Source organism: Canis lupus, chromosome 14, assembly GCF_011100685.1.
Source record: "Canis lupus familiaris isolate Mischka breed German Shepherd chromosome 14, alternate assembly UU_Cfam_GSD_1.0, whole genome shotgun sequence".
NCBI classification, from domain to species: domain Eukaryota; kingdom Metazoa; phylum Chordata; class Mammalia; order Carnivora; family Canidae; genus Canis; species Canis lupus.
The window spans coordinates 31,287,901-31,346,104 of NC_049235.1; the positions used below are offsets into that span (position 1 = coordinate 31,287,901).

The 58,204-nt window shown below is 38.5% G+C and overlaps 1 protein-coding gene across 2 annotated transcripts; it reads left to right on the plus strand.

Annotated features, from left to right (window-relative positions):
- The first annotated feature begins 21,053 nt into the window (after window positions 1–21,053).
- Window positions 21,054–52,634, plus strand: TSPAN13 (tetraspanin 13). Of its 2 annotated transcripts, none has more exons than XM_038557012.1 (6): window positions 21,054–21,296; window positions 44,080–44,247; window positions 45,281–45,361; window positions 46,194–46,307; window positions 47,561–47,674; window positions 51,502–52,634. In XM_038557012.1, exons 1-6 carry the CDS (start codon window positions 21,234–21,236, stop codon window positions 51,574–51,576), a joined length of 615 nt encoding a protein of 204 aa, XP_038412940.1. In that variant the 5' UTR covers window positions 21,054–21,233; the 3' UTR covers window positions 51,577–52,634. The 2 variants fall into 2 exon arrangements, with proteins under 2 accessions (XP_038412940.1, XP_038412941.1); XM_038557013.1 differs by lacking the exon at window positions 21,054–21,296 and adding an exon at window positions 45,221–45,222 and having other exon boundaries at window positions 44,097–44,247.
- Window positions 52,635–58,204: the final 5,570 nt, after the last annotated feature.

Below are 58,204 nucleotides of genomic sequence, written 5' to 3' on the forward strand. Positions count from 1 at the left end.
AGCAACTTTTAAGTATATAATACAGTTTTATTAGCTATAATCACCATGCTGCCCAAAGATCCCCAGAACTTGTTAATATTATAACTGTAAGTTGGTGCCCTTTGGCTAATACTTCTCCAATTCCTCCGTCCCAACCCTGGTAACCATCAAGTCTAAGAAAGATCTTGAAAGCTCCTGAGCAAGAGTGAGTCCTAACCAAATTTATGTGGAGGATGAATTGTAGGAAACCAAGAGTAGAAGAAGAGAAGTAGTCCAGAGACCATCCTACTAACCCAGGTGCGTATGAGGGGGCACTGGAGTTCTATGAATACAAAAGAGACCCAGGGAAGACCGATTTCCCAAAAGTAAAATCAGCAGGACTTGATGACTTATATGGGGGTAGTGTGAGGTACAGTAAGATGTCAGGAGCTTTATCCCATGAGTCAGTGGTGATGATGTTTTTTGCAGGGAGAAAGATACCTTGGAGAGGGCAGACATAAGAAGAATGAAGTTGAATTTTGGGAGAAGGTGTAAAAATCGAGAATTACGTTTTAGTAAAACAACACATGTAGTTACAAGTGTGTAAATTAGAAGAGAACTGTGGTGGTGTAGATAGTACTCAGTATAACAGGAGATTAGCTGATTGCCTAGGGCAGAGGTATTCAATTCTCAATTTTCATTAAAATCACCTGGAGGAATGTGTGTGTGTGTGTATGTGTGTGTGTGTTTAATATGGATGTTCAAGATGTAGTCTGAAGCAATTGGCCCAAAATATGTTGAAGTGAAGCCAAGAAACAAGTATGTTTAAAAGCTTTGGGGCACCTGGTGGCTCATCAGTTAAGCATCTGCCCTTGGCTCAAGTCATGATCTCAGTGTCCCGCCCTGGGGGGTGCCTGCTTCTTCCTCCTCTTGTACCCCTCCTCCTGCTTGTGCTCTCTTTACCTCTCTCAAATAAATAAGTAAAATCTTTAAAAAAATAAAAAATAAAAGCTTCCTTAGGTGATCCTAGTAAGCCACCCAAATTAAGAATTACTGGCTGAGATGAGGGAAAAGCTAAAATTAAGTTGGTTTTCACCTTATGTTCAAATTTTCTCATATTCTTGTGCATCTTAGTGCTAACATCACCTAACTGATGATAACTTCATTTCCTCACAGACGGTTTCTTTTGTCTCTGTTATCTCTGTTAGTCCCTATTGCCTGGACTAAATCTCCTGGGGTCTAACAAGAACAACCACATTTTACAATGGAAAAAATAAAAATCAGGGGCACCATCCATGGAACAATTTGAAGGTTTAAGGATCTTCTTTTTTTTTTTTTTTTTAAGGATCTTCTGAATAATGACTATTCAGAGGTCTCTTCAGAGAATGAATGCCTGTGGATGACAGTACCAAACACAAAGAATCACGGGGGAAAGGAACAATGCTATTGCCAGGCTGTGTAACATCTCTTTTCAAATGCAAATGTCTCAGATACTGGGGTATCGGTTACTCATTCTAAAGAAAAGGTGGACAGCCTCAGACCCTGGCAGGACTTCACCCCATCACTCGGCTCTTGAGTCACTGTCAGTGCTCCTAAAAGATTAATTTCCTGCCTGGTGAGCTGCTGTGGCTTGAAAATTCAAGTATAAATAACAAGTGTCAGAAAGTCTTTAATCAGTGAATTAGCATTTCAAAGATCAAAGATAATAGACCTTGAAGTCTCTCTCAGCTCTATAGAGCTGTCACCAGGCTAATAGTTGAGACACTGCTGTCTCCTTCCTTCCTTCCTCCCTCTTCATAGTTGTCCTGTGGCTTACAGGGTGGCACCCCCCTGCCAGTGTAAGAAATGTGCTTGCTTATTCATTCCTTTTCCCTCTGTGGTTTTTCTATGAATGTCTTTTTCTATTTTCTGTTCTTGTCCAGCTGTCCTCTTCCTGTACCTTTCATGATACACATATTTATTGAGTTTCTACCTTGTTTTAGGCTAAATTGTTCTGTGCTAAATTCTGGATATTTCACAAAAAAGAAAAGAAACATGAGCCTTACCCATGATATATATATATATATATATATATATATATATATATATATATATATATATATAATGTTTGCATTTTCCCTTTCCTTCGGTCTGTCTACCTTTTCTTTCTATTCTGTTAAAAAGAAAACCATAGGCCTGGAATGGAGGCCTTAAGGTCGAGGCCTCAAGTCAGTAAACCAAGATTTCACACATAACTTAGCTGTAATTTCAACCCCCTAGAAATGTAACCTTTAACCAGCAAATATGGGAATTTCCTGGCCAGCACTAGGAAATGTACTGATAGTTTCCTTCTGTCTCCTTTAGGAAGGCCACCTTGCCTGAAACAATGGATTCTTTGCCAGATGCCTGGGTGGCTCAGTGGTTGAACCTCTGCCTTTGGCTTAGGGCATGATCCTGAGGTGTGGGGATCGAGTCCCCCATTGGGCTCCCTGCCTATGTCTCTGCCCTCTGTGTTTCTCCTGAATAAATAAATAAAATCAAACAACAATGGATTCTTTGCTAATAATTTCCTTTTTCTCACACCCTCTCTACCTTCAAAAACCTTTCCTTTTCTGTAGTCCTTGGAAGCTGCCCTCTGCTTACTAGCTCGGATGCTGCCTGATTCATGAATCAATTAATAAAGCCAATTAGATCTTTAAAATATGCTCAGTTGAACTTCTGTTGTTTAACTTCTTACATCTCCATTAACTGGCTGTAATGTGGAATTAAATTCTTTAGAAATGCAATTTATGTGTATTGAATCTAATCTCCCTTTCACTGTGCCATGTTTTAATGCTTTTTTTTTCCTTCAAAAATTAAAATAAAACAATCACTGAGGCTAACTGAGTAGAGTCTGGGATATCATCTGGTATTCAAGCACATTAATAATTCTCAGGAAAATGTTAAAATTATTCACATCAAGTAGAATAAATAAAATACTATACTTAGTCTTATGTCCTTTTAGGTCAAGTTTTGCTGCACAAAGAATCTCTGCACCGGACTTAGAAAGATTTTATAACTTTCAGAGCCTTTTAAATTTTAGAATAAGGATAAAAGTCTTTAGATTTCCCCAGCACATGCCTGCCCATAGTAAGCATTCTTAGAAATATGTGTTGAATGGAATTTCATCTGCTTTATTTTCTTTAACACTAAAATAAAATATTTTAGCATTTTAATATTTAGTATCATGTAAGGATAAATATAAATTAAAAATAAGAGGCTTGATTCTATCTGTTGAAAATAAGAGATTTTCCTCCCTTTCTTTTTCCAGGAAAGTTATAATTGGAAGTACTCTCTCCTTTCTTTGAAGTGTACATGAATCCTTTTGAAGACTAGATTGGCACTTGGTCGGTGGTATGACAGAGAATGTGTTAATGTGTTTTTCAAGGACCTGGGAGTCATCTTTGAAATGTGAACATCAATGGAGGTAGGATCCCTCGCTTCCAGGTTCCCCGGGATGATGGTAGCCTAACTTAAGTGGGTACTTTGTTCCAAGTTGCAAAGCTACTTTCTGTCATAAGTGTTTTTCTTTTTCTTTTAAAAAAGATTTTAAAAATGTATTTATTTATCTGAGAGAGAGAGAGAGAGAGAGAGAGAAAGCATGAGAATGAGTGAGGGGAAGGGCAGAGGGTGAAACACACTCCTGGCTGAGCAGGGAGCCCAATGTGGAGCTCCATCCCAGGATCCCAAGATCATGACCCCAGCCAAAGGCAGACCCTGACTGAGCCACCTAGGACCCTATTTTTCTTCTTGTTAAAGCCAATTAGCTAACATAGACAGTCACCAATCACCAAGTAAGAATGAACTATGTGTGGCAAATGGTGTTGTCACATCTTCTTAGTTGAAGACTAGTTATTACTTTTCTTGCAAACATGTATGTGATGGGTTGTATCTGCTTAGTTACATAAAGGAATGTGAGTCCTTTCTGACCTTGCAGTCACTTAGAGGGTTTGCCTATGACAAGTTTCATATCATCCTGGTTTAATGCTAATCTGGTTAAAAAGATAAGTGTTTCTCTACTTCCTTTGTGGAGAGTATTTCTGGGTTGAAGAAGATTTTATTTTTAATTCTATTTCCCCAACAATTTATACCATGAAACAGTAGCCACATTTTAAAGATAATGTCAGGGGTGCCTGAATGGCTCAATTGGTTAAGCATCTAATTCTTTTTTTTTTTTTCTTAAAGATTTTATTTATTTATTCACTAGAGACACAGAGAAACACAGGCAGAGGGAGAAGCAGGCTCCCTGCAGGGAGCCTGATGTGGGACTCTAGCCTGGGACTCCAGGATCACGCTCTGATCTTGGTACCAGCTCCAGTCTTGGTCTCAGAGTTGTAAGTTCAAGCCGTACATTGGGCTCCATACTGGATGTGAAGCCTACTCTAAAATAAATAAATAAATAAAGAGAATGTTCAGCCAGTTTTAACTCCTTTCTACCAAAAGTTTTGCTTGCTAAAGATAAATTTCAAAAAATAAAAATAAAAAATAAAATAAAATAAAGATAAATTTCAGTTAATGGTAAATTAACTTCTTTCATAAAGTATGGGTAATTGGTAGATGCCACTTGTAAAAGCAATATGTGTACCTCTTAAATATTGCTGCATAAGTCGGAGACTGCTAGGATGGAGTGGGTAAGGGATGATATTTGAGTAAAAAGAAAGAAAAAATAAAAGTCAATAACAAAAGGTGAAGAGAGAAAAGAAAAGGATCAGGGCTGAGCTAGTCTGAGAGAGTATTTAATGGGCGTGATGATTAATTTTATGTGTCAACCTGACTGGACTATGGGATACCCAGAGAGCTGGTAAAAATCTTATATCCTGGTGGTTCCCTAAGTGTGTTTTCACAGGAAATTAGTATATAAATTGGTAGAATGAGTAAAGAATATCTTCCTCACCAATACAGGTGAGGGTCATCCAATTGTTTGAGGGTCAGAACAGAACCAAATGGCAGAGGAAGTTCAAATTCACTCCTTTTGTTGGAGGTTGGACATCCAGCCCTTGAACATCAGTGCTTCTGGTTCTCCAGTTTTCAGACTCAGATCTGGATTTAAACCATTGGCCCCTCTCTAATTTTGGGGGTTTTAGACTCAGACATACCATTGGACTCCTTGGTTCTCAGGCCTTGAGACTCAATCTGAATTACACAAGGGTTTTTCCAGATTTCAGATGGCAAATCATGGGATTTTTTGGCCTCCATAATTGTATAAGCCAATTCCTATAAATGAATCTCCTTCTCTCTCCCTCTCTGTCCTATTGTTGTTTGTTTGTTTTTTCTGGATAACTTGGACTAATACAATGAGACTCATTACAACGTTCCTATAGAATTACCAATTTTAACTCAATTAAGATCACAAACACATGTGCTCCTATGTAAACTTAGTTTTATCCAGGCCTTTGAATGAAGTTTCATTGGTCATCTCACTGCATATATTGGAACTTATACTACTATATAAGTATACTACTATACTACTTATACAACTTATGTTGTAGGCCTACAGGTATTTTCAGAATTTAGGTGTTTAATCAGTTAAAACATCTTTGGTTGCACAGAGAATATGTGACTCAATGGCCTTATGAAGACTTATGTTAGCTCCTCTATCTGCCAGTTTAGAGGTAGGACAGGGCTTCATGACTGACTGAATCCAGTGACTCAGACTCCATTTTGTCTTTAGTCTATTGGTTGTAACTTCTTTGTGTTATCATCCTCAGGCTTCTCATGGCATTTTCTATGCTTTACAACTTCCTACTATGACAGGAAACTTTTGCCCAACTGTTTCATGTAAGACTACTGAGATTCTCCTTAATCAGACCACCGTTTTTCACATGTCTACCTCTGAATCAGAGCTCCTGGCCAAGAGAAGCCTAATAAACCACTGAAGACCCATCCTTGTAGATAGAGTGAGATGACCTTCCTCTGTGTTACATGTACTGCTTGGGAAATTAGTGTATACTTTTATCAAGGGAGAAGGTAGCTGAAGTAAATGGACACTGGGGAGGTACTCAGCCCATAATGCATAGTATAGGTCAACACATGTCTGTACAATCTACAATCTACTAAGGAATCCATAAGTGTGTTCTACTATGTTCTTGAGAAGACTCAGGGTATGTCTGCTTTGTGTATATTCCCATACCAGTATTATCATACTAGCAATGAGTCATAATGACGTGACATGCATGTGCATGATAGGAATAGTACTGACTACATTTGGTCTTGTGGGCAACTTCATAGTCTCTTGTAGTAGTTACTTAAGAAAATGAGCTATACAGAGTGGCTGGGGCATTTAAGAACTGGTATAAATTTGCCGCGCTTCCTCTTCCTGTGTCATGAGAACCTTAGAAACCTCATGTTGGGATACTCACATTGCTAGGTGATAGAGCCTCCATGAACCCAAATCGGGTGACAATACAGAGCAGAAGGCTCTGCAGTCTCTGATGGGACTGCATAAACAAGAAATAAACTTCAGGGCAGCCCAGTGGCTCAGCGGTTTAGCACCACCTTCAGCCCAGGGCGTGATCCTGGGGTCCTGGGATAGAGTCCCACTGTCAGGCTCCCTGCATGGAGCCTGCTTCTCCCTCTGCCTGTGTCTCTGCCTCTCTCTCTGTGTCTTTCATGAATAAATAAATAAAATCTTAAAAAAAAAGAAAAACAGAAAGAAACTTCAGTTTTGTTAATCCATGAGATTTCCAGGTTAATATTACCACATCACAACCTGCTTATCTTGATTAGATATTACATTATTATTATATTGTATATGTGATTATCTGAGCATTATTATAACTTTCAAGTGTTTTTATCTCATATTTATAAAATAATATTTATATTGCTGGGAGTCAACTGCTGGTTCATTGAAATATTTTCTCTTATGGTTCAATCTTTGTCTCTTTTAGGGCTATAAATTAGTATATAAAATATGCCTTTCTCTACCCAGCCTTGCCAATGGGTCTATAGTTTAACTACGAAAGTATATGTTATTTTTATTACTAAAATGCTTAAGCTTTTAAGTTTCATGCTTAAGGATTAAAGTTACCACTATAAGAAAGTACACTTAAGAGCACAGATCTGCTACACTGAAAATATTTTGTTGCCACTAAGTTGAGAATATACACAATTTTCTGTATCTTTTATCCCCTTTTCTTTTCACTGTGATTAATAAGGTATTACAAGAAGAGTGTAATTGCAGGTTATAGATGAGTAAACTGAAGGTCAGACTTAACCAAGGTCTAATCCAAGATTAGACCCTAAATCAGTGGTATTTATATCATGCCACATGTCAAAACCACTTCTCTAAACAAATATAATAGTCACATTCCTAAGATTTTCTAAAAAGATGAGGCAATAATTAGTCTTACTTTTAGCAACATAAACTAATTTACTGCATTTTGCCTTAAGCTAATTGGTTAGAAGTGGAAGTTTATGCTTGCAACAAGAATGATTGAAGAACTCTCTTATCTGTGCCATTTAGTAAGTAAACTTCAAATCTAAAACTATTTATTTCTAAAAATTAGCATTGTAACATTTTATTATAAAATGTTTGTTATAAAAAGTACTTATTTTGCAACTGAAGACCTAAGTTTATGATGAACATACTTTAGAACCGGCAAGGTAGCTGCATAGTGTATTAGATATTGTGCTGGGGGTCCCTGAGTCCACCCTCAAGTTCCATGAGTCACTGGAAGGATCCAGAAAGGTTAATATATGCATGCTTGTGGTTTATTACAGTGAAAGGATATGGATTGAAATCAGCAAAGGAAAAAGGTACGTAGGGAGAGGCCCAGGAATAACCAGGTACAAGTTTTCAGGAGCTCCCTCCCAGGTGGGGTCTCACAGGGACACACTTAATTCTCCCAGCAATGATGTGTGATGACACATGCAAAGTGTTACAAACCATGGAAGCTCACATAAGCTTCAATGACCTGGATTTTTTATTGGGAATCAATCGTATAAATGTGCAGCACAGAGTGACTAACCACAACTCAGACTCCAGTTCCCCCCTGCTCCCATCCCCTGCCAGAACAAAACAGACATTTACTATAAAAACACATAGCCCGAGGCTTCAGGCATACAAACACACATAGGTAAACTACTCCAAGGGCTCAGGCCATCTCCCAGGAACTGGTCTAGGGCAGTCCTCAAGACTGGCTTTTCTTTGAAATGCAGGTTGAGTGACTCAGGCCTGCACAAAATAGTGAATGCTTTGGTCCCTAGATATAGAATGGGACCTGGGATTAGGACAAAGCAACTCTGCCCTATGACCAATAATGGATCCCTCATGATCCCTAAAAACTCAACTTTGTGATCTTTAAAATGGAATAAATAGCATAAAAAAGCATACTTCATGATCTCATGAAGTATAATAAAAAACAAGTGAAAGAATAGATATAAATAAGTTTTATAATTTATACTTTATTCAGGTGATTATGGAGAGTAGGGGCTAGAAACCTTGTAATAAATGTGATCGTGTCGATATTTTGTGCATTTATTTATTCATTCAGTAAGCACAAACTGAATGCCTAGAATTTGCTGAGACTAGAACAAAATGTTAAACTATACTAACATGCTTCCTTCGCTCACAGAATTCATCATATGTTAATAATAAACATATGATACCCTTAATAAAGGGTAGAGAGATAAGTGAAAAGACCTGGGAGTGTTGTGATAAAGATGGTGATGGGCTGGTAGAGGCTGTGATGGGGGTTGCTTAGATGAATAATGTGACCAGGTTAGTGGTGTTCACCAATTATTCAGTTATTCAATTCATTCTAGTCAAGGGACAGTGAGCAGAAGTTTCATGAATCCCTTTTGAGTGGAGGCTTTAATAGCAGGTGTGTGTTCTCCAGGCTCTTGGGTCTCTGCATGGAGGACATTTGTTCTGACTTTGAATTTTGCATGTATGAAGAATAAATGTCTGTATTGTTAGGATTATGAAATTCAATGGTCAAACTTTTATTGCAGCTTGGTATACTGTACTTGACTACTGGGATACCCAACCTAGACCTAGGAGTTAGGAAGACCCAGAGTAAAAAAATATCAGGGAATTAAAATAATTCAGTGTGATTGGATTAAAAAGTGCTTGAAGGGCAGTGAGAAATACTAGGATAAGAGGTAGGTATGGTCCAGAGCTAGGTAGGTAAGGTCCAAAGCCTTGTAAACCGTGTTAAGGAATTGGACAAATGACAAAGAGCCATTGAAAATTTCAAGCTGACATGATAATCAGGTCACATTTATGTTTTAGGATGATTACTCTTGTTGCAGGACAGAGAATAGACTGAAGCAGGTCAAAATTTGAGGTGAGGGAGCTAGTTATAGAGGCTGGCAAAGCAAGGCTCCAGGAAAGCTATACTGGATTTATGGGGAGACTAGGGATGAAGGGTGGGAGTGGGGAGGAGAAAAATAGAAATAAATCTTTTTCACAGGCTTTGGGAGGGATTCTAGCAATGTGTTCAAATAGATTAATGTTTTTGTAAAATTTACAAACATAAGATATTTTAACCCTAATCAGCTGACTCTCTACTCCAACTTCCCCTCTGCTAATCTTCTTCCTGTTGAATGGCTTTGTAGAGGCTGTCAGCATATTTGGATTCAGTTAGGGGAAGCTGAGTTGGGGATATATTTAGTTTGGGCTTAGTGTGAATAGTTTTGTAGCCTGCAGCCATTTCCATATGTAGTTAGTTAGTCCATATATATTTCACATATAGTTTAGCTATTCCCATGTAGGGATGGCTTCTAGGAGAATTCATACTGACACTATGTCAACTCACCCCATGAAACATGAAGGTGCAGTGCCAGAAGTCATAATGTGTCATGGATTTTTCCTATGGAACCCAGCACAAAAAGACATGGAAAAGAAAGAAGGTTTGTGATTTATAGGGTTAGAAATCTGTAGAAAATTTTTTTCAGTTATCAGATATGTAAAATTGTAAATGGAAGCTACTGTCTCAACCACACCTCATCAAAATGGAAGTTTTCTCATATCAGATAGAATTACATGGAATTCATCATATTTCACTACACACAGACATCAATGCAAATTCATGGAGTATTGTCAATTCAAGAGTATTAAACAATTATGAAATGCCTTGAAATGAAATAAATTTGTTAAGGAATGACAACTAGCATCAAAGATAGCCACCAGGGCCTCCTGGGGGGTTGCCCTTATATAAGGGCTGAGTCTCCTCCCCCGTATCAGGGGTTTGACCAATAAAGTATGAATAGAGGTGATTAGGTGACCTTTGAAGCTAAGTTCTAAGAATTCTTGCAGCTTCTGCCTGGATCTCTTGGAACATGTACTCCAGGAGCAGCTATATATTGTGTAAGAAGTCCAGTTACTTTGAGATTGTGTGACGAACCTCATGCTAGTCACTTGAAGAGCCTGCATTCCCCCCTCCCCACTCCCCCCACATTCCCACCTGCTTCAGCCATCCCAGCTGAGGCTGTGGTGAGGAAGCCATCATGTATGTTTGGCTAATTGGAGCCTCCAGATCACTCTAACTTTAGCCTCCTAATGACAGCAACAGAATGAGGAATCTCAAGTGAGAAAATGCCAAGCTGAGTATACAAAACACACAGAACCATGAGAACTGATAATAAATTATTGTTTTAAGATTCTGTGCTTTAGGGGTGGTTTGTTAGGTAGCTTATAAATAACAAGAATCACTGTGTTATGATTAAAGACAGCCACAGGGAATCCCTGGATGGCTCAATGGATTAGTGCCTGCCTTTGGCCCAGGGCCATGATCCTGGAGTCCTGGGATTGAGCCCCACTCCAGGCTCCCTGCATGGAGCCTGCTTCTCTCTCTGCCTGTCGTCTCTGCCTCTCTCTCTCCTCTGTGTCTTTCATGAATAAATAAATAAAATCTTAAAAAAAAAAAAAAAAGACAGCCACAAAAATCCTTGCCACACTCCTATCAAGAGTTTGAGTCTATTTTTCTCTCCCCTTGAATTTGGCCTGGCCCATGACTGCTCTGCTTGATAAGTACAGTGGAGGTGATACTGGGCCAATTCTGAGTCCCATCTTTAAGAGGATTGTTAGTGTCCCCCTTGCTCTTAGGTTGTAAATTCACAAAGATTGCATGGAAAGCTCTTGAGATGACATGGAGAATGTTCCAGGTGAACCCCAGCATGTGAAGATGGACCCTCCAGACCAGTGTGGCTGCTACATGAATATCACCAAATGGCCCTGTTAATACTGTATAGAGCAAAAGAACTGGCCAGCCAAGCCCCGCTCAAATACTTGACCTATACAATTGTGAGATATAATAAAATGGTTATTGTTTTAAGCTATTAAATTCAAGGGTAATGTGTTATATAGAAATAGATAATGATTAGGGGTTTTCCCCAAATATATATAGCATTACCAATAATAAATTGTGACTGTAAGTTGTAAAGTAGAAAATGTTAATCTAACTTATTGATAATAAATAGATTTCGATCAACCATGCTAGCAGAAAGACTGAATTAGGTTTCTATCCTTTTTGTGGAAAATACTACAAAATGACTATAATATAAAGGAGAGATCAGAAAGTAAGAAGACAAAATGCAGGGGAAATGTATTATAGAATTGTATAAGATGGTTAATTAATACAAACAATATGATTTTGGGGGGCATTTTGTAGTACTTATTTTAAAAATCTAAAATCTAAAAATTTGTTGTGTTTTTTTTTTTTTCCATTTTAGACAATTGTGTTTTGTACCTAGGTTCATTCTATTTTGTACCTTGGTATCCTTTTTCTTCAAGAGCTCCTCCAACTTTTCAGAAAACTGAGGTCAAAGGGAAGATTTTACAAGCTTCCAAAGAGCATAAAAAATACAAATTGTCATAAGCAAAGTATCAGGTGGGACACCTCTGTGGCTCAATCAGCTGAGTGTCCAATTATTGATTGATTTTGGCTTAGTTCATGATCTCAGGGTCATAGGATCAAGCTTTGCTCAGGCTCCATGCTCAGTGAAGAGCCTGCTTGAGATTCTCTCTCTCTGTTCCTCCATATGCTTGTACTCTCTCTCCTTCTCTCTTAAATAAATAAAAATCTTCAAAGTATCAGGAATTAGAAAGACTGTGGAATTTTCAAGAGCACCATAATATAAAATTTATTATAGAAAGACCTTTCAACTTATAAGAAGAAACAAATTTCAACCTGGAATTCAATATACTAGGATCCATTAATAAAATGACAAAGAATGAAAACATTTTCTGACCACTCTTATGGTCTCAAAAAATTTACCATGCTCCCTATTTCAGGAAAGTTTTAACAACTTGTGCCAGTATATTTAAACTTGTGTAAACAGGATATGACTTAACTCGGCACATTTTTAATTCCAAAAACTAGGTCTCTTTGCCCTAAATTGTACCTGGTAGGCTTTGCCAAAAATATCATGAAGACACAATTGGCACTTTATGGCAGTAACGGCTAATATACAAAACCCTCTGATGTGAAGTGACAAAGATCAACTTATTAGCTCCATTCCCTAAAAAAGTTACCGTTCAAATGGAAAATTTGTGCAAGAAACCAATTTTGAAAATACATAGGTGGTTTTACTATTTTGTTCTAGAAGAACAATAACATTATTTATATAATATAAAATCTGAGATTACTTCATGCTGTAAGTTTTTCTCCACTCCGCCACTCTTCACAGTATAATCACAAAGAGATACTCTAGGACCATGATTGACACCCCAGGAGTCCCCCATTACCTTTTTCCACTCACTGTTTCCACACATACTTCCTCAAATGCATGACTCACCTGACCTTATTGTTATCAATCCCCTGCTTTTATTTCCAGTCTTGCTCTTCAGCATTCATCTCTAAATACTGCATTAAAATAGACATTCTTGAATTTTATATGAATGGAATCATACAATATACATTCTTGTACTTCTGTTTTCTTTTAACTCAGTATTTGCAAGACATATCCATATTGTTGAGGTAGCTGCATCCTGTTCTCTTTCAGTTTGGAGATAGGTTTCCATTATGTGATTGTAGCATGATTTCATTATCCATTTCCAGTATAGATGGATCTGAGTTGTTTCCAGTCTGAATGATTTCTAGTGTGCCAGGAACTACATTATACTACATCAATCTTCCTTTTAGAATTCATAAACTGTTTATAGGTAAGAGGCAGAAAGATAATTTTAAAAAGAATTAAATACATTTGATCACCCTTATAAATGTCAGGTTTCCTTCCATTTTCTCAAACATAATGACAGTTTATTTAAATAAATTCAGTTGACCCCTTTAATTGCACCTTTTCTTATTCATTTTTACCTGTTTTTCTCTGATATACGTGTATTAGCTAAGGCACTATTATTAGTTTTCAGATATAAAAAATTATTTACTGACATAGCCATCAGACTAAATAAATATAATACATGCTGCTTTACAAGACTCAAAATGGAAACAGATTCAGGCCTTCAAATCAATAGGGTAGATTTCTAGAAAGTTCTTTTAGGTATGATGGAATCTTGAAAACGTCAATTCATTTCAAATTGTACTCTCTTTGGTACATCATTAAGATATCACATGAAAAAAAAAACTGGAAGGGAGGATGTGGAGAAAACAGAGGCAAAGAGTAAGCAGATTATCCCATCCTTAAAACTGATTGTCCCCCCTCATTATAGCCAGCTGATCAGTGGTCTGGTTGGATTTGTCTGGCTATCAAGCTGGTTTTGCCCATTAGGCCCCAGAATTGTAAAATAGCTGAATATGCCACTAAAAATAGTCGCAGAAGTTCAGAATTGAGATTTTAGTGCCATAGTATATGACAAGATAGTCCTATATATGCATACATTTTAGTCCCATTGACATTATGTGGAAAGAAAAAAAGGTTTGTAAAAAACAAACAAACAAACAAACAAACAAACAAACAAACAAACAAAAACGGGCACCTGGGTGGCTCAGTGGTTGGGCATCTGCCTTTGGCTCAGTGGCGATCCTGAGGTCCTGGGATCCAGTCCCGGATTGGGCTTCCCGTGGGGAGCCTGCTTCTCTATCTGCCTGTGTCTGTCTCTGTCTCTGATGAATAAATAAATAAAATATTTTTATTTTTTTTTAATTTTTTTATTTTTATTTATTTATTTTTTTTTTAATTTTTTTTTATTTATTTATGATAGTCACAGAGAGAGAGAGAGGCAGAGACACAGGCAGAGGGAGAAGCAGGCTCCATGCACCGGGAGCCCGACGTGGGATTCGATCCCGGGTCTCCAGGATCATGCCCTGGGCCAAAGGCAGGCGCCAAACCGCTGCGCCACCCAGGGATCCCAATAAAATATTTTTTAAAAAAAGAAGAAAAAATAAAAAAAACTTCAAGTTTAATTTGTAGTTGGAAGAAATTTTCTGAAAATGAATTATTATTTGAAATCCTTTGGCATTAATAGTGAAACATCCTAGGGCAGCCCCTGTGGCGCAGCGGTTTAGCACCGCCCGCAGCCTAGGGTGTGATCCTGGTGACCCTGGATCGAATCCCACGTCAGGCTCTCTGTATGATGCCTGCTTCTCCCTCTGCCTGTGTCTCTGCCTCTCTCTCTGTCTCTATGAATAAAAAATAAAATTTATAAAAAAAGTAGTCAAACATCCTACATAGCAAAAGGGAGACAATATTGTTGTAGGACAGAAGAATATGTCGCATTCATTTGCTAAAGTCTGGCAAAACATCAAAAAGGATACCAGGGAAAATAGCGGGAGAGATAGACCTGGAAGGAGCGAAGCAGCTATTGATCAGCTTCTTTTGTCTTATTCTTGGCCAAGAAACTCCCTTCTTATGCTTCACTGAATTCAAAAGATTACAAATCATTTCAAAGGAAAGATTCTACAGTTCTTTCCTTTATTTGTCCTGGAGACAGAATATCGGAGGAATAATGGGCCAAAAAAATGTGTTTAAAAAAATCTAGTTGTCACTAGAAATCATTTACCTGGATCAATTTTCATTAAAATCCTTGACAGACATTTTAAGAATTGGCATTTGGTTTATTTAATAATATTTCAGGAAATATACTGGGGTTTAGCTATAGCAACTTAGTTGAAGTGATTTAAAATTTGCTATATCACTGATATTTCATGTGACTATAAGATGCATGTGAACAATTTCATGTTTATCTAATTTCATGTTCATATTTCTGAGAAGTCCAGGAAGTCTTTTGGTAGAGCAGTTAATGCTGTACAAAAATTTGGGAGTCATTTTGCTTAAGATTTATGGAACACAGGGACGTCTGGGTGGCTCAGCAGTTTAGTGCTTGCCTTCGGCCCTGGGTGTGATCCTAGGATCTGGGATTGAGTCCTGCATCAGGCTCTTTGCGTGGAGCCTGCTCTTCCCTCTGCCTCTGTCTCTGCCTCTCTCTCTTTGTGTCTCTCATGAGTAAGTAAATAAAATCTTAAAAAAAAAAAAAAAAGATTTATGGAACACAATGAAGTCCTTGTATTGAATTATTAAAAAAAAAAAAAGTTGACCTTAAACTTGAATGGCAAAAAAAAATAATAAAAAATTAAGACATGTCAAGCTAAATCTAAACCATGAAGGTGTTTTAATTTTTTATTAAAACATTTTTTAAAAACAGACTCTTATTTTTTCTCCTTAAGTAAACTTTACACCCAACATGGGGCTTGAACTCATGACCCCAAGGTCAAGAGTCACATGCTCTACTGACAGTGCACCCCATGAAGTGTTTTTAAATGTTTGTTAAAACTTGAAATCGATTACCCAGATGAAGTTAAAGAATTTTCTTCCCTGATAAAATGATGAGGACTGAAAAATTGAAAGATGATTTGAAATGTGATTACAGAAATATTTTTAGGACATAAGGGGAAAATGTAGTTAGAGTTATTTTTTAAGAAAATCCACCTCTCATGTCAATTGTGGAGAACATAATTGAAGCTAGTCCCAATGTTTTTTTTTTTTTTTTTTTTTTTTTTGCTCAATAAAACAATTTTATAGCAATTTATAATCAATATTAGTAAAAATGATTTAAACCCAAGCTAAAAAAAGTACAACTTTGCTGCCAGGGTTAACAAATATAAATCTAATCAAATATAAATCACAGCCTTTGTTTTGAATTGGAAAGTTCATTGGATTTTGCCCCATCTATAACCCACACATAATTATGGGTGACAATGTTAGGACACCCAAGGGTGACCACAGTGATGTCCATTTCAATGTGAGCTTATTTTTCAAAGAAGAATCACTCTAAATGGCCTTTGAAAAAAGAAGCTGTTAATGCCAAAACAGTATTTGTTTTTGAGAGAGAGAGAGAAGTGTGGGGAGGGGCAGAGGGTGAGAATCCTAGGCAGGGTCCATACCCAGTGCAGAACCTGACTCAGGGCTCAATCTCATGACCCTGAGATCATGACCTGAGCTGAAACCAACAGTGGGATGCTTAACTGACTGGGCCACCCAGGCATCCCAGTCAAAACAATATTTTATAACAAAACCCACAAATGAAAAAAGAATCCTACCCAAGAGAGTTAGTCCCAATGTTATACTCTGATATTCATCATTGCATTTGTGCTGGTGTTTTCATCCACTGATTGACTGAGGCAGGGATACTGAGGCAGCTGCATTACAGGGAAGCATGCTAAATTTTTTGGACATCTGACCTTGGCTCAAAGACCCTCTTCTGGCCTTGCCAAATCTTATAACTACCCTGAAGTCTAACAACGTCTTCTTCTATCTCTCCTTCTTTTTTCTTCTTCCCCTTTGGCTCCCTCTCTCCCTCCTTTTGTCCCTTCTTTCCTTCCTTTTCTACTTCATGGAAGTCAGACCTCCATTATGTTCTTTTAGCACTCACAACTTCCTGTAGCTCCTAGGAAAGCTCACGTATGTCTCTTCCAATAAATCTCTTGTACATCTTTCCAGTCTTGGTGTCTTCTCGGAGTATCTGGATTAATGCATAAGAATGCTGTTTCCTTGATTTAAAACAACAACAACATAGGAGAAGGAGAATGGAGTGCACCAATCTCCTGAATTGTTAAAAATTCTTTTCATATTAAAGAATTATTCAAGGGGTTGCCTGGGTGGCTGTCAGTTAAGTGTCTGCCTTTAGCTCAGGTCATGATCCCAGGGTCCCAGGAGGCTCTCTGCTCACTGAGGAGTCTGCTTCTCCCTCTGATCCTCCTCCTTCTCATGCTCTCTCTCTCATTCTCTCTCTCAAATAAATAAATAAGTAAAAATCTTAAATAAAGACTTATTCAAGGACCTAGAAATTACACGTAAAATTCATTAGTTTATCTTTGAGTTTTCAGGAGCTGTCTGATCATCCCAACATCAGGATCATCTCTGGGTCTGATTCTATTGACCATTTCTTCTTTTAAGCCAAAATTTTTTGATCATCCACACCCTTCATAATTTTAAAATATTTTATTTATTTATTCATGAGAAACAGAGAGAGAGAGAGAGAGAGAGAGAGAGAGAGAGGCAGAGGGAGAAGCAGTTTCCATGCAGGGAGCCCGTTGTGGGGCTCGATCCTGGGACTCTGGGATCACACCTTGAACCAAAGGCAGATGTTCAACTGCTGAGCCACCGAGGCATCCCCCCTTCATAATTTTTTTATTTTGTGTCATAGTATATATAAAAGAACTGCTGAGAGTGAATTAAATAGTATTTACCCCCAGAAAATGGTACATGCCTTAATCTATCAGGCTGCTACTCTCGTGCCTAACGCAGTCTAAACTATAGTTGAGCTGGGTCAGAATTTGTTACAGGTTTAATTAGATTCAATCAGCATTGGCTTCAAATATTTTTGAGGGCATGTTGGGGACTATTTTTTCTATAGGAAGGAGGCCTTTGTACTTTATGCCCCGTCACCAGTTTTCTGAGCCTTGGAAGGTATCCTGTGGTTTACAATCTAGCTGTTACCATTTTGTTTGCTGAGGAGTGGTCTTTGTTCTTCAGTCATGTCCTTGTGAGATCTCTCCTTATCGTGATGCTCTTAGATTTGGAGGGCTGTTACAGTATATCATAGAGGAAATTTTTTCTTCTGCTACTCCCTTAGTCTTCAGCAGCCAATGCCCTGCATTAAAAACCCAGGTTATGCTGTAGGGGTCTTTCTCATCTTTCCTGTCCTGACCTCAGCTGTTAACGACATTTATTTATTTGGGTAAGATCTGTGAACCTTGAGAGAGGTGTGGAAAGAGCACTCTTCTCTGACACAGACTTTATTTTTTTAAAAGATTTTATTTATTTATTCATGAGAGATACAGAGAGGCAGAGACACAGGCAGAGGGAGAAGCAGGCTCTATGCAGGGAGCCCGATGTGGGACTCAAACCCGGGTCTCCAGGATCATGTCCTGGGCTGAAGGCAGTGCTAAATCGTTGAGCCACCCAGGCTGCCCAGACAGACTTTAAAATGTGGAACACCCTCATGGGTTAAAGCTGGCAAATAGTTGTAGACTCTCTCTAGGGCTGAGGCAACCTGAAACTGTCACACTAGTTCACACGTGGGCATTAAAAGATGGTTAAATGGTCAACTATTTTCTCTTTGTCTCTCACTCCACACAGTCTTCTTTCTACAGCCAATCCATGTGAGATAAAAGCAATTGTGAACTTTTCTTCCTAAGAATGTCTTATTTCTTCCTGGATTTTTGTTCTTTTAGGTATTTTTGGGTCTTCAGTTCTCTGATTTTTTTTTTTTTAAGATTTTATTTATTTGAGAGAGAGAGAGAAAGTGTGTGAACACAAGCTGGGAGGAGGGGCAGAGGGAGAGGAAGACTGCTGAGCAGGGATCCCAATGTGCGGCACAATCCCAGGACCCTGGGATCATGACTTACATGAGCTGAAAGCAGTTGCTTAACTGATTAAGCCCCCTAGATTCCCCATGTTGTTGTTGTTGATTTTTTTAACTATGAATTTGTAGTGTATCTGGCTTATTCTTAATAGGATGGGCCTAAATGGTGGTCTTTTATAAATCCTAAAGAGAAATTCATTATTTTTTTATTTTTTAATTTTTTTTCCAGTTTGCAGTAGTTCCTCGGTTTTCTATTAAAGCCGATAACTCTTAATCAGACAATGCTTCTACAGCTACAGCTCTTGTCTGGCTTCTGTAACTGTTCCCTAAATTGCCACCTAGACTTAAGGGAAATCGTAAATACCTGTTGTTGCTAGATCTGAGCTGTCCCACTATCCTTTGTTGGCTTCCTTTAACCCTGTCCACACTTTTTAAAACAGTCTCTTTATTAAACTCTTTGCAATTATGCTATTTGAATGAGCCATATCCTTCCTGCTGGACCCCTGACCAATATATTGGTGGCATTTCTCTGAGATGAAAGAGATTCAACCCGCAAGGAGATGGGAGAAGGTATTATGAAGAAGACAAAGAAGAGTTGCCATGGTTGGGGGAGCAATTAAGTGGTATCAACATTGGTGGCATCCAGGAATGAGAAGAGGAAGAACAGATCTCCCTGCTAGCACCTCCTTAGTATGTCTCTGGCTTTTAAAATGGAAAGCGGATGGGCAGCCTGGGTGGCTCAGTGGTTTAGTGCTGCCTTCAGCCCAGGGCCTGATCCTGGAGACCCAGGATTGAGTCCCACATAGGGCTCCCCGTAGGGAGCCTGCTTCTACCTCTGCCTGTCTCTCTCTCTCTCTCTCTCTCTCTCTCTCTGTCTCTCATGAATAAATAAATAAAATCTTAAAAAAAAAAAAAAAAAAAAAAAGGAAAGCTGAGGGGCACCTGAGTGGCTCAGTGGTTGAGCGTCTACCTTTAGCTCAGGTCCTGATTCCAGGGTCCTGGGATAGAGTCCCACATCAGGCTCCCCTCAACGTGCCTGCCTCTCTCTCTGTGTCTCTCATTAATAAATAAATAAAATCTTTAAAAAATAAAGTAAAATGGAAAGCTGAGCAACACCTATTGTTTGGGTTGGAAGGTCATTTTCCATTTGTGGAAAATGGAAATGGAAAATCATTTTCCATTGATTTTTGGAATACTTCTGGGTGTATACAAAAAGTTAATGTGGAATACAAAAGCTAAATAATCAATGGAGTTTTCTTGGTACGGTGAGGTTTGGGGAGGTTGGGAGGGGAACAGGAAATTACACGAATGCTATTTCAATTAGCTGCAGTGTTCTACTTAACGTATATTTAGCATCTCCTATCACATAATTTACTCAGCATGAACCCTTAGGTTCCATATGCATATCTGAACATTTCTTAATATAATAGGAACCTTTTTTGGTAGAAGGTACTATGAAACAACCAAGCCTTTATTGGCTTAGCTTAGTGGCTGTAACACAGTAGGTTAAAAAACTGTTACATCTTACTAATCCCAGCTGACACATGCCAGGCACTTGCAAAAAGTGCTCACCATAATAACTCAATTTGTGGCTGAGGAATCTGAGGATACAAGATGTATTTCCACAGTAGTCACTCCATAGCGTTAACAGACTCAAGACTCTAGCATTTAAAAACGTCTCGCAATCTTTACTTGTGAGAAAAGAAACGCTCATGGCAATTCAAGATTGAAAGACAAAAACGATCCCTCCTGATTTTCTCTTGAATGCACATATTCACCGCTATTGGGCAGTTTGCAAATCCCCTTGGAATTAATGTGACCCGGGCTGGAGTCCCATGCATAGGCCACGTACTTGATGCATTTTCTGAGACAAGCAGAGATTTCATTCTCTCCTTTAATTCTTTGACTTATTTACCTCCTTTCACTCCCTTCCCCCTTCTTTTAAATCCTTCCCCTTCCTTCATTTATTTTCCCACTATTGCAGCCAAACAAGGCCAGGTGCTTAATTTTAAAACCTCATTCAAAATGGTGCCACGTCATCCCCATGGCCAAGAACGGAGAGGTGCTGTCACAGCTCTCCCTGCCAGCGTGGACCTCCGGCCAGCCCCGCCCTCTCCTCACCTGCTCCCCGGGAGGCCGCAGCGCGGTGGCTGTCACACGGCCCGGCCCGGCCCGGAGCGAGGTCCCCAGGCCTCCGCCCCCCCCCCGCCCCGCGCCCCGCCCCTCCCCGCTGCCGGCCGGCGGAGCGCATTTATTTGCATATTTTACCTTTGTTCCCAGCCGGCGGCCAATCAGCGCGCGGGGCGAGGCGGGGGGCTGGGCGGGGCTCGGGCTCGGGCTCGGGCTCGGGCTCGGGCTCCAGCTGCGGCGGCCGCAGGGTCCAGAGCGGGTTCGAGCCGCGGCGGGCGCGCAGCGCACTGCAGCCCCAGCCCAGGGCCCCCCCACCCCGGCCTCGGCCCGGCCCCAGAGGCGAGGACAAAGAGGCCGCCCCGGAGGCCCCGCCCGGGCCACGTTTACCTGCGGCCGAGGGCAGGCAGCTCGGGCTGCAGAGATGGTTTGCGGGGGCTTCGCGTGTTCCAAGAACTGCCTGTGCGCGCTCAACCTGCTGTACACGGTGAGTACCCTGCGGCCGCCCCTCTGCTCCGGGGGGCTCTGCACCTGCTCGGCGGCCCTGCCCGGCCGCCCACGCTGCGCGCCCCCGCCTCACCAGCCGTCCCCGCGGGGCCCGCGAGCCGCCGCCTGTCGCAGTCCCTTCCTTTGCTCCATTGTGAAGCCGCGTCCCTCTGGCCCACCGGCCGCCTCTCTGCCCCGCCCCCTCACCCACCGCCTTGTTTTTCAGTCCTGCGACCAGACCTTCCCGCTTTCCCATCCCCATCCCTTCTGATAACTAACCCCTCCGGGGGGGGGGGGGGCGGGGGGGGGGCGGGAGAGCCGCCTCGGGGTTTTGGGGACAGTTCTGCAAAAAATAGCGTGATCCGAAACCGACAACGCGGCATATGGGCAGTGTGCATCTCGGTGAGCTCTACGTGCTCTTGTGGTTTGAACTGAGGTCACCGAGTAGGTTCACAGGATATCCGCAGCTTCCGAAGTTTGTTTCGTGCTTACATAAAGGGTTGTCTTTATTTATTTAATTTTTGTTTGTTTTTTTTTGGGGGGGGGGTGGTCCGTTTGCTCACACTGGATGCTTTTTCCCATGTGGTCTCCCGTCTTATTAATGTCCTAACTCCATTTTAAGCCAAATCCTCCAGTAAATAAGCAAGCCTCCTCCACCCAAGCCATTTCTTTCTCTGCTAACAAGCTTGGGGCTTTTAGATTTAAGGTACAGTCTATCTCTGTGATTTTTGAGGCTCAGCTCTGGGCAAACAGAGGGATGGGGGAGCAGGTTGCTGCTTATTGATTGCCTGTCACATCCCCGGGTTTGCATTCATGATTTCATTCCTCATTCTGACAGCCGTCCGAGGCGAGGGGGTATTGTCTACATTGGATACGTAAGATAACAGACCCAAAAGGGGTTTAATAAGTTTACATGGCTGGTGGTTGGCGAGTCGGGAATAGGACCTAGGCTGTGGGGATCCAGATCCTTCCACAGGCTTCTCTCTCAGGTGGAAGAAACTTCCTCTTCTATCATCATCCCTCCATCCTAGTCTTGCTCCCTTCTATAAATACACCTGGAGGTTTGCAGCACCCACCCTGAAAACAAACCCAGCTCCCCCTGCATTAGCAGAGAGCTAGGCCATCTGTGCAAGCTTAGGTTACATCTTTGGAGTGGAGAGGCTGCCTTGTGGTCACCAACAGGAGAGAGAGGCTGGATCGTTTTACCATTACTGTTCTTTTGTATATGAACATGCTGGCAAAGCTTTGAAGGCAAGACAGTGGAATAAAGTATGTTTTTCTGGCTAGTTCTAGGAATCTAATCACATGGTCACCGATAGTAGACATGGGGGAGGGGAATTGTAAAACACCTGGTGATTCAGGGCCTTGTAATTGGAGACTCATGTCAAGTTTCAGATCGGTATCCACATTTGTCTCACCTGAAGCATATATATCATATTGATTATTAAGTGCTGACCAATTATCCAGGTATTTTCTTTTATTAGCACTATTAGCCAGCTTAGAACTTCAAGTTCACCATTTTGTGCCCTGAATTTTGCCCCCACCCCATGATTTAGTCATCTGTTCACCAGACATTTACCCCATAATGTCTGCTTGCATGCTTACTTGACTGAGAGAGGTCTATATAAATTAACGTGCATTAGATATGATACAGATTAATGTGCTATATATATTAAAGGCAGGTTATTTTTAAGTCTAGCTGTTTTCAAGGTATGTCATTTCTAGTTGTATTTACTGTGTATCAGGAAAGCAAGGAGAAAGGAGATTCTTTTTTTTTTTTAAGATTTTATTTATTTATTCACAAGAGACAGAGAGAGAGAGAGGCAGAGACAGAGACAGAGGCAGAGGGAGAAGCAGGCTCCATGCGGGGAGCCCGACGTGGGACTCGATTCCAGGATCACGCCTGGGCCAAAGACAGGCTCTAAACTGCTGAGCCACCCAGGGATCCCGAGAAAGGAGATTCTGAAGGAACATTTTGAATTTTATATCTAATCCAACTTGACCTTCAAAGTGTATTCTATTGATCTTAATAGCTATGCAGTAAACCTTAATTAATTAGAAATTCACAAGGCTGTAAAATGGTTAGCATCCTTCTAAATCCTCGACTTTTTAGATAAGAAAGATATTTTAAGAAATGAATTACTGTCTACTTATACATTGTGAAAAAGCTTAACTAAGGCCGGCAGTTTAAATTGGAGCTAAGTGGAAGGTAAAAGTTGGACCAGGTCTTAAACAGATGCTGAAACTGAGCCGCTGTTACTAAGATTCCATATCTTCCCTGGTCTCTCCCTCAACATTTTTAAGATGAGAAATGTGAAATATTTGGGGGTAGGGTTGAAGTTGAAGACCTAGAAGACATTTCTTTCTAAGGTACAAATAGGTGGACCTTTCACAAGTTCCAATCCCACCAGGGTAACTGCCTTTGAAATATGCACAGCATTTCAGGACTGAGTCTGAGGTCATTTCTAAAACTGTTAGTGAAACCACGATTGCATATGGGAGTGGCAGGTGTAAAGGCCATGGCCTGCTCTGGTGTTGAAGAATTTTCTTGAGGAACTTAGGACTCTCCAAACCAGACTGTCCACATGCTCAGGTGGCCTGCTGATGAACCTAAGATGAGAGCAGAATTCATGATCAGGCTAGAAAGCATGTCACTAAGATGGCTTGGAAGGAACATCCCCCAAACTTGTCGTGGACTTCTGGTCACTAACCAAAGAGGCAGCTGATTCTTGTTATTTATGGTTTGGCTTTTTAGTCAATAGGATCCCTAGTACCGAATAACTTTAAATTAGTGTAGTGAATATAAACTATTTATAGATAGGGTAGGAAGAGGAGTAGAATTCTCTTCCTTGCACCTTCACGGTATTATAAGAAAGAGAAAGGCTGGCTTCAGAACTTCTGCATATTTAAAGAAACTGAACATTTCTTTACTCAATAAATCTTTATTTACGACAGGCATTGTTCTCAGTTTAGGAAGACAGCAGTGAACCAAACTGGGCTTTGAAATCAATACGGCTTTATGAAGCCTTTAAAAAAAAATTTTTTTTTTTTTAATTTACTGTCTTTTCTCCATATGACCTCAGGAGCTTTATTCAGTCAATAAATATTTGCCTAATGGGTATACTCTGCTAAGAACTGTGGGGAGTAATAAACACATACAAAGGCAAATACCTCCCTGCTTGGTGGAAACAGGATCTAGTTTGCATACATGGAGTGGGACAATTAAATGTGATTTGAGGGAATGACTGATTGTAGGTAGCATACAGTTTAGGACTAGGGGGCAGCTTTGTGGCTTAGAGAAGTTGGAGTGAAAAAGGTATAATGAAATTGGGGAAAATGTAGAAATAGCGGGACTCTTTTTCATATTGCTTAGGATATAAACGCAAATGAAAACTACTTTGGGAAAATGGTCTGTTTTATGTTTAATAATTTATCTTAGAATACTTTTAATTGAAAATGTTTTGACAGTGACAAACAACTTTTTAAAAATACTTTTGTGGGGAATCTTAAGAATATGAAATAAATGTTATTTTAAAATGTGTTAACATTTAGAAGATTGATAATTTATGTCCATGTCCTTTCTGAGCAGAGGAGAAGAGACTTTTAGGAGTTGCACTGCTGATTTTTAACATAGGTATTAAATATTATATATAATACTTATTCATATATATGCATAGTTTTAATTGAGAATATAAAGAACATGAATAACTGTGATCTTAAAATAAGGATCATTTCAGAAGTTTGTTTCTTTTTCTGTATTCTAAATCCTTTCCAAGTTTGTTTTAATGATTTTTTTTTTTTTTTGCGATTTTTTTCCTATACCTTTGCTTTTTTTTTTTTTTTTTTTAATTTCTTGCTTTGGGAGAAATCTCCATACAGACTCAAAAGTTATACTAATTTACATCCATTCTAAGACCTAGATTTATAATTTACATTTGAATATCTGAAACTGGATAGTCTTAAAACAGATAAACTATACCATATGTAAAGGTAAAAAAAAAAAAAAAATCTCTACAGTGAACAGAGAAATAATTGAGTTCAGAAGAAAACCTAACTTTGAATACCAACTCTACAACTTACTTGGAATTTAACCTTGGGCAAACAGCTTACTTTATTCGAGCTTCAGTTTTTCCATTTATAAGCTGGTGATGATATTTTTCATTCTTGCCTCATGAGTTTTAGGATAAGATGGAAAAATGGATAAATGCTTGGGTACACTACAGAGAAAAAAATAGTTACAACTTCAAGAAGAAAAGTTTATTTTAAATTTCTTAATTACAAACCTGCATATGATAAGGAACACAAGCTATTGGGATTTCTAGCACTTAATGTTAGTTGGTGTTTGTTTACTCAGGCAGGCCCTACGGAGGCAGGAGTTCATGCCCTCAAAGTAGTAATATTAATCTTTTAGTTGTAAGAAAAAATTACTGAGGTATATAGTAAGTATAAATATGGAATGATTAACCTGTACATTTATTTGAGTCCCATTCTGGTCATTAGAGTGTTGGAAAACTTTAATTTTGTTTAGTCTTAACTTGAAAATAAAAAAAAACACTAGTACTTCAGCCAAAGAAAAAAAATCTACTTATTGCTGTTACTTTCAAATGATTGCATTGATGTCATTTTTCAAAAATCTGATCATAATTTTTCAAATTACTCTTGTTTAATATTTTCATGTGTGGTTAGGTTTATGTTATTTCTGTGTTCTCGTTCAGAGTCTGAATGAATTTAAAATATTTAACTGGTTGCTAATTATTTTCTTGCATTTTGATTTAAAAATGATTCACTGTTTACAGAACCTGAGAGTTTTCATGTGATGCTGTTGGGCTGATATTTATAGGCTGCCTTCGTGCCAAACATGTTTGTAATATTTCCCAACTTTTGATTTAAAAACAGAAACAAAAATGTGCTATTTAGGCCATTTCTCACTTGAAGTGAGGTTATTGACTTTTCATAAAATTTAACAACATATGAGGCATTGCAAAGAATGAAACAATTCATTTTGGGAAAAATTGTATATCAGCCCATATTTGAGAAGTGAGATTTGTGTATTTCAGTGGCTTGATGTACATACAGTTTAAAGTGGTTTAAAAATGGGCCATTATCACTTCAAACACGTTTGAAGGACTGGTGAAGGTAGGTTAAGTTTAGATCCTCCTTGTTCATGTCACATTTCACCTGAATTTATACTCCAATTTTTTTTTTTTTTTTTTTACCATTGTAAAATGAGTGATCCAAACCCATTTGTGATAACAGATGAAAACTCTTAGAGAATCAACCCAAATTCTTGAGGATGCCTTTCAAGATCTTTCACCATCTGCCCCTCTCATTTGCAGCCCTTTACATATTTTAGCCACAGAGAATTCTCCACACAAAATGCTCTTTGTTGTCTTTCTGTTTTTGCTGATCCCCTGCCCTCAACCTAGAACACCTTGCTCCATCTTTGTGAAGTTCCTCAAATATAGCCCCTTACTTCCTTAGTCAGAAGGCATTGTTTCCTTAAATTTTTACTTGGGAAACTTGATACTTGAGTACCACTCCAGACTAAGTCAGTCAATTCCAGGGAGAAAGGGAAGGCATGTGATTATATTTTTTTAAATCTTTTTCAAACTTCCTACCTAATTGTAAATTACAGCAAGGGCTGAGAGTCCCAACTGTAAGATTTTGTTTTACTTTGTCTTTGCCTTTGACCATACCGATTCTCCATATTGTAGATAGCTTTGTGTTTGCTTTTTACTCTAGCTAAAACATTACCCCTCCCCCTTTTTTTTTTGTTATTGTTGACAGAAGTTATAGCTTTCTCCTTGTTGGATCCTTCAGTGTGTAGCATTTCCTTTTTTTTTTTTTAAATGGAGGCTAGGGGCAGCCCAGGTGGCTCAGCGGTTTAGTGCTGCTTTCAGCTCAGGGCCTGATCCTGAAGCTCCGGGATCGAGTCCCGCGTCAGGTTCCCTGCTTGGAGCTTGCTTCTCCCTCTGCCTGTGTTTCTGCCTCTCTCTTTCTCTCTCTCTCGTGAATAAATAAATAAAATCTTTTTTTTTTTTTTTTAAAAGGCTATACTCGAAATACTCCTTGAATTTATAGAATTGGTTGCCCCCTTTTCACCAGGGGCAAAACATACCTAATGAAAACTTCATAAAAATTATAAAATAATTATATTTAATCATAAAAGGATTATGGTGCCTAAGTGGCTCAACCAGCTGAACATCTGACTTTTGATTCCAGCTCAGGTCATGATCTCAGGATTGTGAGACTGGGCCCCGCATCAGGCTCAACACTCAGTGTGGAGTCTGGGATTCTCTCTCCTCCTTTTCCCTCTGCTCATCCCCCTGCCCTCATGCTTGCTCTCTCTAAATAAAAAAAAAATGAAAAAAATATTTAAAAAAAAAAGATAATTTATTCAAAATTAAATCTAGAAGGCAGCCAAGTATTTTAAAACTTGAAAGTCAGCGTTGGGTTAGAAAATAATAATAAGTAGGCATTACTTTTATATATCCCTGGTAGGATCTGATATGTTTCTTGAAATACACTTTTATCGTCTGTTAGCCAATCTTTCATATACTTCTCAGGTTTTCTTTTTTTTTAATTTTTATTTATTTATGATAGTCACAGAGAGAGAGAGAGAGAGAGAGGCAGAGACATAGGCAGAGGGAGAAGCAGGCTCCATGCACCAGGAGCCCGAGGTGGGATTCGATCCCGGGTCTCCAGGATCGCGCCCTGGGCCGAAGGCAGGTGCTAAACCGCTGTGCCACCCAGGGATCCCTACTTCTCAGGTTTTCAAATAATGTTTCCTATAAACAAATCCACTTCCTATAAAATTGTACTCTACATCCTAGTTGGCTAGGGTTTTTTACATTATTAGTCTACTATGTAATTATTAGTCCAAAATAAATATGAGATGAACCTAAATAATTTTATTTCTTGGGGATCCCTGGGTGGCGCAGCGGTTTGGTGCCTGCCTTTGGCCCAGGGCGCGATCCTGGAGACCCGGGATCGAATCCCACATTGGGCTTCCGGTGCATGGAGCCTGCTTCTCCCTCTGCCTATGTCTCTGCCTCTCTCTCTTTCTCTCTCTGTGACTATCATAAATAAATAAAAATTAAAAAAAATAATTTTATTTCTTTTCTTCATTCCTATAATAAATATTAATTGAGCATCAAGAGCAGTAAACAAAACCAGAATGTGCTGCCTTCATGGGTCATACATGTATGGAATGAGTAGACGATAAGCGAATAAGTAAATTACACATCAGATGAGAAGGTAAGAAAGTGCTGTGGAGAAAAATAGAGCAAGAAGAATGAAAAATAGGCTGTGGGTGGGTAGGGAGGATAAGTGTGTATTTAGTATATCGTCAGGATTAACCTGCTTGGGATGACAACCCTGGGACAAGGATTTGAAGGCGATGAAAGACCAATATCTAGGAGGAGTGTTCCAGAGAGATGGAGCTTTGAAAAGATCAAGGAAGAGGAGTATTCCTGGTTTATGCAAGGGACAGAAATAAGTCCATTGTGACTGAGACTGGATTAGGGGGTGGAATGGTGTAGGATATGAGTCGGAGAAGGTGTAAGATGCAGATGATGAAGGGCCTTGAGACCACTGGACAGATTAGAATTTCTATACGGAGTGAAATGGGTAGCTATTGGTAGCTTTGGGTCTGATTTTTCACTTAGAGATTGTCTAGCTTCTGAATTGAGAATGGGTTATAATAGACAACAGGGGAAGTAGATCACATATAAGACTACTGCAGTAATTAAGCAAGAGATGTGGAGGATGTGGACCAGTGTGATATCAATGTAAGAGAAATAGTCCGATTTGAGGTGTATTTTGAAAGTAGGGCCAACTTATTTTCTGATGGATTGGAACAGGGCATGAGAAAAAGAGAGGAAGCACGGATTACTCATGATTTATGGCCTAAGCAACTGGCAGGATGGATCTTCTATTAATAGGAAGATTGTGGGTGGAGAAGGCTTTGGGAGGAAGAGGAGGGGTTCAGTATTAGATGTGATGCCAATCACATACTCAAATGGAGATGTCATAAAGCAGTTAGACTAACAACAATGGGGTTCAGGGGAAAGGAGTAGCTGGATGTTTAAATCCTGGGAGCTGTCAACATAGACAGTGGTATTTAGAATTAGTACTGGATGAAATACACAGGGTAGTGAGGATAGATGGAGAAGTGCAGTCATCTGTGGAATGAACCAAGGGCCCTTTTATAGTAAGAGCTTCAGGAGACAAGAAGGAACCAGGAAAGGAGCCTGAGAAGGTAAGAGGAAAGCCTGTAGAAGCTGGTACCCTAGAAGCCAAGCGCAAGTCATTTTATGGAGACCGATTTGAACATCTGTCTCCAATGCTGCTAAGTAAGATGAGGATTAAGACTTGGTCCTTGAATTGGTCAGTGAAGTCATTGGGAAGAGCAGCTAACCTGCTTTTCATGTGACAAGTGCTCTGCCCCTCAATAATAATATGGGGTCCTAATTACTTTTCCTCTGCTGAGTGCCCAATACAGCCCTGGCATATGGTTGATGTTGAATTAACTGAATGAAAGAATCAGTGCGGGGCTATTGTGCCCATAACTCCACTTCTCATATCCCAGAACTCCACAGCAGGAAGGGGTAGGGTGCCTTTTGAACTTGGTTGGCAGCTGTGAGTGCCACCTCAAACTGGTATCTTTGGAACACGACAAGTCAAGATCCCTTACTTTTAATTCCTGTTATATAATTTCTTCTTAGCAGATGTTATGTAATATGTATATGTATTTCGTGCCCGATGAAATATCAAATCTGCTTGGCACCATGGAAAACATAAGGAAGAAAAATATGTGGCAAAGTCATTTCAGGCTTCCTTGTTTCATTTTCATTCTTCAAATGAAACAAGGAACTGAGGTCCTGGCGTCAACACTAAATGTCTGGACATTTAGCAATATCTAGATTATTTATAGAATTTTCAAATTTCTACCCAGATATTTGGCATCATAGAAACACATGCTTGATCATCACTGAGTTGTTCTGCAGTTTTTCACGTTAGGTAGAAGTTCAGAGGGATAGTTTAGCATTCAAATGTAATTGCTCATGATGAATATTAAAGCATATACAGGGAAGATAGTCTGGGGCCTTTGCTTTCTTTATGTGTCTGTGGATGCTTGTGTACATTTTGGTGGTATAGTCCCTCTAAACCTGATTCCCATTTAAAATTTCTTACCCTCCACTATCATCACAACTTCTCTCTCCTATTTTTGTCCTGACAAAACATTTTTAAATAATTTAATACAAAATTGAATCCAGTTTTTTCAAATGTTCTATATTCCTCTTTTGTCCTCAAAGCAATTCACTTTGGTACAATTCAGATGCTAAAAAAAATGTAGAAGTAATTAGAACTATTTTAGGGATAATTCAAGTTTCTCTTTGCATCTTACTTTGAAATGTGGATTTTCATGAAAGAATGTAAATCTTTTTTATTGGTTATATATAAAGAGATAATCTGAAACCTTAGGCTGAATTTCTTTCCCTCAAATATTAAATCGATTAGGGAATAAGCATTTATCTGTCTTTAAAGAGTAATGAGCAATATCATGAGCTCTTTCATTCAGCAGTGTATTTTGATTACCTCTCCTCTACCAGCCACTTTGCCGGATGCTAGGAATATTAGAAAAACATGTGCCTTGCTTATATGGCACCTAAAGTATAGAAGGCTCATTAGAAGACTTTGTAATATGGCTGGAGGTGGGGAATAGTGGCTAATGAATTACCTCCAGCAGTGATCCAGGCTCTTCACATCCTTGGATGTGTTAGCTTGGGATTTGGACTTTATTCTAAGATTAGAAACAACAGATCCCCAGCCTAGGAATGAGCAGATTTTACTGGCTTTAAAAAAAAAAAAAAAAAAGAGAGAGACCAAAGACCACCATATTAGGAATAGAGTCCAGCTCTAGGTAATAGAAACCCAGCTACTGCTGCTTAAAATAATCTTTATTATTTGCATGTAGGTAGATGTCCGGAAGTAGGTAGCCCAGAGCAGGGGCATAATTGAAGGATCTTATCAAGGTCTCAGTTGTCATTGTTTACCTGCTCTACTGTATGTAACTTTCTTCCTTTTCACCAAATTGCATTGGCAACTCTAGGCATTTTAATTTGTTCCGTTCCAGAAGAAGGATGATACTGTAAAATGCTTTTCCTTGGAAAGGTGTGTCTTGTTGAAACGGTTTTATTGAGATTGTTTACATACCATAAGCTAAACGTATTTACAGTATAAATTTAGTGAGTTTATATATATATACCTCTGAGCCCCATTACCACATTCAAGACCTTGAACATATCTATTACCCCCCCACAGTTTGCTTATTCTCCTTTGTAATCCCTCTCTTCTGCACAACCCCTGCTCCTACTGCAAGCAACCACTGACCTGCTTTGTGGTACATTTTAGTCTGGAGTTAAATTTGGTAAGTCTAGGAGGATGTTTGCAGACAGAAGATGGTGTAGGGCATTTCCCTGGGTCATTGATTTCCCTTCTTGTTTGTCCTTAGAGATAAGTTTCTGGGAGGTCTTTTCACCTAAAAGGTAGTGCACATATTTTTAAAAGCCTATATTTAAGGTGAAGGACTTAACAGTCTATGGGGAAAAAAAAAGTCTATGTAGGGAAGGTGGTCTCAATTCTACAGGTAGATAAAATCTCTGCAAGTTTGAAGATACTAAAAAAATTATGATAAACACATTGGAAGATGAAGCTTGTATTTATCAGAATTCTTTATGGGTCATAGATGAGCTAAAAAGAATGTGTTGACAAAAGAGCACAAACTTTTGAAAGCATACGTAGAATTGGGACATCCAAATAGTTGGATTGTCAAGTATGGCTGGATCAGGGGTCTCAGAAAAGATCAGAACTCTTGCTTCTTTTATATACTAGCTCAACTTGATGCTGCTTAGATTCTTTTTAAAGATACCTCTTTCCATGTGCCAAGATAGCCACTGATAGACTCAATTTTAATTGTCCTTATAGCTTGCTATGCCAGAGGAACCCATTTACTTTTCTTTCAATATTATTGTATTATGGAATGGAACATACTAATTGACACCATTGGTTTATGGACCTTCCATGGACCAATCACTGTGAATAGGAGGATGAGCAACCATGATTGATAGGCCTGTGTTGTGTGTGTCTGCTGTTAGTAATGGTCTTATGAGGCCTGTGAAACACTGTGATTGAGGTTTACAAGAGATGAGTATTCTGGGTTATCAAGACAACACATGTCAATTACAGAGGCCATTCCTCTTTTGGACAGTAATTTGGTTCTTTTGTTCCTAATTCTAGAATAGTCTAGCAACGTCATCATTTTAAAAGTTTAGTGTAGTCGCCTAATATTCCAACACACTCCTAAGCTAGATTATAAAGATCATTATGCACAGCGTATGTTTTTCTTTGTTCTCTCATGGCGTTGCATGTATCCATAAGTGTACAAACACGTGTTTATTAGTTTTTAAAAAAGGTTATGTGCAAGAGTGATGCTAAACACTTTAAATTCTTGCTCCCTTACTCTGGGCCGTGCACTGTGCCCTTTTGTGTGAATGTAGGTGTATGTGACAACATTTCTAGGTTGGGTAAAAGGAAAATAAAAGGCACAAAATAAATAAGCTAGCGTTTGGTAGTTAACTGATAGAAAAGTCCTATGAGTAGAAGACTTCACTGTTCTTTTCTAAGTGGCTATCCAGCGAGGTTTCCTAGGGAGTAAGTTAAAGAGATGCTATGCAAACCCACAAGAATCTGGCTACAAAGGAAGAGCTACATTTTATGCATTATAATGTTGTTGTTAGTATTATATCTCAGTGTTAACAATTACTTAAATATAATGCTATGCACTATGATAGGGCTCTACAGGGAGAAAAAAAAAATGCACCAGGCAGAAAGTTTGCCACAGTTCTGGCCTCTGTCATTGGGCATGTAATTTTGCTACTCAGATTTATCATCTGTAAAATGGAAGAGAACAGATCACTGGCCAGATAGCTTTGTGTCTTGGTGTTCTATGAGTTTGTGCTGTTATGTGAGCCCTGGTTGGCAATTGCTGTGTCCCTTCTACAAGAATCTTACTCAGAATCCATCCCTGTGTGAACTGTTGCTTCTGCCACCACTTTCTCCTCTCAGGACTTGCTTGGGAAAGTAAAGCCAGTCATAGATACTTTTCTAAGTGTGCTTTTTCCATTAGAGCTCTTAGAATCTCTCATTTTAGAAGTTCTTTCTATATGATACACTTCTCTTTGTTTTAAAGCAAAAACAAGAAAGGTTGGTGCTTCCTGCTCATAAAAACATTGCTATCAACGAGTTAACAGATCCATAATCTGTTTTTATCAGTATTCTGTCTCCCAAAGGAAGGAAACTATTTGTCATAGGTCTAAATTTACTTTCTATTACAATTGGTCTCATAGGAAACTGTTGTTATTATTGAACAAAGGATTCTTGCAGTTCCTTTGTCTACTAAGTCTAGTAACAAACTTAGGCTTTTGAATTATACAGTTAGAATTAATCTAATTGGCATTAATAATTTTCAGATCACTAGTTTGGAAGACTTCATATAGCCCTATTCTCTTCAAAATTACAAACCAACCATAACATATAATTACCACTACTCAGAAATAGTTTCATTACTATCTTTAAAGGGCTTCTTTTCAGTAAAAGTTAAAGAAACTCTGATAAGCAAATTTAATTAAAGATATATCAGAAAACTTTGGGTGCTCTTTCTAATTTTAAAAACTAATTTTGAATACTTGAGGGCTTTGTGTTGCAATGTATTAGAAACATTAGCCACACAGAACATAACATTTATTTTTTTTTTCAATTATTTTGTTAAAAAACTAACAAATTTGGGGATTTTTGGAAAATGGACTAACTCAAATAAGTTTATGTTTGGATAGTTTTATCGTTGTGGTCATAACTGCAAAATTTATTTGGGATTGGACAGTTAACTCTGTGTTCTCTTCCACCTTACAAAGAGAATGTGTATTTGTGTGTTTGTCAACATGCCTGTGCTTGGGAGTTGGGTACAAGAAAGAGAGACAGGGTGGTGTTTTTTTCCCACGTGAGACCATCCAAGTATGATCGATCCAGAGCTTTGCTTTCTGTTATAAGTGAGTAGAGCTATTACAGTTATTGGCTACTGCCTTCAAGTGTATACCACCTTCGTCTGAAAGCCTTCCTTTTTCCTAAATGGGAGCACATCATAGGAGAGAACGTACAGTCTTTGAAAAAGCAGAGATGAAAATTAATATGAAATATTTGAGAGATGAATGAGAATATCTTGATTTATGTGGTTGTGTTTGAGAAATAAGGGAAACAAAGGCTGGATGAGGAAAGTTGGATCAATTTACAGAGGAAAGCAAAGCAGGAGAATTTAGAGTTGGTGCCATGGTGAGAAAGGAGCTTTTCAAGATTGGCTTTATTTGAGAACTATTTCATGTGCAGGGAAAATATTATGTGGACTCCTGTGAACCCAACAGGCTGATTCCTCAGATGCCAGTGTTTTGCCACATATCCCTTTTTTTTTTTTTTTTTTTTTGGAAGTTAGGTGATCTAACACAGTTCAAGGCCTGTGCCATCCCCTTTCCCATTTTTCCCCTTCTCAAAAGTTGTCACTGTCCTAAAATCAACATCTGTTGTTTCCATGCACATTTATATATTTCGGACAATTTGACCTATTAGTCAACTACAAAGAATATAAGGTGACTTTTCTGGGATGCCTAGGTAACTCTTGATTTCAGCTCAGGTCATAATCTGAGATTCATGAGATGGAGCCTGGTGTCTGGCTCTGCACAGGGTGTGGAGCCTGCTTAAGATAAGATGCTTTCTCTCTCTCCTCCTCTCTCTCCCCACCTTAAAAGACCTAAATAAGGTGACTTTTTGTGCGTTTAAAAATTAAGTGGTATGTCTTACTGTATTTATGTAATTTACTTCATTTGTTTGAAATTTATTGATTTAATAGAAAGATCAAAATCATTTGTATTCTGTGTGATCATGTTAGAGTTTACAAATGTCAAAGTTATGGTTTCTGAGGTTGTTGAACATTTTTTGCTGCGACACACAAGGCTGCAGCAAAATCCTGACGTATGATGTCTAGTTGGGGACATGGGTATTTCTTTTGGGTATTATTCTAGAAGCAGAATTGCTGGCTTAGTATGGGATACATATTTTTAATTTTCCTAGCTGCTGCCAGCTTGTTCCATGAAGTGGCTATAAAAATTTATGCTTGTATTTCAATGAGTTCTAAATTCTCCACATCCTTGGTATCATCAGGCTTAATTTTTCCATTCTGGTGCATATGAGATGATTTCCCATTGTTCTGATTTTTGTTTTTCTGTTATATAATGAGATTTAACATCTTTCAGGTATTGATTGTCTTTAGGATGATTCTTTGGTGAATTGTCTCTTATTACCTTTGGCTACTTTATTGTGTGCATTTTGTCCTTTTAAATGGATTTGTCCTTTTAAATGGATATATATATATATATATATATATATATATATATATATATATATGCTGGAAATAACCTCTAGTTCTAGGCTTTCCTACATTTGTCTGATGATTTTTATTATATAGAATTTGAAAATTTTAATGTGGTGTATAGTGTGATAGGTAGAACACAGGATCTGCAGCCATACAGCCTGGGATCATATCCCAATTCTAACCCTTCCTTACTATGTACTTTTGGCCAAGTTACTTAACATCTCTGTGCATCATGTTCCCTATCTGGAAAATGGAGGCAGTAGTATTGCCTACCTCTTAGGGTTATTGTGAAGATGATATTGGTTATTGAATGTAAAGCACTTAGAATACCTCCTTGCACGTAGTAAACACTACATTAGTATGATACTTGATTTGGGGGGTTTTGTGTAAGAAGTTTTTCTTTAACTACAAAGTCAAAACATTTTTCTGTTTTGTCCGAAAAGTTTAAGTTTTGCTTTTATATTTGGGGTTTAAATCAATGGTGTGAGGTAGGGACTACTATTCTTTTCAAAATGCTTAGGTTATTGTCACAAGGCTATTTTTTTTTCTTTTAGATTATTTATTTGAGATACAGAGGATGAGAGAGGATGAGAGAGAAGAGAGAGAGAGAGAGAGAGGCAGAGACACAGGCAGAGGGAGAAGCAGGCTCCATGTAGGGAGCCCGATGTGGGACTCGACCCCGGGTCTCCAGGATCACACCCTGGGCCAAAGGCGGCGCTAAACCGCTAAGCCACTGGGGCTGCCAACAAGGCTATTAATTAAAGCCACCTCTTTCCCTACTGATTTGGAATTCTGTCACCTTCAAAGCCTACACTGTTGGCTTATTTAGATCTGTGTCAACTACTTGATTTTGATTATTGAACATTTGTAATAAATTGTGATATTTGGATTTTTAACTTATTAGTTTTTTAGTTTTATTTCTAGGTTTAATTTTATTAATTAAAAAAAATTAGGGGCACCTGGGTGACTCAGTCAGTTAGGAGGCTGCCTTCTGCTCAGGTCATGATCACAGGGTCCTGAGATCAAACCCCACATCAGGCTCTCTTTTCATGGGGAATCTGTTTTACCCTCTCCCTCTGCCCTTCCTGCTGTTCTCACACTCTCTCAAATAAATAAATACAATCTTAAAATATAAAATGAAATAACCTGTCCAAAAGATGTAGAGCCAGGTAGGCCCAGGTTTTGCAGAGCATGGTGAAAGCAACAACAAAGAGAGAGCCCAGGATGGTTGCTTGTAAGCACTGACAAAGGTTTATTTGCTACTAAGAGCATTTCTTATGCATGTTGCTGGTGACACTGCAGCTGGGCTAAGAAAGAGTGGAGAAGACACAGTCTGTCTTTCTTTCTTTCTTTCTTTCTTTCTTTCTTTCTTTCTTTCTTTCTTTCTTTCTTTCTTTCATCTATTTATTTCAGCCTATTTAGTCTTAAAAATGTTCTTAGCCCTTTGGTGACAGGTAACATTTATTCTTTCATGAAAATTAATAGATTATTGTATCAAGTTCCACCCAAAAATATCTTAGAGACTGACTAGCAATACATTGAATTTGTAGGCTAAATTGGAGGTGAATTGATGCTTTATTATAATGTTTCCACTCATGAACATGTTATATCTCTTTATTTAATGCAGTTTTTTGGAGTGTTTTTAGATTTTATTTATTCATGAGGGACACATAGAGTTAGAGACATAGGCACAGGAAGAAGCAGGCTATCCACTGGGAGCCTGATGCAAGACTCAATCCCAGGATCACAACCTGAGCTGAAGGCAGATGCTCAACCTCTGAGCCACCCTGGTGTCCCTAATGCAGGTTTTGATGTTCTTCAATTAACTTCACAATTTTCCCCATGAAGGTCTTCTAATACTTTTCTTAGATTTACTTATATGTACCTGAGATTTACAGGGCCTATTATGAATCACATTGTTAAAAAAAAAATTAGAAAGTCTTGGGGGGGTGCATTAGCATGTTATTGACATTTGTATAGTGTTCCTATTTATAGTAACTTTTCTCATTCTTACCAGTTTTAATATTTACAGCCTCTCGGATTTCCCATGTGGATACTCCTATTAATATGAATAATGACAGCTGTGTTTCCTCCTCATCTTTAATTTTCACTCTTACTCAGTTGTCTAAGATCTCCACTGCAACACTGAAGAGAAAGCGTGATAGCACCCTGGTCTTACTCCTGAAATTTGAAGGAAATGTTTCTCACGTTTTATCATTGAGTATGATTTTTTGCTTTGGGTTTTTGATAGCTATTCTTCATCAGTTAAGGACATTTTGGGGACTTATGTTCTTTTTCTTAAAAAAGTAATTTTGTCAAAGGCCTATTATATTTTTCTTTTTTTTTTAAAGGAAGCTTGATTTATCTTTCCTATAATATCTTTCTCTTCTTTCTACTTTCTTTGGCTTTGCTCTGTTTGGCTCTTTTTCAAGTGTCTCTCTCTTTTTAAAAAGATTTTTATTTATTTATTTGAGAGAGAGAGCAGAACAGGGCATGAGCAGAGAGGAGAGGGAGAAGCAGGCTCCATGCTGAGTAGGGAGCCTGATGCAGGGCTCGATCCCAGGACCCTGGGATCATGACCTGAGCCGAAGACAGACGCTTAGCTGACTGAGCCACCCAGGTGCCATTCAAGTCTCATTTTTAAATATAGTTTTGTTTTGTCTATATTGTTTTTTATTTTTTATCTTTTTAGTCAGTTTAAACATAATTTTAGTCTCATTTGGTTAATTCTATTACCTCAACATCTTGAGGGCTCTAACTTTTTTGCTGTGTCTGTTGTATCCCTCTACTGGAAAATTTCTTTTTTCTTATGTGTTTTGTGATTTTTGATAGAAAAATTTACTTTTTTCTTTGGGAATGCTGTGAGGGCTAGGATTTGCAAATGTCCCTCCTGAATCATTTTGGATTTGCTTCTGTGAGTTTTCCTTCTCTAAATCCCATCACTGCCTTTGATTAGCTTTTATCTAACTTGCTTGGCTTGAAGCTTCCTGCATGCCTGGCTAGTGACATTTAGACTCCAGACATTTAGACTCCAGACTTTCAAAGCTTAGAGTTTCTCTTTGTTGCAAAAAGCTTTTAGAAGGCACTTGGAAATCTTTGTTATCATCCTGGGGGTGGTGGTGTAGTTTTTGTATAATACTGAAAATACAGCTTTCTAGAAAAGCTCGTTATGTAAGGGTCTTAGTTCTCCTTCCCAGTCCTGCCTGGTTTGAAACTCAAGTCCCTCCTCTTCAAGGACTGTTCTGATTGACAGATTCCTTTCTACCCTTGCCATCCAGAACTATTGCTCTCCTGCCCCCCCCCCCCCCCCACCCTACCCCACCCCACCAGTTGTATGCTTACAGTCCTGACTTTGCATTTCCCCTTCCTTTCTGGCCTATAGGACTTTCCTATAGTTTCTTGGTGCTCAGGTGTATATTTAAATAAAATATTATAATCTTTTTCAATATTTTAAAGTATTTGCAGCAAGGAAGATTCTATGGTAGCTCAGTTGCCCATGACCCTAGGACCTTCTAAGGTAGGCTGAATAATATCCCTTTGCCCCCAAAGGGGCACATCCTAATCTTTGGATATGGATTGTTATGTTACATAGCAAAAGGAACTTTGAAATGTGATTAGGCATTTGGAGATGGGACGATTAATCTGGACTATCTGGGAAAGCCCTATGTAATCACAAAGGTCCTTATAAGAGGGATGCAGGAGGGCTCTACTCAAAGAGATGTGTTAGGGAAACGGGTTGTACACTAGGATTTGAATATACTATGCTGCTGGCTTTGAAGATGGAAGAAGTGGTTGCAGGCAATGGAATGCAAGTGTCTTCCAGAAGGTGGAAAAAGCAAAGAAAGGGATTGGCCCAAGAGCTTCCAGAAGGAATGCAGCCTTATTGACATTGTGATTTAGCTTAGTAAGACCTATGTTGGACTTCTGACCTCTAGAATTGCAGCAGAATAAATTTGTGTTGTTTAAGCCATTGCACTGGTGGTAATTTGCTAAAGTGACAATAGGAAACTGATATACTTTCTTCAGTGTTTTTACAGGAGTGCTTGGTATTAGTGATAAGGATAGACTGACAACAATGGTAGAGACGTAGTGGAGTGAACTTGGTGAAAAATACTTCTAACAGAGAGGTCTATTGATGGGAGTATCCTCTTTTTTCTCTTACTTAAAAAAATAATCAGGGACACCTGGATGGCTCAGCAGTTAAGCATCTGCCTTTGGCTTAGGGCATGAACCTGGGGATCCGGGATCGAGTCCCACATCAGGCTCCCTGCATGGAGCATGCTTCTCCCTCTGCCTGTGCCTCTGCTTCTCTCTCTCTCTTCTCTCATGAGTAAATAAATAAAATCTTAAAAAAAAAAAAATCAGAGCAGAGAAACTTGTGTATGCTTTAGATAATGTTTTCAATAATAGCATAATGCCTAATCTGAGACCTGGAATTTCTTATTGATATGATAAAGTATCCCTTTCTTTCAGCTGTAGATCTTGTTTTTCAAAAGGGAAAAGATTTTCATTTTTGAGGAGGCTATAAGTTGGTAACAGAGCAGAAGACAATTTTCTCATTTTGCTGAGATGTTGTTGAGATGTAAATAAAGGATTTGGTCTTGTAGGAGGGTGCTGATAGGGATACCTGAATACTTCAGCTGCATGGTAGGATTCTCTTAGTGGTAAAATATAGGACAGCTTTCTGTAACAGAGGTTCCTGATTTGTCCAGTGCTCACTGTGTGAATTGTTCTGTATTAGTTTCCTAGGGTTTCTTTGACAGATTACCACAAACGTGGTGGCTTAAACACAATAGAAATTTATTCCTGCAGTTGAGGAGACCAGAAGTCCAAAATGAAAGTACCATCAGGGTTGCACTCTCTCTGAGAGCCCTGGGGGAGAAGCTGTTCCTTGCCTCTTCTATCTTCCGGCTGCTGTTGGCATTCCTTGGCTTGGAGCCATACCACCCTCTGCCTATGTTGTTACATGGCTGTCTCCTCCCTGAGTGTCTTCCTCTCCTTCTCTCTTACAAGGATACTTGTGATGACGTTTAGAGTCTACCTGATAATTCAGGATAAGCTCCTCCTTTTAAGATTATTAATTTAGTCACCTCTTTCGCTATATAAAATAATATTTACAAAATATTTTATATTCTTTCATTATATATATTTATTATAAATAATAGTTATATTCTCTTGTTCTATAAGGTAATATTCACAGTATGGTCATTTTTTTCAGCCTACTACCTGTGCCTTTACTATTTCTACTCAGTCTTTGGCCTATTCTGTTTATCTGGACTTTTTGGATTATTCTGTCCTCCAACCCATCTTGTAAAAATACTGGTAAAGCAGTTTTTTGTCCCATTATAATTTTTTATTCTCTCCTACACTGACTTCTAGAGCAAGGGTCAACAAACTGGCTGATGGGCCACATCCATTCCACTGCCTGTTATTGTATACCTGCCAACTAAGAATGGTTTTATATTTTTAAATGATTAAAAAAATCAAAGGAAGAATAGTATTTTGTGATTAAAATCACATGAATTTAAATTTCAGTATCTGTCAATAAAGTGTTATTGGAACACAGCCCTGCTCATTCGTTTGCTGTTGCTTTTGTGTTACAATAGCAGAGTTGAACAGTTGTGGTAGAGGCCTCTTGTATGATCCACAAGGGTAAATGATAAATATCTGACCTTTTACAGAGGAAAGTTGCCAACCTTTTTTCTAGTAGGGATATTTTGTCTCTGGCTTTTAGTGTGTAGTGGGCACCAGTCATTTGCTGTTGAATATTTGACTTGTAAGAATTTCGTTAATATAGTAAGGATTTGGTATGATTCCTAAAAGGATTTTTTAAACTATGAGGTTAGAAGAATTGTAACTACTGTATTATTCATCCTTCTGATCTTTTTTGGCTCTAAGACTAAGAGTGATAATCCTGCTTCCAAATTTAATTGAATTAGGAAATAAGCATCAGACTCAGGAATTAAGGTTGGCAAGTGTGCTGGTTAATTTCGTGTGTCTATTTGGCTAGGCTGTGGTGCCCAGATGTTTGGTTGAATGCTAGTGTAGCTATTGATTTGAAGGTATTTTTTAGACTGAACATTTACACTCAATTGACTTTAGTTAAGCAGATTACTCCCATTGTGGTATGTCTCATCCAATCAGTTGAAAACCTTAAGAACAAAAACTGAGGTTTCCTAAGGAAGACAGAATTGTGCTTCAAGACTGGATCATGGAAGACCTGCCTGAATTATCAATCTGCTGTCCTCCTACAAATTTTGGACATGCTGGTCCCACAATTGCATGACCCGATTCCTTAAAATAAATCTCTATTTCTAAGTACATATCCTGTTCTTTTTCTGTGGAGAACCCTGACTGATACAGCCAGTTACTCTGATGTGTTGAAAATATGGAACACCTTCAGCATTTGGTGCTGTGGTGCAGTGCGGATGCTGAGGTGAAGGCCTGTCCTCGCATCCTCTTACCTTCTTTCACTTGTGGAAGGAAACATGCTATATTTGGATAACACAGAGTCAGGAATAAGCTTGCTGGTGGTGCAGAGGACTTTTTCTCAACCCAGGATAGCTGGAAGTCATGAGAAGATGGAGAGTGAAGCAATAGAAACAAGACAGAAGCAAATGGACCTGCTGATAAAAGGAGCATGTAAGAAAATGAGAGGGACCAAACAATTTCTGGGTGGCAGTTTCTGAGAATTCCTTGCCTTCTCCCACTGAGAACAAAAGTTTCTGGTTATACTAACTGCAGTGGAGAACACCAAGTCCATGTAACTTCCTAACTTGGTTCTGTCACGTTACAGACAGTTTCTTTCCTTCTCAAGATCTGCTTTATAATCAATGGATAAAAATAGAAATAGATGGAGTTGTCTGGTGGCTCAGTTGGTTGAGCATCTGCCTTCGGCTCAGGTCATGATCCCAACGTCCTGGGATTGAGCCCCAGAGCCCTATGTCGGGCTTCCTCCTCAGCGGGGAGCCTCCTTCTCCCTCCCTCTGCCCTTCCCTCTGCTTCTGCTTGTGCTTTCTCCCATGCATGCTTTCTTTCTCTCAAATAAATAAAATCTTAAAAAAAATACCAATAGTTCTATTTGTCAATATTTCAGTTTTACTTGTATCTGTACACATGTAAGAAGTTGGAGATACTAAAATATTTAAAATTTGTGTTCCTACACTATGATTACATATATAAAAACTTAGATATTTGAGTAAAAATCCATTTGAGTGAATGGTGATTTATATTTTGAAACAACGTTTATTGGGTCTTGAAATGGTGCTAGAAACTATATTTTAGGTATTTTGATGCTGTGTATGGTACTGTCATCCACTCACTCCAGGAAATGGTTGACTCTCAGTTGAAGATATTGCTTGGTTCCTGTCCCACAGCCTCACCCCCAGCCCTCCCACATACCTGTTTCAGCTTTATCTTCTATCACTTCATCATAATCTTTACATGGCATGCTCTTTATTTGCTATTCTAAAGAAATAATCATAACTTTGTTTTACAGGTAATGACTGACTTTGAGGCATGCATCCTGCCTCTTGGTTTTATTTTACCAGTATATAAATATATGGAGTATAAAATAGTTTTGTCTTGCTCAGAATACCACTGTACTCAAAATAGCTAAACTGTTTCACATTGTCCTACAAGTTTTAATAATCTCTGAATTCTAATAGGATGCATGGTGACACCGAAAGCAATTGTTTTCAACACTTTGAGAAATTTTTGACTGCAAGGCAAGGGTTCCATGATAGGTCCTGGGGATACAGACAGGCGAGAAATGGGGCCTTCCTCCCAAAGTTCTCCCAGTCTCCTAGGAGAGACAGGCTTGGCAACAGAAGGAGAGTGTGATGAGGGGAACAATGGAACTATCTTTGAAGAACCATTTACAGGGGATGAGGAAGGCATCACAGAGGTTACAGTCTGCCTGCGTTTGAAGGAAACACAAGTGATTTCCATGTGAAGTAATCAGTAAGTTGGACTGAGATATTGGCATCTAGGAGTTTTACATATGCCATGATTTCAAAAGCTTAGGTAGAAATTGTTTAGGCTTAGTAAACCAGATGACCTCTGAGGCTTCATAATAATTTCATAGATGATTATTAGTTTTTTTTTTAAAGCGTGACTGAGGATTAATTTGTTAATACAGTACAATACTATCTACTAAGATCTTGTGTGTACTCTAGTATTGAGTATGAGTAGTCATTTGTAAGATACTGAGAAGTATTCTTGATGTTATATAAATTGATATTTTCTTTCCCTCTTTCTCTTCCCCCTGCCCCATCCCTGGCCCATTTGGTTGTTTTTTCAGTTGGTTAGTCTGTTGCTAATTGGAATCGCAGCATGGGGCATTGGTTTTGGGCTGATTTCGAGCCTCCGAGTGGTTGGTGTGGTCATTGCAGTGGGCATCTTCCTGTTCCTGATTGCATTGGTGGGGCTGATTGGAGCGGTAAAACACCATCAAGTGTTGCTTTTTTTTGTATCCTTTTTTAAAAGAGAATTTTTACTCCAATTGAGTTTGTTCTTAACGTTTATTGATTATTCTTTTGATAATTACAACTGATTTGGAATTATCATTAGGAAATTGTCAGGGAGGGGACCTGGGTGGCTCAGTGGTTGAGCGCCTGCCTTCAGCCCAGGGCGTGATCCTGGAGTCCCACATCGGGCTTCCTGTGTGGAGCCTGCTTCTCCCTCTGCCTGTGTCTCTGCTGGTCTCTCTCTGTCTCTCATGAATAAATAATAAAAATCTTAAAAAAAAAAATTGTCAGGGAGTAACTCTTAGCATGCCCTATGTGTATTTGTTTAACATTAGGAATGTTTCTTAGGGTGAAATTATTATTATTATTTTAATTTATTTTTTAAAGATTTTATTTATATATTCATGAGAGACACAGTCAGAGAGAAGCAGAGACATAAGCAGAGGGAGAAGCAGGCTCCATGCAGGGAAGCCTGATGTGGGACTCCATCCCAGATCACACCCTGAGCCAAAGGCAGTCGCTCAACCACTGAGCCACCCAGGCATCCCAGGTGAAATTACTGTATATGTTCCCACTTTATCCTTTGCACATCATGAAGAATGTATTCTGCAAATTCAGTATAATCCTATTTATATATTGCAAATTTGGAGTTAAATTGAATTGATTCAGTGACCTCTAGATCCTTTCCAGAAGGTTAATATGTGGTTGAGAATTTCAATGATTTGTTTTTAGATTTTAATATTAAGAAACCTTAAATACATTTATCTATATTTATTTCTTGTTTTATATATGTAAGAATTTTTATCTTAATCTAAATGAAATTCTAACAGATCAGCTTTTAGTTAAATATTAGTATTTTTTATTATGAAATATCTGCAGTGTATTAATGAAAATAATAATTGTGTTCTCAGTGAACTTTCTCCAGGTGCCATTTGTTCTGTTTTCTGGTTGAATTCCTTCTAGTACATTCTGAAGTTGTCAGTACCTCTATTTTATGTTAAGAGTATTGAGAAATGCCTTAACTTGAATTCTCAGTACATGATTATTCTCTTACTTGTATTTATCGTCCAGTTTTCTGTATCATGTGCTTGCTTAGCCCTGAACGAGGAGCAACAGGTAAGCAAATATTTTTTTTTCTTTTACTTTATTATGCCTTATAGTATGTGTAGGAAAAATGGGGGAGAAAAGATTGGGATATAAGATAATTCCTCCTTGCTCAGAATGGCATTTCACTGTTCACACCTAAAATCTGTTGTTACTGGTTGCATTAGTGGGACTGATTGGAGCCCTGAAACATCATCAGGTGTTGCTATTTTTTTTTGCATCCTTGAAGTGAAATTTTCTCTTCACTGGGTAAAAAGTGCTACTAGTAAAAGATGTTCACCCAGTCTTTTCCCACCACTATACAATGAAATGTTTGAGATTCCATTCTAGCAATGACACTTTCCAAACTCTTAATCTGTAAAAGAATATGCATCTCGGTTTATGGCAGTGGAAAATGTGTCTTGTTTCAGTCTGACAATCTTTTGAACTAAGTGCTTCTTCTTCTTTTTTTTTTTTAAAGATTTTATTTATTTATTCATGAGAGAGGCAGAGACACAGGCAGAGGGAGAAGCAGGTTCCATGCAGGGAGCCTGACGTGGGACTCGATCCTGGATCCCCAGGATCACACCCTGGGCTGAAGGCGGCGCTAAACTGCTGAGCCACCCGGGCTGCCCCTAAGTGCTTCTTTTTAAATGCATGTAAAAATTAAGACTTTTCATTCTTGAGATAGAAATGGTGCTTTCCTTTTTGTTACAAATTTAGGTATTACCCTTTGAAAACTTTTAATCATCTTACAAAGAGTATTTATTAAGGTACATTAGTTATTAAAAGTTGCAGGCTCTAGTTTCATACATTTTGTGCAGGGGTAACACATTTTAATGTATATATTAAATACATTTTCTAGGGTCAGCTTCTGGAAGTTGGTTGGAACAATACAGCAAGTGCTCGAAATGACATCCAGAGAAATTTAAACTGCTGTGGGTTTCGAAGTTTTAACCCAAATGACACCTGTCTGGCTGTAAGTACAAAATGTAAAATACTTTTTGGAGATGTATTACATACAACAAATAATGATTAACATGAAAGGAATGGAATTTCTGATGCTGAGTTGTATTTTTACAATGCTTTGCATATACCTATATTATATTCCGTGTATACTATTGTATCATTTGTCTATTCTCAAGTATCTTCTCGTGAGAGTACTAAATATTCCAGAGAGGCCAGACACAGGTGCTTGTGGTACTTTACCCCTAATTCCTTTCCCATTCAATTCCTCCAGGACAAGTTGTGAAAGAAAAATAAGCAGATTAGCTAGCCTTAGAGGTACAGAAGAGCTGTGTAAATAACTTGGTTTTGAAGCAGGGTAGTAGGAGAGTAGTCTATTCAAATCTTTGGGCTCCAGTTAAACATCCCCAGCAGGGAGGATACATGGGACCTAACTCCCTCCCTTCTTCCCCATGACAACTTCCTGCTCTTTCTGTGTGGGAGTTGAGCTAGCGATGGACAAGTTGGAGCCACCCAGGCCAGACCCCTATATGAGACTAGACTCGCAGTGTGACCCTACTAGGAAGTTCACACGTGTTTATATTCCGGGGAAACTCCTATCACTGTCTCTGAGACCGGAGCTGGATTTTTCCCTCGATGAGGCCTCTTTTGTGGGATTATTAGCTTTTTAGTGCTATGTGACACATGTGTTGTCTCAGTTTCTATGAATCAGGAACAGGAGAATGGTTTAGTTGGGTCCTCCACTTAAGGTCTCACCTGGGTGAAATCAAGGTGTTGGCCAGGCCTGCAATCTCATCTGAGGCTTGGGGTACTCTGCCAACCTCAGTGGGTGTTGGCAGAATTCAGTTCCTGGTGGTCGTAGTGCTGAAGTCCCATTTTCTTACTGGGTGTTCCTTAGTTCCTAGAGGCTGCTCTCAGGTTCTAACTATACAGCCATCTTATAATATGGCAGCATCAAAGTCAGTATGATAATCTCTCCATTCTGTTAAGATGATGTCTGTGTAACCACCCTGTGAACATTGCAGTGACTGTATCGTTTTCACAAAACCCATCCACACTCAAGGTGGGGTGATTACTTGGGGAGTGTAAGCTGGGGTTGGGAATCTTTGGAGCCATCTAAGAATTTAGGATAATACTAAACAGCCAAGGTCCCAATCGGGTATAATACTCTACTCACTCATTTTTAGGTGTGTTCAGTGTTTATCTGCTGTCTGTAATTGTACTTTGAAATAAAAGTCCTTTTTTTTTTTCTTTTAATTGATACAGAGCTGTGCCAAAAGCAGCCACCCATGCTCACTGTGTGCTCCAATAATAGGAAAATATGCTGGAGAGGTTTTGAGGTTTGTTGGTGGCATTGGCCTCTTCTTCAGCTTTACAGAGGTGGGTGCAAATAACTCACTATCTTTCCACTTTTGTCATAGGGATTTCTGTTTTTTATTTTTTTTTTTAATTTTTATTTATTTATGATAGTCACAGAGAGAGAGAGAGAGAGAGGCAGAGACATAGGCAGAGGGAGAAGCAGGCTCCATGCACCGGGAGCCCGACATGGGATTCGATCCCGGGTCTCCAGGATTGCGCCCTGGGCCAAAGGCAGGCGCTAAACCGCTGCGCCACCCAGGGATCCCAGGGATTTCTGTTTTATATGGCAAGAGGGCATGGCATTTTGCCTTAGCATGGCCCTTAACTTTCGGAATGTATCAATGAATATTCTCATGGAGAACTAGGATTATAATCAGAGGAGCCCTGGCTTGAAAACAGAAGACCTCACGGATCTAGGTTTAATTTTATACAGGGCAAGATGCTTGACTATTAAATTATGTAAAATGTAATGAACAAATGAAATGAGTTTAGACTGAGTTATTTCTAGAGTCTTCTGTTTGTAGAGTTTTATGATAAATTAAAATTTTAGATTTCATTTTGGAATAGGTAAGACATTCAGACTATTAAATATAAATATTATAGAACACACACATACATATAAAGATATGCTTTAAAAATTGCCTTCCAAGCCCATCCCTCATTATTCCTAGCTTTCCAAAACTTAGATAAACAGTATTAATTTCTTATTTATAGTAACTTGATATTTATATAATACTAATATATTATCATATTGATATTTATATAATATGTATATCATATTAATACATTGATATGTAATATATATGTCTGTAAGCAAAACCACACTCATATTGTTGGATAGTTTTGGAGGAATGCTAATTCCTTTTGCAGTGTTTTTATGAGGCTCTTGATATCTTTGGATGTTTTTTGATATAGCTGAGTTGACAATGTGTATCAAAATTAATTTTTGAAAAATTCATACATTCTACTTACAGTGCTTTATTTCTTGGAGATAATCCTATAGCTATGTAAAATGAATAGACAGGAATGTTTATTGCTGTAATAGCAAACCCGTGGACCAGTTTGTGGTCTTCAGTAATGAGCTGGTTAAATTAGAGTGCTGGGGAAGGAACAGTTTCTCTGCCCTTCAAGTTCCTTCTATCTAGGCTAAGACGTGAGAAATGACTGACAGGAGAAAATAAAATTTAGGGGATGCCTGCGTGGCTCAGTATTTCAATGTCTGCCTTCAGTTCAGGGCATGATCCCAAAGTCCTGGGATCAAGTCATGAATTAGGTTCCCCACAGGGAGCCTGCTTCTCCCTCTTTGTATGTCTCTGTGTCTCTCATGAATAAATAAAATCTTAAAAAAAATTAATATTCTATATATAATGCATATACTACATTTGCATATCTAATTTATATAACATGTATATGATATATGGTCAGTATATAGCACATTATATATACATATATGTGGATATATTATATTCTATTCAGTTTCCTTTTCTTCCCTTGAGAATGAAAAATTCACACTTGGCTGTATTAACAAAGTCGAGATAAAGACCAAAGTTAATATTCATTTTTTAAAAGAAGTCTCCCCTGACATCTCTCTATTCTGAGCAGTTTTTTCATTTCATGTTTTCTCAGAAAAGAGCTGTCTTACTTGTGGGTTGGTTATGACATTGATTCAAGAAAATTGATATACTGTTTAAAAACAATTCTGTGCATTATTCTTTTGTTTCTTGTTAAAAGTAGGATCTTTTTCCATGAAAATTTAAAAATATCGATAGGAGAAAAACTGGGATGAACCATCTCCATATCCCCCATTAGCCAGATCTTGCCATGTGGTTTCCTTTTTATATTTGGAATTTATTTTGTGAATTTAATTCTTTTGAGCAGCTCCATTTTCTCTTCATCAAGTTACACTATCTTCAGTTGTGCTTATTTTTTTTTTAAGGAATTTATTTTTCTTAAGAGCAGTTGTAGGTCCATAGCAAAATTAAGAGAAAAGTACAGTAAATGTATATGTAAACTTCCCACATATTCCTTGTCTTTACACAGGCATAGTCCCTCCTGTTATTGCCATTACTCACCAGAGTGGGACATTTGTTACAGTTGATGAACCTACATTGACGTATCATAATCACTCGAGGTCCATAGTTTACAATTAGTGTTTACTTTTGTACATTTTATGGATTTGGATAATTGTGTAATGACATGTATCTATCATTATAATATCCTAAGGAATATTTTCACTGCCCTGGAAATCTTCGCTGTTCTGTCTATTCACTCTCCCCCTACTGTTTTTTAAAAATATTAATTCTCTTAAGAATATAAACTCATGAAGGGCACCCAGGTGGTGCAGTTGGTTGAGCGTCTGACTCTTGGTTTTGGCTCAAGTCATGATTTCATGGGTCATGGGATCGAGCCCCATGTCAGGCTCGGTGCTCAGCACGAGGAGTCGCTTGAAGGTTCTCTCCCTCTCACACCTCTCCTCACTCACACACTCTGGCTTGCTCTTTCTCTAAAATAAATAAATCTATTTATTTATTTATTTAAAGACTATAAACTCATGAGTCTTCGGTGTCTTAAGAGCTAAGAAGACTTAGTGATCTTTCATGGAATCCTGGTCTATCTTTTATATACCATGTCCTTTGAATCCTGGCTAGGGATTTTAATAATAATTTATCCAACAGTGAATGGTACAGTAACACAGAGATTGTTACTGTGGTGATGGAGAACATTTTGGATCATAATTCTCTAGAAGTAGTTTAAAGGACTAATGAGTAGTTATGAAGTCAAACAAAATTTAGATAAAAAGCTGGCACAGATCTAACATGGAAAATATAATGTGAAATTCATTTTGTTCCATTAAAATTTTGTCATTTTCGGTCTAAAAATTTTTGGTTATTTTAAGTAAATCAACTTTGAGGTAGCAGAAATAGAATGGACACTTCCCTATTTAAAAAAAAAATATATATTAACACTTCAGTGAACCTGGCTTGGCAAATGGCATGTTAACAACTTAGTACTTTCCTAAAAGTATAGATCCCCATGAGGTAGGAATTAAAATATTTTTTAAATATCTGTGTTGGCAAAATTTGTTATTGTGGGGGGTTTTGTTATTGCTGAATTTTCCTCAACCCAGTGTTTCTGAATTATCAAAATAATGTGATATTTTAGTTATCCAGACAATTCAGTGTTTGTATTAAGTTCCTCTTGCTGCACTAACAAATAATCATAAATAGAGTTGCTTAAAGCAACACACATTTATTACCTTATACTGCTAGAGGTCAGAAGCTTAAAATGCAGGTTCCCCTGGGAGGCTTTCTGGGAGAACATGTCACCTTGCCCTTTGCAGCTTCTAGAGGCTTCCTGTGCTCTATGGCTCATGGCCTTGTCCTCCACCTTCTAGGCAGCTATGCAGCACCTTCTCTCTGACTCTGCTTCCTGCTGCTTCTGACATCCTGTGGACTTTCTCTGTCCACAGGATGTGGACATTGTTTTTTTCCTGCCTCTTTTTTTATAAGGACCCTTGTGATTACATCAATGAGCCCACCCGTATAAACTCTCTGTCACAAGATCTTTAACCCAGTCATGCCTGCAAAGTCCCTGTTACCGCATAAGGTAACTTTGTCCCAGGTCCTGGGATTTGAGGATGCAGAAATCTCTGGAGGGCCAGTATTCATGTTAATTGTTTTCAGAGCATCTAAATTAAGACAATTACTACATTTGAAAGGGAAAAAGAAATATCTTCCTCTTTGAACAAATGATGCCAACACTTGAGGGGTTCCAGATATTTATTGGTGCACTGAAGAGGTAGGTAAAACTTTTACTTTCTCTTCTTTTTTTTTTGTCTTCTGTTCCAGATCCTGGGTGTTTGGCTGACCTACAGATACAGGAACCAGAAAGATCCTCGTGCTAATCCTAGTGCATTCCTTTGATGAGAAAACAAGGAATATCTTTCATATTTGGATCTTGTTCACTTTCTCTAACTTAAAGTTCAGCTAATTGCCTGTTTAAGGAAGCAGTATCTGAAAAGTTACATTATTATTGACAGTGGAATTATATATTTTTACTCTTATGTTTCTCTAAATGTTTTTCTTTTCCCATTGCTGAAAAAATTAGAAACTTGTGGTCCCCTCTAAACCTCAGTGGTACCTGGAATCTACTGTCCTCACAGTGTCTGGCACTGTCCACTGTGGCCTTTCTTAGCATTTTTACCTGCAGAAGAACTTTGTATGGCACTATTGTGTTGATCCTATTGTAAATCTAAATATACATCTCACTGGAATAATTAATTGTATGTAGCACTGTGCTGTGTAGATAGTTCCTATTGGAAAAAATGAGTTGAAGTTTATGAAAGCCAGAAGGTATGAGATTCTATTATGTTAAATTCAGTAAGGGAAATCCAAAATCCCTCGTTTTATTCTGTCTTTTTAGGAAAGCTGTATTGTGGTGAAAATTGTTAACATAAAAGTGATTATTTAGTTCTAGTAGTCTTTTATGATTACACTAATGTAGCCTAGAAATAGCTATGTCCTTAGGAAAGTGTGGTTTAGTTTTTGATTTTTTACAGGTAAGTACAGAGGAGAAAGGATCTCACGAATGTTCTGATGTGTAATATTTGCCTTCAGCTTTTGAAATGGAATGGGTCTGAGAAATTCAGAAAGTATAGCTATATATTCTTCATATTCTTTTATAATAATTTGAGGTCCAAAAAGACTGCATTTTTAAACAAGTTACTATTAATGCATTGGCCCACGTAGCAAAAAGATATTTGATTATCTTATAAATTGTTAAGTACCTTTTTCATGACTTTTCTCAGTATTGTAACAGCAACTTGTCAAATCCAAGCATATTTGAATGTGAGCTCCCATAATTTGAAATTGAAATAGTACTGTGGTTCTGTATATTATGTTAAAATATTAAATAATGGAAACCTTTCGTCATGTGTGAATGTTTTGATTAAAAGAAAGTAATGGTAGAATTGCTAAACTAATTAAGTGAAGTGGAATTCTTTATTGCTTTGTTGGGTTTTTTTTTTGTGTGTGTGTATTTTTTATCGGAGTTCAATTTGCCAACATATAGCATATCCCCCAGTGCTCATCCCGTCAAGTGCCCCCCTCAGTGCCCGTCACCCAGTCACCCCAACACCCCCTGCCCACCTCCCCTTCCACTACCCCTCGTTCGTTTCTCAGAGTTAGGAGTCTCTCATGTTCTGTCTCCCTCACTGATATTTCCCACTCATTTTCTCTCCTTTCCCCTATGATCCCTTTCACTATTTTTTATATTCTCCATATGAGTGAAACCATATGTTTGTCCTTCTCCAATTGACTTACTTCACTCAGCATAATACCCTCCAGTTCTATCCACCTCAAAGCACATGATGGGTATTTGTCGTTTCTAATGGCTGAGTAATATTCCATTGTATACATAGACCACATCTTCTTTATCCATTCATCTGTTCATTGGACACCGAGGCTCCTTCCACAGTTTGGCTATTGTGGACATTGCTGCTATAAATTTTGGGGTGCAGGTGTCTTGCTGTTTCACTGCATCTCTATCTTTGGGGTAAATCCCCAGCAGTGCAATTGCCCGGTCATAGGGTAGCTCTATTTTTAACTCTTTGAGGAACCTCCACACAGTTTTCCAGAGTGGCTGCACCAGTTCATATTCCCACCAACAGTGTAAGAGGGTTCCCTTTTCTCCGCATCCTCTCCAACATTTGTTGTTTCCTGCCTTGTTAATTTTCCCCATTCTCACTGGTGTGAGGTGGTATCTCATTGTGGTTTTGATTTGTATTTCCCCTGGTGGCAAGTGATGCGGAGCATTTTCTCGTGCTTTTGGCCATGTGTGTGTCTTTGGTGAAATTTCTGTTCATGTCTTCTGCCCATTTCATGATTGGGTTGTTTGTTTCTTGGGTGTTGAGTTTAATAAGTTCTTTATAGATCTTGGATACTAGCCCTTTATCAGATGTGTCATTTGCAAATATCTTCTCCCATTCTGTAGGTTGTCTTAGTTTTGTTGACTGTTTCTTTTGCTGTGCAGAAGCTTTTTGTCTTAAGTCCTAATAGTTTATTTTAGCTTGTTTCCCTTGCCTTCATAGATGTATCTTGTAAGAAGTTACTGTGGCCAAGTTCAAAAAGGGTGTTGCTTGTGTTCTCCTCTAGGATTTTGATGGATTCTTGTCTCACATTTAGATCTTTCATCCATTTTGAGTTTATCTTTGTGTATGGTGCAAGAGAGTGGTCTAGTTTCATTCTTCTGCACGTGGCTGTCCAATTTTCCCAGCACCATTTATTGAAGATACTGTCCTTTTTCCAGTGGATAGTTTTTCCTGCTTTGTCGAATATTTGTTGACCATAGAGTTGAGGGCCCATTTCTGGGTTCTCTCTTCTGTTCCATTGATCTATGTGTCTGTTTCTGTGCCAATATCACACTGTCTTGATGATCACAGCTTTCTAGTACAACTTGAAATCCATCATTGTGATGTCCCCGGCTCTGGTTTTCTTTTTCAATATCCCCCTGGCTATTCGAGGTCTTTTATGATTCCACACAAATCTTAAGATGATTTGTTCCAACTCTCTGAAGAAACTCCATGGTATTTTGATAGGGATTGCTTTAAATGTGTAAATGGCCCTGGGTAGCATTGACATTTTCACAACATTAATTCTTCCAATCCATGAGCATGGAATATTTTTCCATCTCTTTGTGTCTTCCTCAATTTCTTTCAGAAGTGTTCTGTAGTTTTTAGGGAATAGATCCTTTACTTCTTTGGTAGATTTATTCCGAGGTATCTTATACTTTTGGGTGCAATTGTAAATGGGATTGATTCCTTAATCTTTCTTTCTTCAGTTTCATTGTTAGTGTATAGAAATGCCACTGATGTCTGGGCATTGATTTTTGTATCCTGCCACGTTACTGAATTGCTGTATGAGTTCTAGCAATCTTGGGGTGGAGTCTTTTGGGTTTTCTATGTACAGTATCATGTCATCAGCAAAGAGGGAGAATTTGATTTCTTTGCCCATTTGAATGCCTTTTATTTCTTTTTGTTGTCTGATTGCTGAGACTAGGACTTCTAGTACTATGTTGAATAGTAGTAGTGAGAGTGGACATCCCTGTTGTGTTCCTGATCTTAGGGGAAAGGCTCCCAGTGTTTCCCCATTGACAATGATATTGGATGTGGGCTTTTCACAGATGACTTTTAAGATGCTGAGGAATGTTCCCTCTATCTTTACACTCTGAAGGGTTTTGATCAGGAATAGATGCTGTACTTTGTCAAATGCTTTCTCTGCATCTATTGAGAGGATCTTATGGTTCTTGTTTTTTCTCTTGTTGTTATGATCTATCACGTGATTGCTTTACAAGTGTTGAACCAGCCTTGCATCCTGGGGATAAATCCCACATGGTCATAGTGAATAATCTTCTTAATGTACTGTTGGATCCTATTGGCTAGTATCTTATTGATAATTTTTTCTTCTGTGTTCATAAGGGATATTGGTCTGTAATTCTCCTTCTTGGTGGGGTCTTTGGTTTTGGAATTAAGGTGATACTGGCCTCATAAAATGAGTTTGGAAGTATTCCATCCCTTTCTATCTTTCCCAACAGCTTTAGTAGAATGGGGATTGTTTCTTCTTTAAACGTTTGATAGAATTCCCCCTGGGAAGCCATCTGGCCCTGGACTTTTGTGTCTTGGGAGGTTTTTGATGACTGCTTCAATTTCCTCCCTGGTTATTGGCCTGTTCAGGTTTTCTATTTCTTCCTGTTCCAGTTTTGGTGGTTTGTGGTTTTCCAGAAATACATCCATTTCTTCTAGATTGCCTAATTTATTGATGTATAGCTGTTCATAATATGTTTTTAAAATCGTTTGTATTTCCTTGGTGTTTATTGGTTGTGATCTCTCCCTTTTCATTCGTGATTTTATTTTATTTATATTTTATTTATTTTTAAAAGATTTTATTTATTCATAGAGACAGAAAGAGAGAGACAGAGGCAGAGGCACAGTCAGAGGGAGAAGCAGGCTCCATGCGGGGAGCCTGATGTGGGACTCAATCCTGGGTCTCCAGGATCACGCCTTGGCTGCAGGCGGTGCTAAACCACTGTGCCACTGGGGCTGCCCCGTGATTTTATTAATTAGAGTCTTTTCTCTTTTGCTTTTAATAAGGCTGGCTAATGGTTTATCTATCCTAATAATTCTTTCAAAGAACCAACTCCTGGTTTTATTGATCTGTTCTACAGTTCTTCTGGTCTCAATTTCATTGAGTTCTGCTCAAATCTTTATTAACTCCCTTCTTCTGCTTGGTGTAGGTTTTATTTGCTGTTCTTTCTCCAGTTCCTTTAGGTGCAAGGTTAGCATGTGTATTTGAGTTTTTTTTCCAATTTTTTGAGGGAGGCTTGTATTGTGATGTATTTCCCTCTTAGGACTGCTTTTGCTATATCCCAAAGATTTTGAATGATTTTATCTTCATTTTCATTAGTTTCCATGCATCTTTTTAATTCTTCTCTAATTTCCTGGTTGACCCTTTCGTCTTTTAGCAGGATGCTCTTTAACCTCCACGTTTGAGTTTCTTCCAAATTTCTTCTTGTGATTGAGTTCCAGTTTCAAGCATTATGATCTGAAAATATGCAGGGGACAATCCTAATCTTTTGGTATCAGTTGAGACCTGATTTGTGACCTAGTATGTGGTCTATTCTGGAGAAAGTTCCATGTGCACTTGAGAAGAATGTGTATTCAATTGCGTTCAGATGTAAATTTCTGTAAATATCTGTGAAATTCGTCTGGTCCAGTGTATCATTTAAAGCTCTTGTTTCTTTGGAGATGTTGTGCTTAGAATATCTGTCATTTGCAGAAAGTGTCATGTTGAAGTCTCCCAGTATTAGTGTATTATTATCTAAGTATGTCTTTACCTTGTTTATTAATTGATTGGTATACTTGGCAGCTCACACATTAGGGGCGTAAATATTCATGATTGTTAGGTCCTCTTATTGGATAGATCCTTTAAGTATGATATAGTGTCCCTTTTCATCTCTTACTACAGTCTTAGGGATAAACTTTATCTGATATGAGGATTGCTACCCCAGCTTTCTTTTGAGGACCATTTGAATGGTAAATGGTTCTCCCACCTTTCATTTTCAGGCTGTAGCTGTCCTTAGGTCTAAAATGAGTCTCTTGTAGACAGCAAATAGATGGGTCTTGCTTTTTTATCTGGTCTGAAACCCTGTGCCTTTTGATGGGATCATTTAGCCCATTCACATTCAGAGTTACTATTGAAAGATAGGAAATTAGTGTCATCATAATACCTATTCAGTCCTTGTTTTGTGGATTATTTCTTTGGGCTGCTTCTTTCTTTTACAGAGTCCCCCTTAATATTTCTTGCAGAGATGGTTTGGTGGTCACATATTCTTTCAGTTTCTGCCTATCTTGGAAGCTCTTTATCTCTCCTTCTATTCTGAATGAGAGCCTTGCTGGATAAAGTATTCTTGGCTGCATGTTCTTCTCATTTAGGACCCTGAATATATCCTGCCAGCCCTTTCTGGCCTGCCAGGTCTCGGTGGAGAGGTCTGCTGTTAATCTAATATTTCTCCCCATATAAGTTAGGGATCTCTTGTCTTTTGCTTCTTTAAGAATCTTCTCTTTATCTTTGAAATTTGCAAGTTTCACTATTAAATGTTGAGGTGTTGAATGGTCTTTTATTGATTTTAGGGGGAGACTTCTCTATCTCTTGGATCTGAATGCCTGTTTCCCTCCCCAAATTAGGGAAGTTCTCAGCTATGATTTGTTCAAATATGCTTTCTGTCCCTCTGTCCCTCTTGGCATCCTCTGGAACCTCAATTATACATAGATTTTTCCTTCTGAGGCTGTCATTTATTTCCCTTAACCTTTCCTATGGTCTTTTAATTGTTTTTTTTTTTTTTTTCTTTTTTCCTCAGCTTTCTTCCTTGCCATCAACTTGTCTTCTATGTCACTCACTCTTCTACCTAATTAACCCTTGTTGTTAGGACCTCCAGTTTGGATTGCATTTAATTGATTTTTAATTTCGGTCTGATTAGATGTAAATTCTGCAGTCATGAAGTCTCTTCAATCCTTTATGCTTTCTTCCAGAGCCACCAGTAGCTTTATAATTGTGCTTCTGAATTGGCTTTCTGACATCGAATTGTAATCCAAATTCTGTAACTCTGGCAGAGAGTACTGTTTCTGATTCTTTTGTGGTGAGTTCTTTCTAGTCATTTTGCTCAGTGCAGAGTGGCTGTATGAGTGGGCTCATACAGAATATCAACCATGACTTAAGTAAATTTCTCCCTAGATGATTCTGCTGAGGTGTCAGAGACCAGAAATTGAAAGCAAAGATCAGAATGAAATAAAACAAAAGACCACTAAAGTAAAAAACAAACTTTAAAACAAAGTAGTAAAAAAGAAAAGGCCAAGAATCCTAAAGAAGAAGAGAAAAAAAGAAAAAAAAAGGGGGGGGGACTGGGAGATGGTGGGGTGATGAAGTTGTAGTGGAGGGGGGAATATAGTCTACCTGAGGGATTCTAGAGGGTGATCCTCTTGTTTCTATTAAGTTATGT

What these genes read in the sequence shown, in the direction of transcription:
- TSPAN13 (XM_038557012.1), top strand. Translation starts at nt 21,234, where the DNA reads ATGGTTTGCGGGGGCTTCGCGTGTTCCAAGAACTGCCTGTGCGCGCTC. An exon ending in ATCAAGTGTTGCTTTTTTTT is followed by an intron (nt 44,248 to 45,280) that starts GTATCCTTTTTT and finishes TTGAATTCTCAG; the next exon opens with TACATGATTATTCTCTTACT. An exon ending in CCCTGAACGAGGAGCAACAG is followed by an intron (nt 45,362 to 46,193) that starts GTAAGCAAATAT and finishes TACATTTTCTAG; the next exon opens with GGTCAGCTTCTGGAAGTTGG.